Consider the following 72,089-nt stretch of genomic DNA (forward strand, 5'->3'; position numbering starts at 1 on the left):
CCGTTTTGGCAGCAACTATATATATGGTTGATCAACTTTCTTCAGATAATATGATGCACTTCCGAGGTAGGGTTTTCTTTTGATTTCTCTTGCTTTATATATCTAAATTCTAATATGTAAATATAAGGATCTGAATATTACTTATTATTTATTAAAAAATACTCTTGAATACTCAGAATGCTGTTTTATTTACATTCAGTGAGAGAGCAACAAAATGAGAAAAGTATACGTATGATAAATGATATAATAATATGATAAGAAGAAAGAGATAGAAAAACATAAAGGTTAATTAGATGTTTGAAAAAAAATGCAAATTTTGAAAAATCATTGTTCTTATGAGATGGTCTAAGTTACTATAAATAAAAATAAGGTTAAATCTTGTAAAAGATATTGATGCAATTAACTATATACTTCAAGATGGTTGATATAATTTTTTTAATCGCACTAATCATCTTCTAGGGATTATTTGACCTCATTTTTAATTGGGATAAGTTAGAAAGTCCTTTTATTTGTTTTTAACTAAGCTATTTTTATATATCATATATTACTTACCTGTTTACATATTTCTCTTCTATTTGGTTCTCTTAATATCTTGGTGTCTAATGGCATAGAGGAATCTAAGTATATCATTTCCCTTTTTCAAATTCGAGTTTCATATATGAAATGTTGAAGTTGTTTTTATTTTTCTTTTCCTTTCCTATAATCTGACACTCTGGTGGCATAGTTTTTTTTCTATTGCCTACTTCTTTCCTCCTAAAAGAACTGTTATTCACTGTGCATAACTATGAAACATGAGATATGTAAAGTGAAATTCTTACATATCCATTTGTCTATCTATCTTTTTTATATAATGTTTGTCAATCTATATAGACATACACGTGATGAGATTAAAAAAAAATAATTCACATTCTAATTGATTGAATTTTTATGTTAAAATTTTTGTCTAACCAAGAAGAATTTTCTTTTTTTCTTCATCCCTCATTAAATTTTTAGATTATTTTTGTAAAATATATATTTTTATGGATTATGGTACATTACAATAAAAAATATCAACATGTCATTGAAACTTGACCAATTTCTCTACAAGTGTTTTGTTTTATTTGTAATCCAAGTTTTGAATTTCGTATGCATCTTGATGAGAATTTGTATTTAATTGGGTCAGACATCAAAGAAGTTGCAAAAGCTTGTATAGTGAAGGAATATACAGTAAAGAAGGCATATAGAGATCTTCATGCACTTGCTTTTGTTCTGATTCCAAGCTGGTATGCCAATGCTGAGGACATAAAGCGACTCTGCATTATTTGAAGCTCATCTTCCACCCATCGTTACAACAACGCCAGTGCTCCAATTCTATTCTTATGTATGTTATAAATTAGATAATGATTGCATGATTCCACCAACAAACTAGTTTCGGTATATATAAAAGCTAGCTTAACTTATTACAATAATCTATTTAGAATACAGTATTCCTTCTTTTCTCTCATTTGGATATAAATTTAACTATAGGAAATATTTTCCTGGTATTAGTTGTTAGCTTAGTTTCACTTTACAACCTTCATCTAGTTAGTAATGAATCCATTTATCTCTTTTGGCATTAGTCTCAATAGTCTCTCATCTTTGTTTTTACTTTCTACTCTATTTCTATCATTGTCTAGCTATAACATGTGAAGGTTCTAAAAAATGGCCCGCGACTGTGATTTGGACCACAACAGTTTTAACTGTTTGTGACCGTAACCTGTTAGCGATTAGGACTACAACGTGACATATAGGTTGCGAGGACGTCCTCAACATGAGATCCCCCAAGTATACTTTCAATGCACATCTATTTCACAGAAACACATAATTAAGCACACGGTGACCAAAATTGCATAGTGCAGACATACCAAATTAGAACAGACAACAACTATCTGTTTCTCTAGTAGAACTCCTGCAAAGAATGTTAACACCTACAAAGGGACACACAATTAATTAAACCAACTCATAATGATAAAACCCATTCATTACAAAATTATTGTAAATTGATCACTACATTTCAAGTTCATGAATTTGATTTGATTCTGTTATACACTAAATCAAATCAAGATGAATTTGATTTGATTCCCATGCCTCCTCAACCATTACCCCTGCCCTAACCCTTCTTTCCTCAATTCCTAAAATCCCAATCACATCTCAACTTTCCTCTTTAACTGAATATTATCAAGTTTCTTTTATTTTTCTGATAAATGTGTTTGGCTATTACCATTCATGACCTTTTCTCATACCATCACTGAATTTATGTTCTGAGAAGTATCAAACTCCCATCCTAAATACCAAACATTTGTAAGCATACATTATCTACTATTGATTCTTCTAGTCTGTTAGACCTGCACTAGATCAAAAAAAGAAAAAAAAAAAGAACAAGCACAAGCACAACAAAAACAAACAAGGATCTACACCAGATTTTATGTGGTTCAGTAGTGTGTCTACATCCACGAGAAATGACAGCTCGTCATCATCACATTGATCATGAAATTCAAGTTCAATACAAGCAGCAGCTAGCTTTAATCTCTCTCGGTTTTTTTCTAACAAAACCTCTCTCAATCTCCTAGCTCATTATCTCCTTTGAACTCTCTGAACTTTTCCTGCAAAAACTCTATTTCTCCATAACATGATCAAGAATATATTTACACTAGTTGCTAGCTCTAGGAACAAAGATTTTCCTTTGACGCCAAGTAATCAATTCAGTTATGACAACTGAATTCAGTTATAATAACTGAATTCAGTTATGTCATCAACAAATGAATCCTTCACTTTTGTGGCTTTGGTGATTTTTGAGTCACATACCACATCTACATCACCCCCATAAACAGTAATATTCACGATCTAGTTAATAGGCAACCTAAAGCACAAGACCTTCAGCTTCTTAATAGCACGCAGGCAATCAATCTCAGAAACAACTTCACGATCACTTTTTCGTCTCTGACAAAGGAGATGACAGAGTTCCTGCACGTCAATCAGTCCTCCACTGTGGACTCTAGTGGCCAGGCAAATATCCACAATCAACTCTTGTCTAGTCAAGTAGCTTGTCTTAGCATACATAATAAAAAATTTTGAAAATAAGGTTGGATTTAATTAAAAATATAGAATGCATAGAGACAGATTATAGAATGAGCCATGTCCCTATTTCCTAAAATAAATCCTTGATCCTCACAGTAGTATGAATGCACGGAGACAGATTATAGAATGAGACCATGAGGTTCAATACTAAACGGTGAGAATTCAGATCTAACATCCTGCTATGTACACTTTTTGCTATTTTCCCAAACATCGATGTTGAACCTTATACATGGTATGCAAATTTTGTTGAGAGGTAGTACTTAACTAAAAATTGTTAATTTAATTCCACACATGATTATGCACACAAAATTATCCATAAGGAAAAATTGTGAAGGGCCAATAATGATACATTTGTGTTTTCTTTCTGCATCTTGACCTTCATAATCCGTAGACATAATTTATACTAAAAAAATCATATTTGGTCATCCTTTACATAATCTGGGGAAGCATATACTCACCTAAAAAAACTCAACTTTTGACGAGTAAACAACGCAATATTTTCAGAACTGAACCAACAAAGAATGAGTAAAACAAGTTTTAAGGTTCAACCTTACACATATGAAGACCAAATCATACAGATATGTTAAATGTAGATAATAAAATCCTCATTTCACTTAATTTGATTTATCACGTTAACACGTATGCTAAAAGTATTGCACTAATACTAGCATTTCTAACATGCATTAGTCCTACATTGAACAAGTGAAAGGGGAAGCGGCAAAAACTTATTGTTATATATAGCAATAGCCAAACTCTTAAAGCATTACAAGTTCCTAAATATCACAAACTGGACAAATTAAGAGGGGGAATGCCACGTTTGGTCCTAAATTGGGAACAAATAATCACTACTAAAACAATGGTTTTAATGGAGAAGTTCAACGCTCTCAACCGTGACAATTTCACACAGCTTAATTGGTTCAAGATCATATTTAAATAGTTGTAATATGCTAAGAAATGTAGAAAAAATGAAAGGTAATGCAAAATCCAAGTAAAATGGTTTATATAAAAATTTTGACCACCTAAAATCCTCTGAAATGCCCTCCTAGAAGGATCCATTTTGTAGTAAATTGAACCAATGCAAAATATATATACGCTCTCTCACACAATCAGCCGCTACTTTCAAAGTCAAAGTAACATACAAAGATAATTAATACATGAAGCCTCCGACTCTGTCTCGACCCTAACGGACTCCTCCTTGGTGAGAACGAGGAGCCTCTTCATCTCCTTCGCCATGAACATCACGCGCTGACACCGAAAAAGAAGAACAGAAGAGGAACATAAATTTAGAATTTTAGAATGAAAAAAAAAAGAGGATTGTGTTTGGAATTTTAGAATTTATAACCGAAAAACAAACGAGGAACACAAAAAGAAGAAGAAGAAAGATGATGGTAGCTTACGGTGGCCAAAAATTGCCTCACGGCGACAGAGACTAAAATCAGAGGGGTTTTGTTGCGGACATGGAGAGGAGACAATTGATGGTGGTGGTTTCTTGGTTTACAATCGAAGTTGGTAGGAAAAAGGAAGGGAAAAATTTAAGGTTTTATCCGAGATCGTAGAGAGAGAACCAAAGGATGCTACTGAACATCATTGTTGTTGTTGTTGTGAGCATTTTGCTGCCGTAGTCCTCAGAGGCGACGACAGCGGAGAAGGAGTAGTGGAGAGTGAGAAACGGGAGAGGAGAGGGTGAGTGAGAAACAAGAGGAAAAGGAGAGTGAGAAGTCTCATCATCCATTCCACTAGAAACATGGTCGGTGTAAATAGAAGCCTCCACAAGCTTCTATGAATCAGAATTTATTAGATCCTCATTATTTATTAGTTTCTAAAACACTACAATCTCCTGACTTATCAACCAAAGAACTTTCAGCTATCTCAGAACTTTGCCCATCATTACTTGAGGTAATCATACTCAGCTTATCAGAACTTCCCTCTTCTTTTATGTTGGTAACTATTTCACCTGATTGTAGACACTCTAAGACACAATGTAGACTAAATAAATGGTTAGCAAATTCCTGTAATTCTCCCTCATATGTTGCACACTCCAAGGTACTAAGATCCTTGCAAAGATCAGCAATGCTGCCATAACCCAATTTCCCCGCTTCATAGAGTGTAACAGCATGAGATTTCAGGCTTGCAAAGTTTGGCATGTATAATTTAGTCAAATGCAAAAACGAATTTTGAGACACACAACAAGTTGTACGTAATACAACAAAAAAGCCTTATCCCACCAGGTAAGGTTGGCTACATGGATCACACGACGTCATTCAGCACGGTTAAAAATCAAAGTTTGAGAAATAGTATTAAGTAATAACAAGTTGTAATGAATAGTCAAAATTTTGTTTTCTTCTTAGTATTTGTAGAGAAATTTATCCAAGTTTCCTTTAAGAATAATAATAACTATTAAAAATATAAAACTATAGGAAATAATTTAAGCTTGAAGAGGCTAAGAGTGAAGGCTATAAACCTGGTGAAACAGATCCCATCATAAGATAGGATGTAATATTAGCATCAACTATGAAAGCAATGAGTGTACAAAGAATGAGGTCCATTGTTCCCTAAAGCTGAAGCATCCCTTTGTTGAATGGAGTCATTAGTGAAAAGAGTATTCTTATAATTTTGACTAGCAATAAAAGCAACTTCATCACTAGTTGTACTTGCAACAGGAGATGCAAGTATAGTTGAATCTCCAATAATAGATTTTGGATCAAGTACTTTTGTTGTCCATCCCAATCAACATACAAAAGCAGCAACAACTTGCAACTATGACAAATTAGTCTGTAGGGTTGTTGCCAAGTCCCTAACTGTTACATTTTCATTTGAAACTATAAAAATTGCATACAACAACCTTAAAAAAATAGCTCTAGCATTAGGGTCAAACTATATAGAAGTAAGCTATTTGAACAAAAATGTGGAAACACAAAATGAAACAACTACTTTACTCTTCAATAGGATCTTCATAAGACTACTCCATGTTGAAAACAAAACCTTCAAGCCGGGAAACTGAACCACCATAAACATAAATATTATTGAAATCTAATTTATAAGAGACAATCTTTGGAAAATAATGCATTGCATATTTGAATACGTATTAGGTTTTTGTGGTCTAATTCAAAAACTTATTTTTTTTACGAGCTCATTGTTAGTAGGGACAAAACAAACCAGCAAAAGCACCACTAAGGGCACAAACCCCTTGGTGGATTCCCTTTAACAGAATTTGTTAGAAGGTGTTGAACTGTCAGGAGGATACTGGTTCATAGGGAATATGTTGTTGGCATGTTGCTTCCCATCGTGCAACACTGCATTGTTGCCATTTTCCACTTTTCTGTTATTTTCTTTTGGCATTCTAGCACCTTTTGTTTTCGTAGCAGCAACCTTAGCTAGTGCCTCTATATAAGGGATGCTTAGTATGTAATAGAGGACAACAGAAAAATAATACAAGTTTTCCTTTCTTATCTTTCTCTCTTATGGAGGTTCCTAGCCCTTGAAGCTAGGCTGTTCTTCCCCCTTGTTCATGCGTTCATAAATTTTGGTGCTTTTTTCATTGAGAGCCCATGGCTGCCTTCTATGGCTGCCATACCAGTTTCAACTACCGCAACCCACACCACCCGCCAAAAAAGCTCTCATGGCTGCCATACCAGCTTCGACTACCGCAACCCACACCACCCGCTGAACCACCTTTCCTCATTGCTTCCTTTCCACACTACCCTCCATTAGCAACCACCATCCCTTCCATTTCAGCACACACCTAGAATGGCGGACGTCGAACTTTCTGCCGCTCACGAGGATCGCCTCAAGGCCGTCTTGGCCAAACTTGCTGCAGCTCAACACCGCCTCGAATCCACATTGGGTGCCCTTCTTCTAAAACTACCTCCGAGAACCAGCCACCACTACCTTTCTTCCTTTGTGCAGTCACCACCGCCACCTCCGCTGCCCATGTCGACTCCATCTCCACTTCCTGCACTCGTGCAGCCACGCACCACACCCTAGCCGACTCTGCTGCCCATGTTGACTCGATCACCCATGCCGACTCTGCCGCCCATGCCACCTCCGCCGTCCATCCCACCTCTGCTTCCCATGCCGACTACGCCTCCATGTCCTACACTCGTGCAACCATTCCTTCCACCATTGTCGGGCCCGCTTCCTATGCCTGCTCTTCATCTGCCCAATCTCAGTCTCATTCGCACCACCATTTCCTTCAACAAGCTCATCAACATTATTCCTCTTTATGGGATTGCCATGGCCGCATACAAGCTCCACCAGCTGCCTTTGCACTATGCACAACTGTTAAACCAGGTGCAATTCGTTGGAATAGACCTTGGGATCCCAGTATTATTTTTGGAAGCCATGGTTTGAAAACCCAACACCTTGAAAGCAAGGTGTTTTTGATGGGCCAGGGAATGTTAGGAGGGACAAAACAAACCAACAAAAGCACCACTAAGGGCATAAACCCCTTGGTGGATTCCCTTTAACAAAATTTGTTAGAAGGTGCTGAGCTGTCAGGAGGATACTGGTTCATAGGGAATATGCTTTTGGCATGTTGCTTCCCATCGTGTAGCATTGCATTTTTGTCATTTTCCACTTTTCTGTTATTTTCTTTTGGCGTTCTAGCATCTTTTGTTTTTTGTAGCAACAACCTTGGCTAGTGCCTCTATATAAGGGATGCCTAGTATGTAATAGAGGACAACAGAAAAAGAATACAAGTTTTCCTTCCTTATCTTTCTCTCTTATGGAGGTTCCTAGCCCTCAAAGCTAGGTTGTTCTTCCCCCTTGTTCTTGCATTCATAACACTCATGCTAGCTACTTTTTGCTACAAACCTCTATTTAAGTTCAAATATTTGAGGCTAAGGATCAAACTTGACCAAATTGGGTTGTTTTATTTGGTTTAACTTTTGTTTTGGTGCACTATGTGATCTGACTTTGACCCTTCATGATTCAGTGTTAGCCATGTAATTTGGGAACAAAGGGTAGTCATAGGACATAGATTTTGCATAAGCTGGCCTAGGGAAAGCAAAATGGTGCTTTGAATCTTCTATTCTTGAAACTGTAGAGTAGAACTGAGGGTGAGGACTGCTTTGTGCGGTGCTAAAAGAGTCCTCATAATGGCCACTGCAGGCTCTTGGAGTCAACTCTGTCAATGCTGATGGAGCTGGTGATACCTTGTAATTTTCTTCCTTTGAGTAGGAACCATTTGTTGAATAATGTGTAGAAAATCTGTTGTCATATTGTTCTTGATGTCCATGATGACATACACTATTGTTTCTGCTTATGGAGTTACCTTTTGATTCATAAACATCCATTTCTACAATATTGATGTTGTCCTCCAAGCCTCTGTCCATTTCCTAGAAGCACAAAACCCATGTTCCATATCAATGACATCGTATTCCATATATAACAACATTTCATAGAGTGCTTTAAAATATAATTCAAAATTATACTTGTTACTTTCTTTCCCTATAAAATTGCTTTATCATGTTGAAAGATATTGCAAATAAACAAAAGATTCCACATCATCATATATATTATATATCACATGAATGCTAGAAATTTCATTTTCAACAATCATGTTACTAACAAAAGATAATTGAGAAAAGTCATGAAGTTTCCCATTAGATATTGAATTCTTTCACTTAAATACTTCTTCTTTTGTTGTCTTTTTCGTTTTATTTTTCTCATTATTTTGGGTTGGCCATACACAATTAAAGGCAAACAAAAGTCTTTCAACTCATCTACCTTAATTAGTCTTCAATCTTTAACAATTGATTTTGGTTGTAGGTACAAGTTTTGGACTAAAACTTAGGAAGTTAGTCTTCTTTTACAACTAGTGTATTTGAGTCATCAGTTTTGTATAATATAACACTACCATCATCCAACTCCTTATTGTTGTTAGTGAGCATCTTTCGAGGTATGTATTTGTTTGTCCCACTTCTGTGCTTATTACATGCCTGTTGATATATGGCTATTGTTTTATATAAGCAATTATGTGCATTGTGAGTGAACGTTAGTTTTTCGTTTGAGATTCAATACAACAATTAGTACAGAAAATTTTCATTAATTGATATATTGGATTTTGAATTGTTCATTTTGACAGTTTAGGAAGACTTAGTTTTATAGTAGATTCATACATATAGGTTAATTCGGTTTTCTTAAACTTGACGAAATTTTGGTACAGTGCATTTCACTTTGTTCTCCGAGTGCATACTTGAATGTGGTGGATGATGACATGTCACCGCTTTCATGTCATGTACTTGGAGAGAAATGCAAAATGCTATCAAACTTTCATCAAATCTAAGAAAAAATAGTTAACCTTTACATGTGAATATCTACTATAAAAAAATGTCTTCCTGAATGGGAGCGAGGTTTTCATGCATGTTGGATAACCTAATGAAATGTCACAACAAAGGGGAAACATGAATCAAAGTTTGATGAAAACATCACGCATTAGTGACGAGTATGAGAATGGAGTTGAGCAATTCCTATAATTTACTAAATGAAATGCCACATGTTTGCATGCAAAATTTTTTTGTCCATGTGTTAAATGTGGGAATGGGAGGCACTAATCAGTAAATGACATAAGATCACGTCTTATATGTCATGGGATCATTCCAAATTAGACAAAATGGATATGGCATGGGGAATTGCCAGACATGCCAACAGTCTCTCACATTGAGTCGTTTGATGTAGAGATTAGACATCGTATAGAAGACATGATTCGCGATCTTGGGGAAGACGATTTTCAGCAAGCACATGCACCTTTGTATAAGAAAATAGAAAGTGATTTAAAGAAGCCATTGTATTCGGGGTGCACAACTTTCACAAGGTTGACAACAGTGTTAGCTTTGGTCAATTTGAAGGCAAGATTTGGGTGGAGTGACAAAAGCTTCTCTAAATTGCTTGTGTTATCAAAGATGATGATTCCTAAAGATAACATGTTGTCGAAAAATCACTATGAGGCGAAGAAGATTTTATGTGTTGTGGGAATGGAGTACCAGAAAATACATGCATGCCTTAATGATTGCATATTGTACAGAAATCAGTTTGCCAAAATGTGCAAGTGCCCCACATGTGGGGTATTACGATACAAAGTGAAGGATGACAAATGCAGTGATAATGCAACCACAAACAACAGTCGTCCAACAAAGGTGTGCTGGTATCTTATAATAATACCAAGGTTTAAGCAATTGCTTGCTAATGAACATGATGCAAAAAACCTTACATGGCATGCAGATGGCAGAAAAAGTGATGGATTGCTTCGACATCTAGCTGATTCTCCGCATTGGAAGACAATTGATCATTTGTATCAATATTTTAGGGACAAGCCAAGAAACCTAAGGCTTGGTATTGCTTCGGACATAATGAATCCTTTTGGTAACTTAAGCACTAACCATAGTTCATGGAATGTTTTGCTTATGATTTACAACCTCCCTCCTTGGTTGGGCACCAAGCGAAAATACATTATGATGTGTATGATAATAGCAAGTCTAAGATATTCAGGAAATGATATTGATTTCTATCTCAAACCATTGATTGAAGACTTGAGAAACTTATGGGGAGATGGAGTTGACGTGTGGGATGGGAATCTCCAATAGACCTTTAGGTTGCGTGCAATGGTATTTTGTACCATTAATGACTTCCAAGATATGAGAATTTGAGTGGATATAGTGTCAAAGGACATCACGCATGTCCTATCTGTGAGAAAGAGACGAGCTTCATCCAACTTAAACATGGAAAGAAGACAATATATACTAGGCACTGAAGATTTCTCAAACCTTATCACCTCTATCAGCGATTAAAGAAAGCTTTTAATGGAAGCCAGGAGAATGAAAGTGGACCAAAACCATTAACTGGAAAAGAACTTTATGATCAGGTGAAGGACATCGTAACTATCTTTGGGAATACCCAAAAGAAAGCATCATCTGAGACGAACATATGGAAGAAAAGGTCAATATTCTTTGATCTTCCGTACTTGTTCGACCTACATGTGCGACATTGTATATATGTATTGCATGTCGAGAAAAATGCTTGTGATAGTTTAATTGGCACCCTTCTTAACATTAAAGTCAAGACAAAGGATGGTTTGAAATGTCGTCAAGACTTAGTTGACATGGGTATACAAGACATGTCATAAAAACTTGGTCCGATATCACAAGGTCGGAAAACGTATCCGCCCCCGATATGTCACACAAAGTCAACAAAAGAAAAGAGAAGTTTTTGTCAATGTCTGTGGAGTCTAAAAGTCCCACAAGGATACTCTTCAAATATCAAGAGCCTTGTATCCCTCAATGATCTCAAATTGGTTGGCTTGAAGTCTCACGATTGTCACCTGTTAATGCAACAACTATTGACTGTAGCGATTCGCGATATCTTGCCTGACAAAGTTAGGGTTGCCATATGTCATTTGTGCTTTTTTTAATGCTATTCGTAGCAAAGTCATTGACCATCGACAATTAGATGATTGGAGAATAAGGCTACCATTGTCCTTTGTCAATTGGAGATGTATTTTCCTCTGTCATTTTTTAATATAATGGTTCACTTAATTGCTCATCTCATGAGGGAGATCAGGTTGTGTGGTCCTGTTTTTTTTATGGTGGATGTATCCAGTTGAGTGGTACATAAAGGTCTTAAAGGGTTATACCAAGAATCAATACCGACCAGAAGCTTCCATTATTGAAAGGTACGTTGCTGAAGAATCTATTGAATTTTGTTCCCAGTTCATTGAAACAGTTAAATCTGTTGGGCTTCCTGAAACTTGTCATCACTGAACACAGGGAGGTAAAGGTACACGAGGATACAATGTTGTAACAATGACTCGACAGGAGGTCTCATAAGCGCATTTGTATATCTTTCAGAACGCACAAGAGGTTCTTCCCTACATACATACTCAAACAATATCTAACAACTACTCACCCAAAAATGAACATGATAAAGGTGTTGCAAGAGCATCATAGAACTTTCATAAATTGGTTTAAAGAAACAACCTTTAGTGATGACAGTGCTTCCAAAACATTAAGACTGTTAGTTGTTGGCCCAAATCTTAATGTCCGCACTTGGAAGGAATATGATATCAACAATTATTCATTCTAAACAAAGTCACAAGATGGTAAAAGTAGTGTGCAAAATAGTGGGGTGAGTCTTGAGGCTGATTCTGAACACTTTTGTAGTGCATCGGATAACAACCCGATTTGAGAGTCAATGTCTTACTTTGGAGTGATTGAAGAAATCTAAGAGCCTGATTATAGTCAATTTAGAGTGTTTATTTTTAATTGTAAGTGGATTAATGAATACCGGTGTGCATCAAGATCAATTGGGATTTACTTTTGTAGACCTTAATAAGGTGGCTTACAAGGATGAGCCTTTCATCATGGCAGAACAATCCAGACAAGTGTTTTACGTCCAAGATCCATGTGATTCAAGATTGTCAATGGTTCTACAAGGAAGACCAAGTGTTATCAGTCACCAAAACGATGATTTAGCACTTGAAATTTGTGAGATGCCTGCTTTTTGCATACGAATGCCTTCTATAATTGAAGAACACGAGGTTGATGATGTACATGCAAATTGTAATGATCATGATGAAGGTTTATGGGAGAACATTCCTACATAACTGCATTGTATTAAAGTAATGTATATCATATTACATTATTTGTAACCAATTTTTTTAATGTGAATATTTACAATTTGTTACCTATATGTTATTTCTAATTGATGTACATTAATGAATTTGTTTTATTTTCACAGGATCATGGTAACAGCACCAAGGTCCCCTCTGCATTCAGATAGTCATTTAGAGTCTATGTCAAGGAGTAGGCAATCCACACAGCTAAGAAGGTTGACTTTAAGAAACTTGGATTAGCCCAGACTAACGGTTAATGTCAATCTTGCAACTAGGAGAGACCCCATAAAGAGAAGTTCCACAACTATCTGAGGGTCATAGTTCGAGAAAAGATTCCTATTGTACATAGCAATCAGAAAGATGTACTAGAATCTGTAAAGGACCTAGTATGGGATGACATTTTGGTATATCCACTTAACAGGCATGTGTATATAATTTTCTATTATGAAGACTTGAAAATGATGACATTCGCTAACTGTTACACAACAATCTCTTATGCAGGGCAAATTTGATATCTCAAAAGCACCCAATGCTAAGAAAAAGGTGATGTCAACGGTCGCCACTAGATGGAGGAAATTTAAGTCTTCACTGACCACTAAATTCATATATGCTGACATTGTGGGTGAAGATAATCAGGATCCTTATATAAAATATGGTCTAGATTCATAAACTTGGGAAGAATTTGCTGCAACACACAAAATCCCTAACTGGCAGGTTAGATGTTGATGTGTTTTGCTTTAAATTTGAATTTAAATATATCATTTCATTTGGATTAATTAGATGGAAATTATCTATAATTTATGACAAGGAATCCGGTAGAAGACAAAGGAAATTAAAAAATACATTGACTACCTACACATGTTGTCTCGTGCGGGTTATGATATGCTTGAAAAGAATTTATTGGAGGAGAAAAGGAAAAAAAGACAAGAGGAGGCAATGCTGACTGAGAATAGACCATTGATTGATGACCCTCCATCTCCCATTGAAAGACATGTGAGGTGGAAGTTGGCCCGCACAGAGTGATATGGGCAGATGACATCTAAGGTGAAACAAGAAATATCTGATAAAATTGTGAGTTCTTTTTAAGATTTAATTTCACTAGTTTTTCTTTGTATAATAACAAAAACTCATTTGATGTTTTTCTGTGTCGTGCTTGTTATAGAACTCATTACAAGAACAGATGACACAGGACAACTTTGTTCCTTATGGTCATGATGACATACTCATTATTGCCATTGGGAAATTGGAGTATGCAGGTCGTGTTCGTGCAACGGGGTTTGGTGTGATAATCAGTCAATACTTTGGAATGATATCTCGTGGCTCCAACAATTCCTCTACATCCACCACCTGACAGTTGGCTGAGATAATTGGAAACCTTAAAGGAAGAGTGGATGAATGAGATAATCGGAAACCTTAAGGAAGAGTGGAGGAAGGAGGCCATCAAAATTGAGTTATCCTAAAGAGGATCGCAAAACTCACCCCCAATTGAGCCATATATACAGCTATTAGGTGCACGTGTGAGCACAATAGGGAGCAATGATGAAACTGTTGTCAATCCATCAGGGGAAAAAACATGTGGCTTATGTGATGCCGACTATGGGGTTGTATGTGCAAGGTGATCATTGTACACACCTGGTGGCCTTGGGAAAAATATATGAGGGTAGGTCTACCATACACAACGTGCCTTATGCAGATGATGTGGTAACGGTGAGTGTTGAAAAAGTTTACGATGGTGACGCTCAAGTCCCGTTGCCAACGTCAGAAATTCAGTATGTGAGGCAGGCCCTTGACACATTCATTGCATGGCTGACACATCTTGTGAAACTTGTATCACATGAGGTATTTTTTGTTGATGTTTATTAATCATCCTTCAGGAATAAATCAAGGAGTTACAAGTCTTCCATTGAAGGGTTGGCCTCTAGCATCTGTAAGTTGAATATTATTGGCATCAATGTTGTTTCTCTAAAGTTCTGTTAAACTCCTTGAGGGTGAAATAGTTGACCTATTCCTTCTTTTACAGGGAATTGATCAACTAAAACCTAATTTGGGTGTACAAGCTTCTAAGCCCAATTTGACAACCCAGAACCAATTTGTTTTGGCATCACAATAGCAACAAGCCTTGGCACAGGCTCAGGCACAAAATAACCTTGGGAATTCTAATTATGGTGACATGGATCCTCGTAGACTTTTTGGTCTTCCTCGAGGTAGCTTAAGTGCAAAGGATGGCCAGTCTACCAGAAATGATGGATCTATTTGCTCTCAAATGCAGTCAGATTCACCTAAGGTTGCACTAGCTTTTCAAAAATTAAAAAAGGTCAATTAGAATTTAGAAATATTAATGTTTGATTAACATGTATAATATAATATCTTTAAATTCAACGCACATGCACACACACACACATATAAGTTCTATGAATTGCTTGAGTGAGTCTCCAGAACCCTTGATAGTTGATACTTCTATACATAAACAAATAAGTACATTTTACTCTTGAAAAAATACTAATAAAGAATTAAAATAGTTCATGACTTTATAATAGACAATAAACTTTAAAAAAAGGCTTCCAATGTGGCTCCACTCCCTTGAGATTCCAAAAATCCCAAGAAAATAGCAAGTCACTTAAATATCAGCCTAGACCTGTGAGAAAGATTTCTCTAAACTTCTCAGTGGGAGAAGTGAATACATTTCATGCTGAAAACCCCTCCTTGATCTCTCAATAATATACATGAGGACTTGAGGAAACTTTCCTGTCACCAAGTAGTTATAGTGTGCTATTATAAGCTTATTTCCTTCATGATTGCTGTTGATTCAAAAAAGAAGATGCATCTCCTAAGTAGCATGGACATGATGGTCTTACTAATAATAGAAAAATGGAAAAGTGTGTGTACCTTGTATATTTATTACCTTCATTCTCTGCTTGATAGGCAAGTCATATAAATTGGTTCTGAGTTGGTAATATTTACACTGTATTTTCCTTTGTTGCATGATATAAATTGAACCATACTGCACTTGTTGGAGGTCAGTTTTAATTTTCCTTTTTGTTTTATCTTTAATGGGTGTCGCAGATGAAGATGGCTCAGTCACAACAATCATTATCTCATTCTCAACAGCAGGAGCAATTACAGCAGCAGGTTAATGTCATTTTTTTTCTGCATGGAATGTGACCAGATGTATGTGGTATCAAGTGTCCATACTATGCTGTTTGACCTTTATCTTTTTATTTAGTTGTGTTTGGAAAATGGAAAGGGACAGAGATCTGATGTTTTTATTTTGTTTTTGTTTTACTTTATACTACCTTAATTTCTTAGGCTGCTGCTGCTATTAGATTTATTTTCCATGGCTATATATTTTGATTTTCTATCATTCTTTGTCCCCACCTCAAATTTTTCTCAATTTCAAAGCTAATTAATGTAGTTTCTGCTTTGACATCAGAGTAACAGAAAAAGAAAATCTGGAGCTGCCAATAGCACTGGTACTGGTAACACTGCTGCTCCGTCCCCTACTTCATCACCATCAACACATACACCTGGTGATGGATTAAATACAGCAAGCAGCTTACAGCATGTTAACAGTGTCCAAAAGAGCATGATGATGTATGGCACAGAGACAACAGGAGGCCTTGCATCATCGTCAAATTTGCTGGTAAATTTTGTCAATAATTTTAGTTTATGTATGTGTCTATGTATATATAAATTATGATATATTCTTTGCACATTTGATGTGATGTAATTTGTATAACAGCCATCCCGATTGTTGACCAGTATAGCTTATGTTTCTTTGTACTTGCAGCTCATTGATGTATCATTACATATGTTTAGACGTTTAGTTCAGTCATAATTAGTTGAAAAGTTCTATTTAGCTAACTATTGAGATTGCAGCAAATAAGTAGAAGATAAGAACAGTAAACAGAGAGAGAGAGAGAGAGAGATGAAAATACGTAACCATATGTTTTATTTATAGTCAATCACATGAGTACAAGAAGTGGATTCTATTTGTAGACTGAGTCATATCAAACTATTACAAACTGTATCATAACTTCCTATCAGATCCGAATAGATTGACAGTTGTTGCTGTACAGTTGTAATGTGTTGTACAGAACTGAAACTAACTAGAACATTTGAGTGCCCATGTTTTATGAGATGCTGAGTTTATAAGCTGAACAAATTATTGAGCTCTGGACACTATCATTTCATAAACCAGGACGACATGGATCGATTTGGAGATGTTGATGCTTTAGATGATAATGTCGAATCCTTTCTATCAAATGATGGCGGAGATGGTGGAAATCTCTATGGAACAGTGAAACAAAGTCCAGCTGAGCAACTGAAAGAATCTTCGAAAGGTAATCTTTGTATATGTCTCAACTCTAAAAGTGTTACAGGAAAGTATCATTAACCTTATTTTTCATTTCAGGTACCTTTGGTGAAGTTGGTTGCATAAGAACAAGGAGCAGCAAAGTTACTTGTAGTCACTTTTCTTCAGATGGAAAGTGGTTAGCCAGTGCTGGAGATGACATGAAGGTAATTCACTTGCATAATTGTGGCTCATTTAAGGAACATACTCAACATAGGTGGTGATTATAATTTTTTGTTTTTTCATCTGAAGACTAGCATCCTAAGGAATTTCCTACATCCCTTTATATGTGTGTATATATATATATATATATATATATATCCCAAACATCTCCCTTTGGCAACATTTTATCCCAAGCAACATATCATGTTCTTGTGATTTACCTTTTTCTATTATATAATTGTCATTTTTTTTTCATAAGGCCAAGCATGGGACATTGGTCTCTAATCCTAGGCTAATTTGCCAAACAACTGCTGTGAGAAATTTTTCATTCAATTTATAAATTGAAATGCTAAAAGTTGTATATGTTAATTTTTGGGGGAATTTGCATTAGGTTGACATCTGGAACATGGACACTTTACAAATAGAGAGCACTCCTGCAGAACACAAATCAATTATTACAGATGTCCGTTTTAGACCTAATTCATCTCAGTTGGCGACTGCTTCACGTGATAAGTCTATGCGGTTATGGGACACAACCAATGTAACATACTTTTCCCAGTTTTCCTATAAATTATGTGTAACTTATACATCTGGTGTATAAAACTTATAACTAGATTCTAGCTTCTTCAGGCCTTGTTCCCTGTGTTTGACATTTCATTCATTTTTTGCAATTATATTCTACACATTGCAATGAACTAATTTTTTTTTCTTTCTTTCAATTCAGCCAATGTTGGAAATAAGGCTTTTTATGTTTAGGAAAAGTGTTTAGGAATATTGGAGACTTTGAATAGAAACTTGATAGGAAGGAGAATTCTTTATGGAGGAGAGAACTTTGTATTTTTGCTTGATACAAATGTGTAGGATTACATCTCTATTTATACTACTCTAAGGAGAACTCTAGACACACTAATTCTAGAGAGTTCTCAACTCTAGAGATCCAAAGAGTATTCTAGAGAATATTAAAACCATAAGAAATATCTAGACACTCCAAACACTACAAGAATTCTCTAGAAACATGACCCATAATTACTTAAGCCCAAAATAACTAAGTCCAAGGAACCAAATAATTAATTTAGGCCCAAATCAAGTTTATATTTCAACCTCCCCCCTTAAACTTGATTTGTGACTCCAAGCATACTCCTTAGCTTCACGAAAGTTTCCAACTTAAGTGGCTTTGTGAAAATGTCGGCAGCTTGATCTTGAGACATCACATACTTCAACTTTACCTCCTTCTTCTCAATGCATTCTCTTATGAAGTGGTAACGGGTGTCGACGTGCTTACTTTTTTCATGAAAGACTGGATTCTTTGCCAAAGCGAGTGCTGATTTATTGTCAACACATATTTCCATAGGTTCTTCTTGTGGCATTTTTAACTCTTTCAACAAGTTCCTTAGCCAAATTGCATGACAAACGCATGATGTGGCAGCGACATACTCGGCTTCACAAGTTGATAGTGTAACTATTGGTTGCTTCTTTGACATCCAAGTGAAAGCAGTATCTCCCATAAAGAACACAAAACCAGTAGTGCTCTTTCTATCATCCAAGTCTCCACTCCAATCGCTATCACTATAGCCAATAATGTTATAATTGTCAGAAGAGTAATAGTGCAAGCCAAAATTTGTTGTACCTTTGATGTATCGAAGGATTCTCTTTGCCGCCTTGAAGTGAGTTGTGGTTGGAGCTTCCATGTAGCGACTTACTACTCCTACAGCATAGAGAATATCCGGCCTTGTACATGTCAAGTAACGTAAACTTCCAACCAAACTTTTGTAAAGAGTTGGATCCACATTCTCTCCTTTTTCATGCTTGCTCAACTTGCTGCCACATTCCATCGGGGTGCCAACTGGATTGGCGTCATCCATCTTGAACTTCTTAAGGACTTCTTTGGCATAGCCTTCTTGGGTGATGAAAATTCCTTTGTCTTCTTGTTTTACTTCGATGCCGAGATAATATGCCATGAGCTCCATATCCGTCATCTCAAATTCATTTGACATATCTTTCTTGAACTCTTCGAACATGCTTGGATTGTTCCCTGTAAAGATCAAGTCATCTACATACAAACACACAATCAAAATATCTCCACTTTGCGCTTTGATATAGAGTGCATGCTCATATGGACACTTGATGAAATTCTTGTCTTGAAAGTACTTGTCGATTCGAACATTCCAAGCTCTCGGTGCTTGCTTGAGACCGTACAACGCCTTCTTCAACTTCAAGACTTTTTCTTCTTGCCCTTTTACTTCATAGCCCAGTGGTTGCTCAATATAGACTTCTTCTTCGAGAAAACCATTCAAGAAGGCTGACTTCACATCCATTTGATAGATCTTCCATTTATTTTGGGCTGCCAAAGAAATGATCAGTCTAATAGTTTCAAGACGAGCAACAGGAGCAAATACCTCATCATAGTCAATTCCTTGTCTTTGACTATAGCCTTTAGCCACCAATCTTGCTTTGTATCTCTCCACATCTCCTTTAGCATTCTTCTTTTCCTTGTACACCCATCTTACTCCAATTGCTTTGTGTCCTCGTGGAAGTGTAGTAAGTTCCCACGTATCATTCTTCGTGATTGACTTGATTTCTTCGTCCATGGCGTCTTTCCACTTTATGTTTTCCGCTGCTTCTTGATAGCTTAGAGGCTCACAATCACCAAAAAGACAAAAGAGGTTAATGTCGTTTAGGTTTGTGGTTACCTCATAAATCTCTTCAATGCTCCTTAGTCGCGGTGTCCTCTCACTTGAACTTGTTTCATCCAGCCTTGGTGTCGGTGAGGCAGGTGGTGTAATATGTTCCTCTATGATTGGTTGTTCAATTTCATCATCTTCTTCAAAATAAGGAAGAAAATCATACTTATCTTCTTGAACACTCCAATCCCAACAATCTTCTTCGTCGAACTCCACGTCGCGACTTATGACGATCTTTCTACTATTTGGATTATAGAGCTTGTACCCCTTGGATCTTGAGTCGTAACCCACAAACACGTACTTCTCACTTTTATCATCAAGCTTTGTCCTCTTTTCGTCTAGAACATGGGTATAGGCAATGCTTCCAAACACTTTGAGGTGAGAGATCCTGGGCTTCCTTCCACTCCATGCTTCTTGTGGTGTCTTCTCATGCACGCTTCTTGTTGGAGAACGATTTGTTAGGTAAACTGCACATGCCACTGCTTCAGCCCAAAACTCCTTCAGCATCTTCTTGCTCTTGAGCATGCTTCGCACCATGTTAAGTATGGTCCGGTTCTTTCTCTCTGCTACTCCATTTTGTTGTGGCGATCTTGGCACTGTCAGTGGGCGACGGATTCCATGGTCTTCACAATATTTGTTGAACTTATTTGAAGTGAACTCTCCTCCTCGATCAGATCTCATGGCCTTGATGGAAAGACCACTTTCTTTCTCCACGAGGGCTTTGAACTTCTTAAAGTTTTCAAACACTTCTGATTTCTCCTTCAAGAAATAAACCCAGGTTTTTCTGGAATAATCATCAATAAAGAGGAGAAAGTACTTATTCTTACCAAATGAATTGGGTTTGATTGGTCCACAGACATCGGTGTGTATGAGCTCTAGCGGCTTTGTTGCTCTTGTTGTTGATTCCTTTGGAAAACTTTTACGAAATTGCTTCCCAATTAGACATCCTTCGCAAAGTTGGTCTGGGTGGTTGATGCTAGGCAAGCCTCTCACCATCTTCTTCTTCGCTAAACGTTCTAGACCGTCGAAGTTGAGGTGCCCAAACCGTAGATGCCATAGCCACGAAGAGTCAGTATAGCAAGCCTTGAGACACTTTGGCACATCATTTTGAATGTTCAAGAGGAACATTCTATTCTTTGACATAGGCACCTTAGCAATCAAGTTATGTCTACAATCTCTTAAGAAAAGACTATGTTCTTTCAAATGGATGTCATAGCCTTTCTCTAATAATTGTCCCAAGCTCAAAATATTATTCTTCATGTTAGGCACATAGTAGACATTGGATATGAATTGATGACTCCCATTCTTCAAACGTATGAGAATTTTACCTTTGCCTTTGACTGGTATCTTTGAGTCGTCTCCAAATGAGACATCGCCAGTTGCCGCTTCATTGATCTCCACGAACATGCTTTTATCGTCGCACATGTGGTTGTTTGCGTCGGTGTCGAGGTACCACTTGTTTCTTTTCTCTTCAAATTTGTTTTGGCACGCGAGTAGCAAAGTTTCTTCTTCTCCACCTTTTTCTTCTACAAAGTTAGCTTTCTCTTTAACCTTCTTCGAGAATCTACACTCGGATGCGTAGTGACCAATCTTGTTGCAATTGAAGCACTTGATTTGTGATTTGTCATACCTCGACCATGAATTTCCTCTTCCACGACCTCTTGTTACTTGTGGATTCCAACTTCTTTCTCCATTATTGAATTTGTTGGAGTGGTTGTTGTAACCACCTCTTCCTTCTCCTCCATGTCTTCGTCCACGTCCACGATCTTGGCCGCGACCTCGTCCTCTTTGGCTCTTGTAATTTGCATAGTTTGCTTCCTTTACGTTGAGTTGTAGTAGTTGCTCCGTAGCCTCCTTTTGTTTAATTTTTCTTTTTTGTTTTTCTTCGTATGCTTGTAAGGAACCCATGAGTTGCTCAATAGTCATGGTCTTTAAATCCTTGTTTTCTTCAATGTTGGTAACAATGAAGTCAAAACTTGGATTTAAAGTTCGAAGTATTTTTTCCATGACCTTCACCTCATCAACATCTTCACCATTTCTTTTAAGTTGATTGACTACGGCCAATACTCGAGAAAAATAATCAGAAATTGACTCGGACTCCTCCATAAACAAACGCTCAAAGTCACCTTTAAGAGTTTGAAGACGAATCTTTTTTACCTGCTCAACTCCTTTGTTGCAAGTTTGGAGCTTATCCCATGCTTCTTTGGCCGTCGTTGCGTTGGATATCTTCTCAAATGTATCTTCATCCACCGATTGATAAATGAGAAAGAGAGCTTTCTTGTCTCTCTTTCTTGACTCCTTCAACGTTTCCTTTACACCTTGGCTTAGCGAGGCTTCATCTTTCTCCTCGAAGCCATTCTCTATGATATCCCACACATCTTGAGCTCCTAGTAGCGCCTTCATCTTGATACTCCAATTATCATAGTTGTTCTTTGTGAGCATCGGCATTTGGAAAGGAAAACCTCCATTCGCCATCTTTTGAGGATCTTGAAGCTCTGATACCAATTTGTTGAAAATAAGGCTTTTTATGTTTAGGAAAAGTGTTTAGGAATATTGGAGACTTTGAATAGAAACTTGATAGGAAGGAGAATTCTTTATGGAGGAGAGAACTTTTTATTTTTGCTTGATACAAATGTGTAGGATTACATCTCTATTTATACTACTCTAAGGAGAACTCTAGACACACTAATTCTAGAGAGTTCTCAACTCTAGAGATCCAAAGAGTATTCCAGAGAATATTAAAACCATAAAAAATATCTAGATACTCCAAACACTACAAGAATTCTCTAGAAACATGACCCATAATTACTTAAGCCCAAAATAACTAAGTCCAAGGAATCAAATAATTAATTTAGGCCCAAATCAAGTTTATATTTCAACAGCCAAGCCGTTGTGTGCAAGAATATAGTGGGCATTCATCAGCTATAATGTCTCTTGATTTCCATCCTAAGAAGACTGAAGTTTTCTGCTTCTGTGATGGTGAAAATGAAATTTGGTATTGGAATATTAATTCAGCCACCTGCACCCGTGTAACTAAGGTTCGTTGAGTAAGTGTTCCTCTTTGAATATTTTATCACATGTCTCTAATATCTTTTTTTTTTAACAATTGGTTGTTTCAGGGAGCTAGTGCACAAGTGAGGTTTCAGCCTAGACTAGGGCGTTTCCTGGCAGCAGCTTCTGATAAAGGAGTGTCAATTTTTTATGTTGAATCTGACACACAAATATACACCCTCCAGGTAAAATCTATACGCATATTTGCTTATGTATAATTTAATATTGTAATATAATCTCTTAAACAAAGGTCACTGATATTGTATAATTATAAAGATAAATTTGAAACCCATCCTTCATAAATTGATGGTTGTTCGTTTTATGAAAGTTTCATTTCAGCTAATTTCTAAATAATGGATGGAGTCTGTTCCATATTCTCTCTTTCTCTTTCTATTTTTAATGATGTCCTATCCAGTCTCCATGTTTAAGTTATAATTATTTAATTAATAGTATTGATAAAAAAAATTAACTAGGAAAATCAGAAAATTTGATGGCATGACTGAAGATTGGTTACCTTATGCTACAATATGGTCTTTTTATTTTGAGCTTTGCATCTTTGATGGATTTTGCAGTTTAAACTTCAAATCATTTTGTCATTGTAGGGACATCCTGAACCGGTGAGCTATATTTGCTGGGATGGGAATGGTGATGCCTTGGCATCTGTGAGTCCAAATTTGGTGAAGGTTTGGAGTTTGACCTCAGGAGGAGAATGGATTCATGAGTTCAGCTCCACTGGGAGCCAATTGCATTCCTGTGTTTTTCATCCAAGTTATTCAACTTTGTTGGTGATTGGAGGAAGTTCGGTAAGCTTTTGTTCATTATCTGTTGTAATGAATGCATGGATTCAAAAACCTTACTTCTGGACTGCATGCATCAGACCCATGGAAAAAACTGCACCCATTTCATTGTAATACTGCAAACTATCCTCATTTCAACACTTCTGTTTCTCTAAAAACATCCCATTCTTGTTTACTGTGACAATAATGTATATTTTTTTTCCTTGTGCTCTGCAGTCCTTAGAGTTATGGAAGATGACCGATAACAAAAGCTTGGCAGTTTCTGCACATGAAAATGTAATTTCTGCTTTGGCTCAGTCCACTGTCACTGGAATGGTTGCCTCTGCAAGTTATGACAACTATGTAAAGCTGTGGAAATAAAATTCCTGATTTAGGTTCTAACATCACATATATTCGTTGTCAGTAGTACTTTATCTAAAAGAGTTCAGAGAGAGGTCTTGAAAGCAAAAAGGGGGTCTCCGAACTTGGTTTTATTTTTTCTTTTATATTTCATTGTGGAAATGAGGTTTGAATCCTATCCAAACCCCTCATCATTAGCTTAATCGTAGTTGGTTTCTCCCACCGTTGATGTTGCAATAAGGTATACTAGACTTCTAGTACATAAATATATATACAATTTTGCTTTTAGAATCCTAGGCACTGTCAACTTAGACATTGCACCAATCTGCAATGCAATTTTTATTTATATGGTTAATATATTTTATTTGGACTGTTAAAACTGTTGGAATTTTCTCAATACCATCGTGTGATAATATCAGTAGAGTACATGTTATAGAAAATGGAAAGCAGTAGAGTACATGTTCCATCATTCTGTACATTGTACAGAAATATGTCTGCATCAAAATTTTGATTAATCATCCTTAAAATACAGTTGAGGATGATGTTCCGGTTGTATGTGGCATTGACTCTTAATAAGAGTCACATGCTGTTATAAACTAATTATCTCAAAATCTTAAATTTAAAAGGTCGTGAGTTGTTTAATTGAAATTACTTACTGTATTTAAATAACTTAGTACCTTTTTAGTTTAGTATTTTTTTTTAGAGTAACCCTTTTAGTTTAGTATTAGAGTCAGATAAAAATATTTTTTTAAAATTAGTTGTTTGGGTTTCTAACATGAGTATCGTTGTTTCAGCATTTATTTATCTGTGTTAATTGATAGTTTTTGTGTGACTAGTTATGAATTGACTTTGTGTGACTCATTTGATCAATGATACTGCACATGTTTGCTTTGTAGTTGAAATTAGCGTGCACGTTCTAATGCAATGCAGATCAAATGGATAAAAACAAGAACTCTGATCATTTTACAAAAATACCTTTATTTCAAAAGTCATTTTTCACTTGATTTCTAACATGCTCATCATAGTTAATATGGTGCCCGGTGTCCCCCAGAACAGGGTTACACAACAGCAACAGAGAAATTGAAGGGTAATTTTATATACGATCTTAATTGCAGTGAATACAAACAAATCACAATTTTTTTTTTGTGTAGGCAACCTCTCTAACTAAACCACATCTATAAGAGAAAATGACACAAAATTGGCGGTTGCTTTCTGCTCCTAGTTTGAAATATAAAATTATATTCCGGATTAGCTTTTCCATAATGTAAAGCGCTACATTCTGAAAAGATTAATCTAAAATGTAATCAACCTTTTTAGAAGGTTAAAAAGACACAGAAGTAAATTGGTAACTTGTTTTTGTCTGCGCCCATCCACTGCAACACCAAACCATAACCAAGCTTAAGTAACAAGGCACAAGTAAATAAACGTTCTCTATTCAAAATTGTTAGAAATTATTTTATTTATCAGATATATTATCATAAATTATTTTATTTAAAAAAGTAATTCAACTGATTTTTGTTTGAATGTTTCCAGAAATTGCAACCCCACCCGTCCCTATCTGTTATTTTATCTAATGCTAAATTTTAGGCAATTGTAGTTCAAACCATTATTGTAGAATTTTTATCTAATGCTAAATTTCCACCCTCGAATCAATATAAATCTTTCTAAGCGTGATCAAATGTCAAAAAGTTCTACATCCGTATGACTCATGCCACCAGCAACTTTCTACTTTCTAATCATTCAGCTTCAGAAAAAAAAAAAAAAAAACTTTGATATATAATAGCAAATCCATGTAACGAGGAATTTATTTATGGTTTTTTTTTTATCAGGGTCGTATGATGAAAGTTTTGCTCATGGAAACTTGTATCTGCCACCTCAAAAAGTTAAGAATCCTAAATTTATTTTTCCTATGTTGCTAAATCTGGATTGATGAAAGCAAAATTCAAGGAATCTTGTATCTGTCACTTCAAAAAATTAAGAATCATAAATTTAATTTCTCTATATTTTTAATTTTAAAATATTGTTTCAGACGTTATTTCTACTAATTGGTTAAAGAACTACAATGCGTTTCAACGATGCCGAATTTAATAGACAGTAAAAGGATGTACTAACACCCAGCACGGTAAAATTTCACAAAAATGTCGAATTCAATTTTTTTTTTACAGTCAGAGAATTCAATTATTAATAGCTAGACTTTTAGCATGAATAGATGAGTTACACGAGAGTGATAACTTGTACTAACTATTGCTAATGGCAAATCTCTAGCATTTCAGTTGCTATGCAGAAACTTTTATTAATCAATGAGAGATCTAGTTGAATTGATTGAGTAAGGAGGATAAGTTGTTAAAAATTACTTATACTTATTTTTGAATAAAAAAAACTGTTTATAGTTCTATTAATTTTAGATTTTGATGATAATATACTGATTACCTAATTTAATGATTCAATTACTTTTTTTCTTTACGACTAACGTGAGAATCATTAAGCCACTTAACTTGGGGAGTATTCATGACCTATTCCCGAAACTTTTGACAGGTTGTAATTTAAGAAATTAGACTTTGATGTATTTTGAGAATAAATTTGAATTATACTTTAAATATTCTCAATCTAGTAATCTAGTTTAGTTTAATATCATATTTTTTTAAAGAATATAAACAATTATCTATTGATAACATAACTTCTTAACTTACTAAATAATCTTTTATTTAAATTGATATTATATTTATATTATTTATTTTAGAATATATTTTATAAAATATATCTTAATTCTAGTTGTATATTATTTTATTGATAAAAATTAATTATTAGTTTATTAATTTTTGTTAGGGGAAGAATTTGAACCTACATGTCTTTTTCTTTATTTTCCTTTCAATTACGGAGTCAATTTTATAATTAATTGTATATTTATTTAATTATATAATTTAACTAATTATAATGTATTAGGAAGTCTTACATCATCTGTCTTTGGCATTGGTACTAAGTGTAAAAGTGTGTCCAACAGATATCCAATTTTGTGTTATATGTTCCGAGATCTTAATTAGGTTGAATTTAGAATTATAAAATTCTCCTTTCATGGTGAATAAGAAAATAAGTAAACTTGTTACTCTAACCTCATTTAATATGTATTACATTTGATATATAAACATTTTTTCATCACTGCAAAGTATGTTTTCTGGTAATTAGATTTTTTGAAAATCATGTTTTCAGCGAATGTTATAAATATGTTGGCTACGTCTAAGATATTTCTTGGAATGAGAAAAATAATTAAAAAAACTTATTTCATAGACATCTTGGATTTCCACCTCCTATGAGAAAAGTTTAGCTAAAAACATAATTAAAAAATATTTTTTGAGAATATTTAGATTTTTGGGAAACTTAAAGGTCTAATTATCAATTTATTCTATAATTATTTTAAAATATTTAATTACATCAGAATGGAGCTTTGGAACATTTTAAAATAATTATAAAATCAAATAGATAATTAAGTCAAACTAAAGAATAATTCTATCAAACAACTATTAGGAGCAGATTTTTGACAATGGATTAATGTCTTTTCTCTATTCCTAATGCTCTTGTTGGTAGAAAGGATGAAAATAGAATATATATATATATATATATATATATATATATATATATATATATATATATATATATATATATATTAAAATAAAGTGTCAAAAATACGAGAAGCACACGCATTTTTTTCTCACCATTTATTTTTTAAAATCTCAATTTCAAAACAAAAATATATCATATCATAAATTCTTTTGAATGGTCAGGATCTCATGCAGTGCATATAATTCTTTTCCCTTAAAATGAGACGGAGACTAATATTCTAAAAAGTAAATAATATACACGTATACACAAAATTATGTCCTTTTCAGTAATATTCTAATAATCATTGCTCAATTATTGTAGTTTTATGGGAAAAGATAGTCACAATTTTACTTTCTCCGCGATGAGTCGTCGACCACTAAGCAGCTATGATAATGACAAAACTTGGGAAAATAATCGTGCATTGTGCAACCAAAATTTAAATGAATTTAATAGAGATATATTAATAATGTAAAAATTACATATTTACTTAAGATATAATTAAAAAATATTAACTTTTATAATTATTAATTTAAAAATTATATTTAAAACAATTTTTAATTAGTTGATAATATAATTTTTCTAATACGGTCAATGTATTAAAATCAAACACAAATTATATTATACAAATTAGTAAGGGATAATTATAGTTTTGATTTGAATTGAATAAAATAAAGTCAAATATTTTGCCTATATTTTATCCTAACAATTTCTATGATTATATAAATCTGTTAAATCCTACGTACCGGTAATATTTCCCCCTTATCAAACATCCCATTCAGAAAAATATATACCCATAATAAAAATTGAAATACAAATCGTGATTTTAAATTTTTATAATTTATTTATATTTACACATACATAACAAAAAATGAGACAATTACTTTAAAAAAATTCTTACAAATTGATCCACATTGATAATTATATAAATATATATATATATATATATATATTTAAATCATACTAAAATAATACATAAAAATAAATATACAATGATGTTATAACAAAGTAAATAAAAATTATAATATAATAAAATTAAAATACTAATAAAAATGAAACAGTTTTAAAAATATTTCAAAAAATAACAATAAAATAATGATATAATCATGAAAAAGTAATCATTGAATACGCAAATCAATCCACATAAGTACTCTAGCCACCTAATATTCAAAAATAGAATTTAGTCACCTATAATAATTCTATTAGATTTAAGCATGATCATCTCCTCTAGGAAGTACTTGTAATCCCATCATAATACTAATAAAAATTAATATGCTAATAAAAATTAAATAAAACTAAATAGTTATAAGTGTTAACCTTTGAAACCTTGATCATAATAGAAAAATGATAAATAAATAGGAGATGGATCATTATATTTTCTCCAAAGAATCATGACTAATATTTTATTGGTATAAATCATAAGTATTTTTCATAGAAAACAATCTTACTTAAGTTGAGTAGGATTATCATGGATGATAAAAAAATTTATCCTATTTAATACAACTAAATACATGATATTTGAACTTGAGACCTTTAATTAGTTCATAAAAACAAAATCATCAATATAAATTTGTCTATTATACTCTATACAAATTAATGACAAGTTTTAACACCTATCAACAGCTAAGCCATCTTCACAAAAACACACCTACCCACAAATTTGCATTAATAGATAAAATTCAAACTCAAATTTCAATCACAAAGGAAGGTAATTTCAGATCCAATGGATATGAGATAATAAAAGATGCATGTTGTAATGTTGTGTTTTTGTTATTGTTTGTACAAGTGATTCAATTAAATTATAAGAGAAATTAAATTTAGTTTAAGTACTTGAATCAATTAAATAATAAATTTAGTGATTTGATTGTATGTCTGTATTGTTGGAAATAAAAAAATGAAAGAAAATAAATAAGAAGAAGATGCCCAGTCTTGAATTAAATAACAAAAGAACAATAGCAAAATAAATTTAATTGACATCACATAAATAATGCATTATATCATACAAAGAGCACAAGGAAAAATTAAATCAAGGGAAAGAATTAAATAGCCTGGGTTGAAGCGCGTAAACGCTATCCTTAGAGAGAAAACGCCCCCACTGCACGAGTAAGAAATTCTGATTGCGTTCCTCTCCCAAGATACGACAACCTGTTGGTTCCGATCGTGTGCAGCGAAAGGATCCCCAAACCTTATGAACACCAATGCTCTTACTCTCAAGAAATAAATTATTTTATAAGAAAAGAAATAGAAAATTTTGAGAGAAAGGGATGAGACTGTAGCTCTGTCATGTTTTTAGGAAGGAGGAAAGAGAATATATAGGAACAGATCACCTTAAGCAACAAACAAAATATGACCGTTGGAAACTAACCTACAGTTGTCAAAACAAATCTAACAAACTAGTTGACTCATTAAAACAAAATCTTAAGAAAATCTAAAATAAATATTTTATTTTATAAAATGGAATTAATATATATTTATAAATTTTAAATTAAAACACAAATATTTACCAACATTCCCCCACATAATTTAAAATTTTAAAATATATTTTCTAAAAGATAATTTGTATAAAAACATAAGAGAAAGAGCATGTGATATTGTATTTCGGTATAAGGAACCTTCCGGGTTTGAGCCTTATACCTAGTGTTTATGAACTTCCATCCGAGAAAAATATAGTGACTTGATTGTCTTGAACTACATATTCTTTAATCGGACTTTAGTACACAACCCCTACAATATTGGCGTTCAATTAGGTTCTAATCTGTGGTAGCGCGTTACACGGCCTGGCGCTTATATCTTGTTTCGTGAATGTCACTTAGAGATTAGCCCATATCTCACAGTGGCGGCCCCACCACCACACTCACTAGGTGAATCCTCAAAGAGTGGATTGTGACCCCACCCCTACAATAATTGTCATCGGATTCATTAAGAGGTATTTTTTTTTTACCAAAAATACACATATATAAATACATCAACCTTAATATTGCCAGAATTTATAATACACTTCGTCATAGGAATGAGAAACGGAACAACTCCGCCAAATTTCATTTTGGTGTACTTTAGTCAACAAACAATTTCCTTGTTACTCGTTGAACTCCATTCATGGGATCACCAATCACATGGAGACGGGTGTCCATTGTTGTAACTAAATAATGGACTTTAGTCTCATTCCCCTCGACGACTCAAGTACTTGTTGACATGTCAACCTTTTTGTAAGCGGATCCGTAATATTATTTTCTGACCTGACAAAGTCAAGAGAAATGACACCATGAGAAATCAAATTTCTTATAAACTTATGTCTCACTCTTAAGTGTCTTCTTTTTCATTAAAATTTTGCTTGTCACTTTAGATATAACAATTTGACTATCACAATGCATTGGAATTGGAGGTATACGCTTATTTAACAATGACAAATCACATAATACATTTTTAAGAAATTCAGCCTCACTAGTAGCAGTATTTAACACAATAATTTTTACTTTCATGTGAAATAATAGTTTGTCTAGTAGAATTTTATGATACTGCATAACCAGCTAAAGTAAAGACATAACTACTTGTCAATTTTGTTTCATCAGAATCAGAAATCCAATTTGCATCATTAAACCCCTCAATTACTTTCTAATCTACCAATTGCATATGCAATGTCAAGCCTAGAGAAGTTTGTCAAATGTAACATAGAACCAATAATTTGAGAATATTCATGTAAAAAAAAATAGTTTACTGAAACTTTTCTTTAACTCAATAGATGAGTCATAAGGAGTAAAAGCATGTTTCGCATCAAAATAATTAAACTTCTTCAATAGCTTTTCAACATAATAAGATTGGGTAAAAGTCATGCCATCATTTTTCTTTATAAGCTTAATTCCCAAAATCACATCTACTTGACCAAGGTCTTTTATGTCAAAGTTTCTAAACGATAAGGACTTCACATAATTTATGAAATGCATATTACTACCAAATATCAATATGTCATCCAGATACAAATATAAAATGGCACATCCATTATCATCAAATTGTTTCACATACACATATTTATCAATATTATTGATTTGAAAACCATACGAAAGAACAACTTGATCAAATTTTTCGTGTCATTGCTTTGGAGTTTGTTTCAAACCATATAAAGATTTAACAAGTTTGCAAACTTTCTTTTCCTTCCCCGGTTCTACAAAGCCTTTAGGTTGACTCGTAAATTTCTTCTTCTAATTCACCATTTAAAAAGGCAGTTTTTACATTCATTTGATGAATTTCTAAATTAAAAACACAAGCAAGTGCAATTAAGACCCTAATGGTAGTAACTTTAGAAACAGGAGAATATGTATCAAAGAAATCTACACCTTCTATTTGTTTACACCCCATCACAACAAGTCTTGCCTTAAATTTTTCTATAGATCCATCAGTTCTTAATTTCTTTCGGAAAACCCACTTACAACCTATACTTTTACAACCAGGGGGAAGATCAGTAAGAAATCAAGTTTTATTATTTTTAAGAGAACTCATTTCATCATTAATAGCTTCTTTCCAAAAAGGTGCATCAATAGACCTCATGGCCTCACCATAAGTTTTAGGATCATCTTCAAGCAAAAAAGAGCAAAATTCAGAACCAAAATCCTTAACTTTTTTAGATCTTTTACTCCTCCTAGGTTCAAACACAATGTCCTTATTAGTATTACTACAAGAAGACAAATTAGAACAAGAAGTATCACACACAGATTTAGACAATTTATTTTTCAAAGAAAAACATTTTCAAAGAAAGTGACATCTCTAGATTTCATAATAGTACCATTAGAAATTTCAGACATTTCTGAATTAACAACTAAAAATCTATAAGTAGTATTATCTAAAAAATATCCAACAAAATACAATTAACATTTTTTTTCAATTTTTCTTTTCTTATTAATAGGGATATTAACCTTTACTAGACAACCCCCACACTTTAAGATATTTCAGATTTGGTTCTTTTTTTCTCCGTAGCTCATAGAGATTTTTTTTATAGGTACTTTATTAAGAATACGACATGCAGAATATAAAGTTTCACCAAAATGTTTATTTTATTATTTTTGTGTGTTATATTTTCACAGGCTTATCTTTTATCAATGAGTTATATATAAAGAAACAATCAGTCAACACGTAGCAACAAAATACTTGCAATAATAATAATAAAATTAAACAATAGAAATTAAAAAACCAAACAACAAATGTCTTGATTTTAAAGACTTGTGTTCACAGAATCATTTGACCAAGTAAAAGATAACTTTCTAAGGCAGGAATGAAAGTAGTGAGATGCTTTTAGTTTTTTTTCACACAAGCTAATTCTAAAAGCATTTTATCTTAAACAAAAATACAATTGACAAAGAAAATATTTTTCAACAATCTCAAACTAATGTAAAATTTCAGGAAATAAATAATATAATAAAAACATTTTTAATGGAACATCATGCATTGTGTTTTCATCCATTAATTTTTCATGCTTACTAGAAAGGAACTTAATCATATCCATTATAGATATTTTGATACAACATCATGCTACTGCAGAAAAGACTATGCAAGAAGAAAGTATAAAACATTTTTCTCTCTAAAACCTTTTTCTCTCTAAGACTATTGGAAAATAAAATAAAAAATGAAAGAAAATAAATAAGAAGATGCACAGTCTTGAATTAAATAACAAAAGAACAATAGCAAAATAAATTTAATTGACACCACATAAATAATGCATTATATCATACAATGAGCACAAGGAAAAATTAAATCAAGGGAAAGAATTAAATAGCCTGGGTTGAAGGGCGTAAACGCTATCCTTAGAGAGAAAACGCCCCCACTGCACGGGTAAGAAATTCTGATTGCGTTCCTCTCCCAAGATATGACAACCCGTTGGTTCCGATCGTGTGCAGCGAAAGGATCCTCAAACCTTATGAAATCCAATGCTCTTACTCTCAAGAAATAAATTATTTTATAAGAAAAGAAATAGAAAATTTTGGGAGAAAGGGATGAGACTGTAGCTCTGTCATGTTTTTAGAAAGGAGGAAAGAGAATATATAGGAACAGATCACCTTAAGCAACAAACAAAATATGACCGTTGGAAACTAACCTACAGTTGTCAAAACAAATCTAACAAACTAGTTGACTCATTAAAATAAAATCTTAAGAAAATCTAAAATAAATATTTTATTTTATAAAATGGAATTAATATATATTTATAAATTTTAAATTAAAACACAAACTAACCTGCATGTTGTAATGTTGTGTTTTTGTTATTGTTTGTACAAGTGATTTAATTAAATTATAAGAGAAATTAAATTTAGTTTAAGTACTTGAATCAATTAAATAATAAATTTAGTGATTCGATTGTATTTGTGTATGTGGTTGGTGAGTTTTAGTGTTTTGAGCTTAAGAGGGTGAACTTTAGTTTATGGTTGAAGGGGTGGGTGTGCATAGTAAGGTTTAGGCATGAAAATGGAAATTGCAAGATTCATAAACTCTCATTCAACTCTAAAAAATCTTAAACACAAATGCAAAAGCTCTCTTTTTGCTTTTTTCTTTCTCTCCAAGAAAACACATTCCTTGAAGAGTTGACAACTTGGTTTCCTTGCTTAAAGGAAGTCTTTTTTGCCTATATTTTTGTGTCCATTGGTTGTTCCTTTGTGTGGTAAACACCTCTCTTCCCTCTTTTATATTCAATTTTTTGTTTTTTTTTTCACTAAGGCACCCATGTGGGTTCCATGGAAAAGGTTTAGCTTTTGGTTTGAATCTGACTTTGTGTCAGTTTTTGGTATGGATAATATCCTTGTAGTTTGAATTGCTAGTAGAGTTGAAGAAAACTTCCTCCTTAGACCCAAAGTTCCCTCCTTTCTTCATTTTCTTCATCTCAAAGAAATTTTTTTGGGTTTGATAGGTAAGAGAAGTTTTATCTTTTTCTATGCTTAGGTTGTTGTGAATTGGTTTCAAGGTTGTTGGAAAATGAATGATGTTGTTAAAAATGGAAATTTGAGCATTTGAGGTTTTGATTTTTAAAATTTGGCTTGCTATTTATTTGATGAATATTGATTAAAATTTTCTATTTGTGAAGTGTTTTGATGTTGTTTATGTATTTGGAGTTGGTGGAAAAGAGTTTGAGTTTGTTTTGGGGTGATTTGGAAGTCATGAGAGACAATTTTGCATAATTCACGTCCAGTGATTATTTTCGTGTCCTGTGTCACGTCCAGTGGCCATTTCTGCATCCAATGTCGCATCCAACGTCCAATGACCATTTTGAGTTCAGTAATAAGTTTTTAGTCCAATGATTAGTTTGGATGTTGATGTGATTAATGCTTGTTTTCCTTGCATAAATTAACTATTTTGAGATTTTTATGAATTTATGATGATATGAAATGTGGTTTAAATGATGTTATTTTATTATTAGAGTTGACTTTATGTTAAGATCATGAGATTCACATTCATATGAGTTTTTGGTGAGTTGTTTGCGAGAATTTAATGTGTTGAAATGTCATGAGATTCACATTCATATGACTTTACGTTGAGATCATGAGATTCACATTTATATGAGATTCACATCATTGTATTATTTTTTTATCCGTTGGAATTGAACATGGTACTAGGGGTTTATAATATTTACACATCATATTCAACCAACTCAGCTAAACCCTCTTAATAGATCATATTCTTTGAATATTTTTGTAAAAGAAAATTTTATATAATTTATCATAAAGATTAAATTAGACCTTAAAAATGAGCTTATATCATATAAATTGATTTAACTCTACTCTTATAAAGCATAATTTTCCTATTTCCATCATTGGTTCATGTCTTGAGTAGGAATTTAAAAAACCTTTGGATAAATTGTACCAATCTTTATTACATATTATTTATAACTCTTGGTGGTTTATGATACCACACATGATGCTTTAGATTATATTTTTATAATTTTGTAAAGTTATTAGATATATGAACATCTTTATTATAGCAAACATGTTGTATATTTTAATGTTATTACATTTGGCTTTCATGTATTTCTTTTCAGATTATTCCTTGCAAACTGCATGCATGAGATACTTTTAATTTCTTTGGTTGTTTTGGAGGTAATTAATTTTTGGTATCCTTTGCATGTTATTATTGGTACATTTGTTTGATTTAAATTTTAGATTTGAGACTTTCATTATGCGTATAAGTACAAGTACCAAAATAGTTAAATTTACTATCTAATTGCATTATCTACTTCTAATTCTACAAATTTAAAAATAATGTCTACAAAAATTATGATTTGCAGAAAACATAGAACACAACTAAATATTGGAAAGCTTAATCAATTTGTATATGCATTGCACGAACTCTAGTACTAGTTATTTCAACTTTAATAATTTATAATTTGTTTTATATATATATTTTTTTCACATTCACCTATTAAACAATTGTTATATATTGAAATAGGTGGATCACAAAGAGTATGTTAGAAAGCCAGAAAATCGTTTTGTGAGTGCATATGGTCATGTTTTTTCTGTGCAGCTTCACAAAGAGTATGTTAGAAAGCCAGAAAATCGTTTTGTGAGATTTTTTCTGTGGCTTGCTACTGCAGTTGGAGCTTTAGAAGTGGTTTGCTTTTTGATAATTTGGGTTTTTTTGATTAAGACGCGTCAAAAGTCTGGTGCAGATCAACAAGGCTACCATCAAGCAGAAATGTGGTTCAGAAAATATAGTTATTCTGAATTGAAGGAGGTGACTAAAGGGTTCAACCAAGAGATTTCAAGGGGTGCAGAAGGGATTGTGTACAAAGGCATTTTATCAGATCAAAGACATGTAGCAATTAAGAGACTCTATGAAGCCAAACAAGGAGAAGAGGAATTCCTTGCTGAAGTGAGCAGCATTGGAAGGCTCAATCACATGAACTTGATTGAAATGTGGGGATATTGTGCTGAGGGAAAGCATAGGTTGTTGGTGTATGAGTATATGGAGAATGGTTCTTTGGCACAAAATCTCTCATCCAACACACTTGATTGGAGTAAGAGATATAACATTGCTCTTGGAACGGCACGAGTTTTAGCATATCTGCATGAAGAATGCTTGGAGTGGATACTGCACTGTGATATAAAGCCTCAAAACATACTTCTTGATGCTAATTATCAGCCCAAGGTAGCAGATTTTGGGTTGTCCAAGCTACTAAACAGAAATAACCTCAACAACAATTTAAGGTTTTCAGTGATCAGAGGAACTCGAGGATATATGGCACCGGAGTGGGTATACAACACACCAATCACCTCCAAAGTAGATGTTTACTGCTATGAAATTGTTCTATTGGAGATGATAACTGGGAAAAACCCAACAACTGGTGTCCATAGCAATGCTGGAGAAGAATCATATAATGGAAGGCTGGTAACATGGGTTAGAGAGAAAAGGGGTGACGCATCTTGGCTAGAGCACATCATTGATCCTGCCATTAAAACAAATTTCGATGAATGTAAGATGGACCTCTTGGCTAGAGTGGCTTTGGATTGTGTTGAGGTAAATAAGGATCGGAGACCCACCATGAGCCAAGTAGTAGAAATGCTTCAAAGCCATGATTGTTTAAGGTGTTGATTTCTTTAAATAGATGTTTTTCAATATACATGATATTGTTTAACAACTCGAAAGTTAAATCAAGTTTAGATGATATGTATAGAATGAAATTAAATGATTACACCAATAATACTTCTGGGTCCAACATCTAATTTTATCAAGGTATGGTATGAACAGGAAACTAAAGAGGATGGTCTGAATTCAAATGAATAACACAGGAAGACGATTCAAAGCATTTTTTTGGGTACAGTGTACGAATGATAAAATGATGGATGAATGCATCTAACAAAACAATAATTGACCAAATGTATTTGACATTTGCTCAAATATTAATGAATTCTTTTTAGTTTTTATCAATATTTTTTGTTGGAATTGACTAAAATTAAAGCAATTTTAATGTCAATTGACTAATGGCCAAAACCACTAATCCAATATTCATTAATATTGACTAATCTATTGTTCAATGGACAAATGGCAGAACAAATTAACTAATCGTTACGCTACTTAGTTTGTGAATCTGATTCAACATCAGCCATCAAGTTAATAACAGAAGGCACTCATGCTTATCATCCTTTTGCATTCTGTTATTTATGCAATCTGTGATTATATGTCCGGATCGAGTAAATATTAAATATACGAACACAATTTGCTATCATATCGATATCAAATATGACCTTCTAAGATGGGTTTTGAATCGTCATGAAAATTGCTGCCTTTTCACAATGTTGGCTGCAAAGACGATTGAAAATCATCATCGAATGTGTGAAATAACCATCGTAAAAACAGGGATTTGTAGTAGCGCGACCCTGGCAGCTGTCTTTTAAGCATGCCCTTAGAGAGCCAAATGTCTGTGCTCACTGGATATTGCAAAATCTGGAGCCAATTCAGATGATCAGTTATTGAGCACTGTCCTCCTCAACTTCAGCTTCTGCTGTTAGCTGATGCAATAGGAACTGTCTTCTGAATAGCAATCGTGATATCTGGATCAGAGATCACTATTATACTCTAAACTTGTAATTTTATTTTTTATCTTTCTTATTTTTTTTCCCTTGATTAATTAACAAATTTTATTTTGGATCTTTAATAAATTTTGTTTGTTTGTTATTAATCCTTTTACAAAGGGATTAATACAAAATGAACAAAAATTATTAGGAGCTAAAATAAAATTGTTAATTTATCAAGGATCATAATAAAATATCAAAGATAAAAAAGTTATTGTTTCACTAAAGATTCAACGCAAAAGAAAAAAATTATTAAAAAATAAATGAAAAATTAAATATTTATTATGAATAAAGAAATATTTTAGCTTATTTTTACAATTGTTATTCACTCAAGATTTTTTTTTCCTTTCTCTTTATAGTTAAACCAAGACGATTGATTACCGTAGTGATCTGTATTAATTAGTAAATGTATTCTAGTATTGGTCCATGCCATTGATCACAAGATTGATCAATATCAATGAATATTGATCCAATGGTTTTAGAGAGATTAGTCAATCCACATTAAATTCGTTCAATGTTAATGGCTGGTCAATTCTACAAAAATATTCATAAAGGAAATTCATGAAAATTAACCAAATGCAAAATTAATTGCCCAATTGTTGTATTGTTAGATGAAATGGCCCGTTTTTCTGTTATTCATTAATTTATTTTTTTATTGGTCCATTCATCACAAGATCGGTCAATAGTGCATGCCCACCAAAACTTATACAGTGACAAAAAAATTATTAGGTAGTTCCAACTATCATGTCTTCTAAGAAAGGAAAAAAACTATCATATGTCTATAATCCTAATGAATATTTATATATAACATTCAAAATTTACAATTGATAATATTTTGTTAGAGTTTGTGGTCTTAGTTCCTTTGTCCCACATCGCTTGGTCTATAAAACTTGTGTGGGCTTAGTCCCACATCGCTTGGTTTGTAAAAACTTGTGTCTCACTAGTGTTATATATAGAGACACCTTGTAAGCTTTTATGTGCAAGTAATAAAAAGTTCTCCTAGTGTAGCCGTGGACGTAGGCACATACATTGTGTGCTGAACCACGTTAAATTGTGTGTCTTTTTCTTTCTTCCCTTTATTTCTTTCTCTTCTTTTATTGCTCTATACTAACAACTGGTATCAAGAGCTTTTGGTTACTCCACGGGATTTCCTTAGTTTAAAGGAATTAGTGGGAGTCTTCTCAGTTTAGAGGAGGCAGTGGGAGCAATGGCATTAGAAGAGGGGAAGGTGAAGATCGAGAAGTTCGATGGCAGAGATTTCAGCTTTTTGAAGATGCAGATAGAGGATTATCTATATCAGAAGAAGCTGTATCAGCCCTTATCAGGGGTTAAGCCAGAAGACATGAAGCAAGAAGAATGGAACTTGCTAGATCGACAGGCTCTTGGCGTGATCAGATTGACATTAGCCAAGAACGTCGCGTTCATATTAATGAAGGCATTATCAGATATGTACGAGAAGTCGTCAGCAGCCAACAAAGTATACTTGATGCGCCGGTTGTTCAACCTCAAGATGGGAGAAGGTATCTCTGTAACTGATCATATTAATGAGTTTAATACTATTCTTGCCCAATTGGAATCTATGCAGATTAAATTTGAGGATGAGGTGAAGGCATTGATTCTATTGTCATCACTACCGGATAGTTGGGCTGCAACTGTTACTGCAGTTAGTAGTTCTACAAGGGAGAACACATTAAAGCTTAGTGACATCCGTGACTTGATCTTGAGCGAAGATGTTCGCAAGAGAGATTCAGGAGAATCTTCCAGTCATGTTTCCAATTCAGCATTGAATACTGAAGGCAGGGGAAGGACTACCCAGAAGGGTCAGAATGGTCGAGGCAGATCAAAGTCAAGAGGGAAAGGTCAGAGAAAATTTCAAAGTGACGTTACTTGTTGGAATTGTGACAAGAGAGGTCACTTTAGCAATCAGTGCAAGGCACCAAAGAAGAACAAGTCGCACAAAAACAAGAAGCGCGATGATGATGAATCCGCAAATGCAGCAACTGATGAACTTGATGATGCATTAATTTGCAGTTTGGATAGTCCTGTTGATTCATGGATCATGGACTCAGGTGCGTCGTTCCACACTACTCCCTCTAAAGATTTATTGTCTAACTATGTTTCTGGAAGATTTGGAAAAGTTTACCTTGCAGATGGAAAATCTCTTGACATTGTCGGAAGAGGTGATATCAACATCAAGACCTCCAGTGGATCCCTATGGACATTGCACAATGTCAGACATATTCCTGCCTTAAAGAGAAATTTAATATCTATAGGGCAGTTGGATGATGAGGGACATCACACCACTTTTGGAGATGGAGCTTGGAAGGTAACAAAAGGCAATCTCATTGTGGCTCGTGGAAAGAAGCGAGGATCTCTTTACATGATTGCAGATGAGGATATGGTAGCAGTTACTGAGGCTGTCAATAATTCAACCATGTGGCATCAAAGACTTGGACATATGAGTGAAAAAGGAATGAAGCTTATGGCGGCAAAGGGTAAGCTATCAAGCCTCAAGCATGTTGATGTTGGTGCTTGTGAACATTGTATCCTTGGAAAGCAGAAAAAGGTCAGTTTCTCAAGGGCAGGGAAGACTCTGAAAGCTGAAAAGCTAGAATTGGTGCACACAGATGTTTGGGGGCCAGCCCCAGTGAAATCTGTTGGAAACTCACGCTATTATGTCACCTTTATCGACGACTCTACCAGAAAGGTATGGGTTTATTTTCTTAAAAATAAATCTGATGTGTTTTCTGTGTTTAAAAGGTGGAAAACAGAAGTTGAAAATCAGACAGGTCTAAAGGTTAAAAGTCTGAAATCTGACAATGGTGGGGAGTATGATAGTCAGGAGTTTAAAGACTTCTGTTCAGAACATGGGATCAGAATGATCAAGACAATACCAGGAACACCTGAGTAAAATGGTGTTGCAGAAAGGATGAATAGAACCTTGAATGAGAGAGCAAGGTGTATGCGGATCCAATCTGGCTTGCCTAAAGCATTCTGGGCAAAAGCAATAAACACAACAGCATATCTCATCAATAGAGGACCATCAGTTCCTTTGAATTATCAGTTGCCTGAAGAAGTATGGTCTGGAAAGGAGGTAAAACTTTCACATTTGAGAATTTTTGGTTGTGTTTCATATATACTGACAGACTCTAATAGTAGAGATAAATTGGATCCGAAGGCAAGGAAGTGTTATTTTATTGGTTATGGATCTGACATGTATGGCTACAGGTTTTGGGATGACCAAACCAAGAAAGTTATCAGAAGCATAAATGTTACTTTTAATGAGAACTTATTATATAAGGACAAATTTTCTGCAGAATCTACATGTGCAGGTAAACTGTCAGAAATTTCTAAGAAAGCAACACTTGAAGAAATCTCAGAAAGTGATGTAGCCAACAGAAACCAGAGTACAGGCGTAGAGGTTGAGTCAGAACCAGAACCATCAACTCCTCTAAGAAAATCTAGCAGAATTTCAGTACCACCAGATAGGTATTCCCCTTCATTGCATTATTTGTTGTTAACTGATGCTGGTGAGCCAGAATGTTTCAATGAGGCTACACATGGGAATGACACTATTGAGTGGGAGCTAGCGATGAAAGATGAGATGACATGCCTTCAGAAGAATAAGACGTGGTCTTTAACTAAATTGCCAGAAGGAAAGAAGACATTACAGAATAGGTGGGTCTATAGGCTAAAGGAAGAATCTGACGGTAGAAGAAGATACAAGGCGAGACTTGTGGTGAAAGGGTTTCGGCAGAAACAAGGAATTGATTTCACAGAGATCTTCTCTCCAGTTGTAAAGATGACTACCATCATAGTTATTCTGAGCATAGTACCTGCAGAGAATCTTCACTTGGAGCAATTAGATGTTAAAACTGCATTCTTGCATGGGGATTTAGAGGAAGACATCTATATGACCCAACCAAAAGGTTTTGAGTGCCTGGCAAGGAGAATCTTGTATGCAAGCTTCACAAAAGTTTGTATGGCTTGAAACAAGCACCGAGGCAGTGGTACAAGAAGTTTAATGAGTTTATGAGTAACTCAGGATTCAAAAGATGTGACATGACCATTGCTGCTATGTTAAAAAATATACTAATAGTTATGTTATCCTTGTTGTGTATGTTGATGACATGTTGATTGCAGGATCTAGTATGGCAGAAATGAACAGGTTGAAGCAGCAGTTGGCAGAAAACTTTGAAATGAAGGATCTTGGTCCAGCTAAACAAATCCTTGGTATGAGAATTCTTAGAAACAGATCAGAAGGAATTTTGAAGCTGTCTCAGGAGAAATATATACACAAGTTGCTTGACAGGTTTTACCTTGGAGATTCTAAGACCAGGAATACCCCTTTGGGATCTCATTTGAAGTTTTCAAAGAAGCAATCTTTGCAGACAGATGAAGAAAAATGTTACATGTCAAGAGTACCATATGCATCAGCAGTTGGGAGTTTGATGTATGCTATGGTGTGTACCAGACCTGACATAGCACATGCAGTGGGAGTTGTCAGTAGGTTCCTATCAAATCCAGCAAAGGAGCATTGGGAAGGAGTAAAGTGGATACTCAGATATTTGAAGGGTACTTTAGAGATGTGTTTGTGCTTCAGAAAAGGCAATCTCACTTTACAGGGATTTTCAGATGCAGACTTGGGAGGAGATTTTGATACCAAGAAGAGCACCACAGGCTACATTTTTACCTTGGGAGGTACTGCTATGAGTTGGAAGTCTAAACTTCAAGATAGAGTTGCTCTCTCAACCACGGAAGCCGAGTACATAGCTATCTCAGAAGCAGCTAAGGAGATGATTTGGCTAAAGAATTTTCTCAATGAATTGGGGAAAGAACAAGATGATGCTCCAATGTTTAGTGATAGTCAAAGTGTTATAAGTCTTGCGAAGAATCCAGTCTTCCATTCTAGATGCAAGCATATTCAATTAAGATACCATTTTATCAGGGAGTTGATAAATGATGGAGACTTATCTTTATTGAAGATCTTAGGATCAGAGAATCCAGCATATATGTTGACTAAAGCTGTTACAACTGACAAACTGAGGCTTTGCATTGCCTCAGTTGGCCTTCAAGGATAATTGAAGATGAAGGCGCTACACTAAGTAAAGAGTCGATGAACTCGTTGCTTACAAGGAGCTGCTAGAGTTTGGAACTTAGACCCCAAGTGGGAGAATTGTTAGAGTTTGTGGTCTTAGTTCCTTTGTCCCACATCGCTTGGTCTGTAAAACTTGTGTGGGCTTAGTCCCACATCGCTTGGTTTGTAAAAACTTGTGTCTCATTAGTGTTATATATAGAGACACCTTGTAAGCTTTTATGTGCAAGTAATAAAAAGTTCTCCTAGTGTAGCCGTGGACGTAGGCACATACATTGTGTGCTGAACCACGTTAAACTGTGTGTTTTTTTCTTTCTTCCCTTTATTTCTTTCTCTTCTTTTATTGCTCTATACTAACATATTTAATTATATATTATATAAGAAACTCCTCTAAAAAATGTTATATAAAAATTAAAAAAGAATCATAATATTTAAAACGACATAGTATCTTCTATCCCAATAAAACGATAATATGTAAAGATTAACATAAATAATAATATTGTTTAATTTGAAGACTTTGCTTGTAATTATTCTTTGCTAAAAGTTTTAGTTAATAATTTTTAATGAGATTTTTTCTCCTAAATATATATTCTTTTCATTCACAATACTTAAACTTGATACCAAAATTACTTGAATTAAGACTTGTTAGAAAAATTATAATAATTTAGAGCTACTTAATAGCTTCCCTATTTAATTATTTATGGTATCGCAAAGACTAATAAGAATCATGATAATTTAGAAGTATCCTATAAGTACCTTGGAGGAACTTCTCTCCTGCACCAATCACCACCTTACATTTATATCCAAAAGTTCACAAGAATTAAATTAATCTGAGCCACTGAATTAATCTTATGGCGCATACCTCTCTGGTTCACCCTTCCTCTTCTCAACTACCGAACTCCTCCTGCACTCAGCGAACACTGCCAAAAAAGAAAAAAGAACAAAAAAATCGCCATGACGGCAAGACGGTGCCGATTAGTACGTGTTCTTTATAAGGCCTTCGACTTTGCCCCTCTGCTACAACGGCCTTCTCTATAACCTTTTCTTTAGTAAAGTCAACTTTTTTCTTGTGCTTATTCCCCTTGCATAAGCTGTTAATTATCATCTACATTCATTTTTTTAGTTTTTTCTTTTCCAGGGATTTTTGTTTTTCCTCAACGGATTTCAAAGGACCAATTCCTTCCAGTGTCACTGCCATGACCAACCTAAAACTACTGTATTGCCTTCAGAACTCTTGCTCAATTGTTTCTGCATTTATTTTTGTTGGATAATCTGGGAGATGTAGTGTAATTATATGCTTATGTGCACCTACCTGAACCATAAGTCCACAACAGTTTTGTTAGTTATATTTATATCATTTTTATCCACTATCCTCCTAATTTGTTGTTATCCATGTAATAATCCCTTCTCATGTTAAACTTTTCTTTAAAGGACAATGTTAGTTGTTAATTTGTTAGCTTTTGTTAGTGAGAAGGATTCGAACTCACGTGTACACAGACCTCTCCCTCCCCTCCTCCTCTCTTAAACAATAAGCAGAACCATGTCACTTTATTACTTAAAGGAATTGCCAGCAAGCTTCACACTGTTGCATGGCTCCACAATCATTTACCTGAAATTTAATGTAGATGGATGACACCAAATTTCATGATTTAATAAACAAGCTAAGCTCCTAGACTTCATTCTCCTTGAAGTGGTGAGTTACGAAGCATAATTGTGTAGTATTACATGGATTTAGTACATGGGCATAACTGGATGGATGCTATGACTCAATTCAAAAAATACTTCTGATATAATGTTTCTGTATATCGATGCTCTAACATTTATCCTATGCATAACTCTATATCACCATGTCAGTTACAAAGGTAGAAAATATCAATACATTAAGCATTATCTACATGTGCATCCTAACTCTTGTAAGTAAGGCCCTTTCCAATAACACTTCAGTAGTTGGAGAAATGCCTCAGTGTGCAATGTTGGTATAAATAATACTTGGACAAGGTTGCTGCTGAAGAGAGCATGAGAGAAGTTCCTGCGGGAGAGGATCCAAATGCCTAATATGTTGACAATAATCTTTAAGAATTAATGATACAACCTCATGCACCATTAATATTACACCGGATTAATTAGTTTCATGGCTTTGAAGCATTTCAACTACTTGGCTCATGGTGGGTCTCGAATCTTTCTTTTCCTCAACACAATCCAGAGCCACTCTGGCCAAAAGGTCCATCTTGCGTTCATCATAATTTGTTTTGATTGCTGGATCCATTATTTGCTCTAGCCAAGATGTGGCACTCCTTTTCTCTCTCACCCAAGTTACCAGTCTTCCATTGTTGTGGAGGTTATCTCTGTTTAGTAGCTTCGACAAGCCAAAATCTGCTACCTTGGGCTGATAACTAGCATCAAGAAGTATGTTTTGGGGCTTTATATTGTTAGAATTTATGTCTCATGTGAGAGGCATGTGACTTATGTAGGGACTAATAAATAAATAATTAACGATTAAGGACTAAATTGTAATTGGGCTTAATAGGAGAAGTTTCTAGAGCTAACTGCTACTTGATGGGAGTAGTGGTTATAAAAGGGGGTTAATACCCACTAACGTGAAATAAGGTCCCCTTCCTGACCAGAAAGTGTTTTCTCTCACCCATAGAGATCACGAACGGAGAGAGGCAAAAAAGAAAGGCCTAAGGAAGTGAAATCTTATTTCTCTCCTTTTCCAAGGAAATCAAAGTACACCAGACAGACAGAAGTTCCTATGAAGAAAGGTACAAGTCTTCCTACGGAGAAAGGTATACAAAACATTATCTATTGTTTATTGATTGTTTGTGAGAATCATAGGTTTCAAGATCCTGTTGTTTCCTATAATTGATAGTCTAGGAAACCCCTTAAGAATTTTTACATGTGGTATCAGAGCATGTGTTATGAAATTTATGATTCTCCAAGAATGATTTAATTTCCCTTAATTATACATGAACCCTAATTATGAAATTTAGGGATAATTTAATTTCTTTCAATTATGTATGAACCCTAATTATGAAATTTAGGGATAATTCAATTTCTCTCAATTATGCATAAATCCTAATTATGAAATTTAGGAATTTTATTTTCCGCTGCATGTATTGTTTTATTGACAATATTTTTATTATTGTTGAATACTAATTTTTGGAGAAAGATTATTTGAAAACTTATGATTATGGGAGAGAAAGTTGCACGACATGTATATATTGAATTTGGAGAAAGTTTTTACTTCTAATGATGAAAGAAAGGAAGCGTGCCTAAACGTAAAGATTCAATTTCAATTTTGAAAAGCTGTGAAATTTTGGAAATTGCTATTTGCAACCTTATGTTTGCTATTTCCAATCCCACTTGATCTTTTTTTTACCGAAAAATTATTGTTGAACATGATTAAAGGATTGAAAGTTTATGTTCTATAATTAAATTAATGTGAATGTTTTGCAATTATTGGTAGCAGTAAATATATGTACATGCTACATATTTGCTTGAACGTGTTTGAATGCAAAAACACAAATAAATGTAAATATTATTTTATGGCCTGGAATGAAATTAATAGAATGGTTATGAATTGTTAATAGCAATAAGTATGTGCAGGCCATACATATTTGGTTGGAATTAGATGTATGTTGAATTTGTTAGTCACCAAAGTGGTCAAATTTGTAAGGTTATTTAATTCCAAATTAATGATTATTTCAATTATACTTGGTTGGAATTAAATGTATGTTGAATTTGTTAGTCACCAAAGTGGCCAAATTTGTAAGGTTATTTAATTCCAAAATTAATTATTATTTTGATTACTCATAGAATAATGGATGCTAAATTATATGGTTATTGGTTTATGAGTAATTGAAATTCATTGTTATAAGGCATTTATGGATCGCCCAAAGGTTGATTAGTTGTTCTTATAATTAATGAATATAATTGTAGGCGATTTGTGTGTATCATTAGTTTTATTTATATGCCCAAAGGAAATAGATACTACTAATTGGTGCATATTTAATTGCCAAATAATGTTAAAATTTTATTAGCATCATTATGTTTGTATGTTGTGTTGATGTATCACCCAAAGGAGAACATCAATATACATTGACTGTTATCTGAATGAATCATATGTATGACATGTATTTTATGTCTCAAAACACTTATGTGAATTTTATTATGTAATACATGTTTTGAATTCATTGGATTCTTATGTATCATCTGAGCCAATTTTAATGGGCTTAACTTCTCTGACTGAAATGAGCAAATCCAATTTCACCTCGGTGTTTTGGATCATGATCTTGCTATGTTGGAAGAGAAGTTTGTTACTATTATTGATGTTAGTAGAAATGAAGAGAAAGTTCATTATAAAACTTGGGAAAGATCCAACAGACTCAGCCTAATGTTGATGAGAATGACTATTGCAGACAGTATTAAGACAACTCTCCCTAAAATCGAAAGTGCTAAAAAGTTTATGTGATTAGTGGGAGAACACTCTCAAACAGCTGATAAGTCTGTTGCTGGGACATTAATGAGTACATTGAACACCATGAAGTTTGATGGTTCACGTACTATGTATGAACATGTCATTGAGATGACAAACATTGCAACAAGACTTAAGACCTTGGGAATATAATGGTTGTGAATGAGAACTTTCTTGTTCAGTTTATTCTAAATTCATTATCGTCTGAGTTTGGCTTGTTCTAAATGAACTATAATACTATGAAAGATAAATGGAATGTGCATGAATTGCACAGTATGTTAGTTCAGGAAGAAACGAGGCTTAAGAATCAAGAAAGTCACTTAGTCCATTATGTTAGCCACCAAGGAAATCAAGGAGCTTGAAAATAAATTTATGAAGAAGCATGATAAAGGCAAATGGTCATTAAAGAACAATGACGACTCTTTGCAAATCCAGAAGAAAGGTATTAAAGGGCAATAATTGTCAATTTTGTGAAATTAAGATATTTCCAAAAAAAAAAAAGGATTGCCTAAAGTGTAAGTCTTGGTTCGAAAAGAATGGTGAGCTTAATGCTCATGTATGTTTTGAATCAAACTTAACTGTAGTTTCCCATGATACATGATGGATTAATTCTGGATGTATGACTCATGTTTCTAACATTATGCAGAGATTCCTTAAAATACAAACCATAAGCCCAAATGAGAAGTTTATTTTCATGGGGAATGAAATGAAAGCTCCAGTGGAAATAGTTGAGACTTATTGTTTAAAACGCAACACTGGACATCGTTTAGATTTACTGGAAACTCCTTATGTACCTAGTTTATCTAGGAATTTAGTTTCATTATCTAAACTTGATGTTACTACATACTTTTTTAATTTTGGTAATGAATGTTTCAATTTATTTAAGCATAATCATCTCATTGGTACTGGTATCCTTTATGATGGTTTATATAAATTGAAATTAGACAGTTTGTATGCTGAAACTGTTTTGACTCTGCATCATAATGTTGACACTAAACATAGTTTAGTGAATGAACGATCTGCTTTCTTGTGATATAAACGTTTAGGTCGCATTTCTAGAGAAAGGATGGAAAAATTAATAAAGAATGAAATTCTTCCTTATCTAGATTTTATGGATCTAAATATTTGTGTGGGTTGTATTAATGGAAAACAAGCAAAACATACAAAGAAAAGAGCTACAAGAAGCACTCAGCTTCTTGAAATTGTGCATACTAATATTTGTGGACCTTTTGATGTTAGTTCTTTCGGAAAGGAATAATACTTTATCACCATTATTGATGATTATTCACGTTACGGTTATGTCTACTTACTGCCCGAGATTTCTTAGGCAATGGATGCTTTAGAAATTTACTACAATGAAGTAAAATGGCAATTAGACATAAATGTGAAAATTATTAGATATGATAGAGGTGATAAGTATTACGGAAGATATGATGAAACTGGGCAACACCCAAGTCCATATACTAAGCTTGTTCAGAAACGTGCATTTGTGTGCAATACACAATTCCCAATACACCACAACAAAATGGTGTATCAGAAAGGCGTAATAGAACTTTAATGGATATGGTTAGGAGTATGTTAATCAATTAGACTTTACCTGTATCTTTGTGGATGTATGCCTTGAAAACTGCCATGTATTTGTTGAACTGGGTTCCTAGTAAGGCAGTTCCAAAGACACCTTTTGAACTGTGGACAAATAGGATACCTAGTATGAGACACCTGTATGTTTGGGGTTGCCAGGCAGAAATAAGGATTTATAATCCGCAAGAAAGAAAATTGGATGCAAGAACAATTAGTGGATATTTCATTGGTTATCCAGAAAAGTTAAAAGGGTATATGTTTTATTGTTCTAATCATAGTATGAGAATTGTCAAAACTGGAAATGCAAGGTTCATTAGAAATGATTAAATCAGTGGGAGTACAGTTCCACGAGAAATGGAAATTAAAGAAGTTAGAGTGTAAGTCCTTTTAACTTATGCCTCTAACAGTAAGGTGATTGCTCCTTCAGTTATTGCTACAAAATTAATGAAGAGGAGCAACACAATAATGAACCCATGATGCATAATGAACCTATTATGGAGGAACCACAAGAAGTAGCATTAAGAAGGTCTCAAAGAGAAAAGGAGACTAGCTATTTCGAATGATTATGTGGTATACCTACATGAAACAAAAACAAACTTAAGCATTAATGATAATGATCCAGTTTTGTTTTCACAAGCTATAAGTTGTGATAATTCTGAGAAGTGGTTAAATGTCATGAAAGAAGAGATAAATTTCATGGAACATAATAGAGTTTGGGACCTTGTAGGATTACCAAAGGGTTGTAAGAGAGTTGGTTGTAAGTAGGTCTTCAAGACTAAACGTGACTCTCATGGTAACCTTGAACGTTACAAGGCTAGACTTGTTGCTAAGGAATTTACTCAGAAAGATGACATTGATTATAAAGAGACATTTTACCGGTCTCACGAAAGGATTCTTTCAGGATTATTATGGCATTAGTAGCCCATTATGACTTGGAGCTACATCAGATGGATGTGAAAACTGCCTTTCTTAATGGAGATTTAGAGGAGAATGTTTGTATGGACCAACCAATGGGGTTCTCAGTTGAAGGAAAGGAACACATAGTGTGCAAACTAAAGAAATCAATATACAGTCTTAAAGTAAGCTTCCCACCAATGGTATTTGAGGTTTAATGACGCCATTGTTTCCTTTAAATTTAAGGCAAATACTGTTTATCAGTGTATGTATCTGAAGGTCAGTGGGAGTAAGGTTATTTTTCTAATTTTGTATATTGGTGATATCTTACTTGCAACTAACGATCTTGGTCTTCTTCATGAGACTAAGAAATTTCTCTCTAGAAACTTTGAAGTGAAAGATATGGGTGAGGTAAGCTATGTGATAGGGATAGAAATATTCCATAATAGATCACAATGATTGTCAGACTTATCTCAAAAAGTATATATATCGATAAAGTACTAGAGAGATTCAAGATGGAAAGGTATTTAACATCACCTATTCTAATTTAGAAGGGAGACTAATTTAGTCTCGCAGAATGTCCTAGAAATGATATGGAACGAAAATAAATGAAAGCTATTTTGTATGCATCAGTTGTTGTTGCATCTGAAAGCTGAATTTGTAGTATATTTTGAGGCTACAGTTCAGATTAATTGGTTGCGGAACTTTATTTCAGGGCTTGGAATTGTCGACAGTATTGCTAGGCCGCTGAAAATGTATTGTGATAACTCCGCAACAATATTTTTTTGTAAGAACGACAAGTACTCTAAGGGTGCTAAGCATATAAAATTGAGGTACTTTGTCGTGAAGGAAGGAGTTCAGAAACAAAGAGTGTCAATAGAACATATTAGCACAAACCTTATGATAGTTGACCCTTTGAATAAGGGATTATTGCCCAAGACATTATAGAACATGTTGAAAGTATGGGAATTATTGTTATTGATGATCATTAAGTGTAATTTACCTTATGTAATTTTGCTGACACTCTGAGCTCAATTATGATATGTTTCTGATTACCTGTTCTCTATGTTTGCATGCATGTTTGTGTTAGAGTAATGTTAACAGGTTTTGTCTTGAATGAAGACATTATGTTGGACCAATTATGTACTCCTAACTAATGGTCACATTAAGGAGAAGACTAATTTGTAGTACATGGAAGGGACTATGTCGATTAGATGATGTACAACCGCCATGACTCAAATTGGTTCCTATTCTTAATCATGAAATTATGATGTACCCAATGTATAGAACAATTTAGTCAATTTTAATGCGCATTATGTTAGTTAATCTATTTATTTATTTAGTCCATAATGTTTATTAATGTCACATGAGCCAAGTGGGAGAATGTTAGAATTTATGTCTCATGTGAGAGGCATGTGACTTATGTAGGGACTAATAAATAAATAATTAACGATTAAGGACTAAATTGTAATTGGGCTTAATAGGAGAAGTTTCTAGAGGTAACTACTACTTGATGGGAGTAGTGGTTATAAAAGGGGGTTAATACCCACTAACGTGAAATAAGGTCCCCTTCTTGACCAGAAAGTGTTTTCTCTCACCCATAGCCATCACGAACGGAGAGAGGCAGAAAAGAAAGGCCTAAGGAAGTGAAATCTTATTTCTCTCCTTTTCCAAGGAAATCAAAGTACACCAGACAGACAGAAGTTCCTATGAAGAAAGGTACAAGTCTTCCTACGGAGAAAGGTACACAAAACATTATCTATTATTTATTGATTGTTTGTGAGAATCATAGGTTTCAAGATCCTGTTGTTTCTTATAATTGATAGTCTAGGAAACCCCTTAAGAATTTTTACATATATCACAGTGCAAAATCCACTCCAAGCATTCTTCAAACAACCACATCATTTTTCTATTTAAATCCTCAATTAAACATTCATATCTCAATCTATTGAAAATAAAATATTTAAGAAACATATATACTAGAAATAAATTTCATTCTTTTTCACTTTATATTTGTATAATGATTTATGATGTGTGACATATGTTGATATGACAATGACATAATATTGTAATATATATATATATATATATATATATATATATATATATATATATATGTATTGATTTAGTGAATAAAAACAAATGATTACATTAATAATAATTATCTTATTTTAGTTACTAAATATTCAATGACTACTGTGGGTATGGGCTAAAGAATGATTAATAAAATAGTTAGAGTTGAGCTTAAGATCCAGAAACAAAAATCTGCCAAAGCGGTGTATTCAGTAGGAACTGGGGGTTTATCTTATTTTGTTCACACACGCTTACTAACAGCACCCCATTTTGTGCTCGGCTAGATTTTCCTAGCTAAACCCCCAGCTTAAGATCCAGAAGGTCTTCCGGAATGTTAAATTATTAGTAATTTTTTTATATTTATGTTTTATAATTTATATATATATATATATATATATATATATATATATATTTCTGTTTTATAATTTTTTTTATTTCTGTTTTATATATGTTGTGGATTATTGATTTAATTAGGTATAATGGTATAATATTAAATGATTTAGGTAACTTAAATGTATAATGGTACAAAATTTTTTTATTAGTTGTTTATTATAGTGATAAGTTTTGTTTAAGTAAATAATGTAGTTATAAATTTAGAATATATTTGTATTAGTTGTTAGTTAATAAGTAGTCAATTTATCGATGTGGTTATATGATAATTTTAATATAGTTGTGTATGATGCATATGTGCTATTAATATGTTTGTTATTTAAGTTGTAGTAAATTTTTGGATGTGGTTATATGATAATTTGAATGTACTTGTGTATGATGCATATGTCCTTAAGATGGACGAAGATCAATGGAGGTATGACTTTGCGATGTCACAAGAAGTTCATATGGATTATGATTATGATAATCAAGAAGAATGTGGGATGAATGAACCACATGTCAATTGTTCAAATGCTTTTAATACATCTCAGGTAATCATAGATAATTTGAGTCATTGGTTGAATTGATGGTTTGTATGAAAATTAATATGTTAGGGTTGCGTTGTAGGTATTCGCTACTCGAGATGATGTTTTGCAATGGGCTCGAATAGTTGCCCATGAAAATGGATTTGTTGCAGTGATTATGAGATCTGACACAGAGACCGGTAGCAGAGGAAGAAGTTTATTTATCTTAATTGGGTGTAAAAGGAGTGGTACGTACAAGTGTAGAAATAAAGAATTCGTTAGAAAAGACACCGGGAGTAGGAAATGTGGTTGTCCCTTCAGGATTCGTGGGAAACCAGTGCATGGAGGGGAAGGTTGGATGGTGAAGTTGATATGTGGGATTCATAATCATGAATTGGTGAAGTCCTTAGTTGGACATCCATACGTCGGGCGATTGACTAAGGAAGAAAAGAAAATTATTGCTGATATGACAAAGTCGATGGTGAAACCGAAAAACATCTTGCTAACGTTGAAGGAACACAATGCCGACAGTTGCACCACGATAAAGCAATTTTACAATGCAAGAAGTGCATATCGTTCTTCAATAAGAGGAGCTGATACCGAAATGCAGCATCTGATGAAGCTTCTCGAACGTGATCAATACATTCATTGACATAGATTGAAGGATGAAGTTGTGGTGCGTGATCTGTTTTGGTGTCACCTAGATGCAGTAAAGTTATGCAATGCATGTCATCTGGTGTTTTTTATAGACAATACCTACAAAACAAACAGGTACAGACTCCCACTACTTGACTTTGTTGGAGTGACACCAACGGCGATGACATTCTCTGCTGGGTTTGCATATCTGGAGGCTGAGCGTGTTAATAATATTGTATGGGCTTTGGAACGATTTCGAGGCCTATTTTTAAGACACGATCGCCTCCCTCTTGTTATTGTCACTGACAGAGACCTAGCACTGATGAATGGAGTGAAAACTGTGTTTCCCGAGTCTACTAATTTGTTGTGCAGGTTTCATATCGATAAGAATGTGAAGGCGAAGTGCAAATCTTTAATCGGGGAAAAAAATGCGTGGGACTATGTAATGGATAGCTGGGGTACTTTGGTTGATTGTCCGTCCGAACACGAGTTCCATGAGTCACATCAGAAGTTTCAAGTTGCTTGTTCGCCTTGGCCGATGTTCATTGACTATGTTAACGACACATGGATTATCCCCCACAAGGAAAAATTTATTACAGCATGGACGAATAAGGTCATGCACCTAGGCAACACAACAACAAACAGGTATTAAGAACTGATTTTATTTGTTAGTAACGATTAGTATTAAATGGTATTTAATTGTTGTATATTTTCATGTTTGTTGTATATTTTAAATGTAGGGTTGAATCAGCTCATTGGGCTCTCAAAAGAGTACTACAAAATAGCGTTAGAGACCTATGTAGTGTTTGGGATGCCATGAACAACATGATCACGCTGTAACACGTCGAAATTAAAGCATCCTTTGAAACCAGTACGCATGTGGTTGGCCATGTATATAAAAAAACCTTATACAAGAGGCTTCTTGGGATGGTTTCGAGGGATGCTTTAAATCAGATTGCTTCTGAGATTGACCGTCTACGTTATCTCGGCAACAATCTCTCTTCTTGTGGTTGTGTGATGAGAAGCACGCACGGCCTTCCTTGTGCATGTGAGCTTTCTAGGTATACTGCTGGCAGCATCCCATTGGAGTCAGTCCATCTTTTTTGGAGGAGACTTTGCTTTTCAGACCAAGGGTTATGTGAGACGGAAGTCACCATCAAGGAAGAAATAGAGGTCATATCTAAAAGGTTTGATGAACTTGATGTGGCTGGCAAAGTAACTCTGAAGAGTAAACTTCGAGAAATTGCATACCCTGATCATAACTCTATGTGCCCTCCTCCGTCAAAGGTGAACACTAAAGGTGTACCGAAGAAACCGATGAAAAGAAGTCAAACATCCACAAAGCGTGATCCGTCTTACTGGGAGTATGTTGATGCTTTTCATTCTGTTCAAAGCAGCAAGTCTCCAGTGAAACGAAGTGCATCATGTTCTCAACCGCGTCAGCCAACAAGGATCATCCCGATGTTGGATCAATTTGCGTCATTCTTTCAAGGTTTCATTCGTGACGTTGTGGATGTGAAAGCGGATGGTAATTGTGGATATCGGTCCATTGCCGCTTTATTAGCTATGGGGGAATATTCGTGGCCGTTAGTGCGTAATGAATTGATTAAAGAACTTAGCAGGTGGTCGCATGAGTACATGAACCTCTTCGGTGGCACAGAGAGATTTGAACAATTAAAGTTGTCCCTACTTGTTGATGGCTTTTCAAAGGTATGTTTTTAGGTTAATTTTTTTTAATAACAATGTTTAAATTACTTACATGTGTATGTTTGGTTCATTCAGGTTAGTGTGGACAAGTGGATGGATATAACAGACATGGGATATGTGATTGCTTCACGGTATAACGTAATCCTTGTATCGTTGTCCCAACAACAAAGCATGACATTTTTCCCTCTTAGAAGTCAACCACCACCTGACTCTTCTGGCCACCGCATCATATGTGTCAGTCACGTGTTTGGAAATCATTTTGTTCAGGTACATTGAATATAGTTAGTGTAACAATTATGCAATGACTTCGCTGGTTCGTTTGGCACGGTCAGCGCATGATATAATGTTTGTTCATGTACAACAGGTTAATTTGAAAGACCATTGTCTGTTGCCGCCTCCAGTGCTATTGTGGTCAAGCAATTGTTATTCTCAGGCAGAGCAGTGGGCAATTCCATATATTAGTAGAATGCAGCAATACACAAGCTTGATGTCATTCAAAACACACTATGTAGACCTAAATGAAGACTAAACATGCATTGTTTATGTAATTGTATTCATTATGCGATATAATTTGTTGGAACCCGTTACTAACCAATTAATATTATCAAGTACTCGTTTGGTTAAGCAAGGAAATTGTTGGTCCAACAAAAATCATTTACGCGTGCAACATACATCATTGTCATAATTGACAACACATAATGACATGCATGCGTATTACAGTTTGAGCGCGACAACACATTGGCTGACTTCAGTACACATTCTGAAACTAGCAGTCGCTCGACAACACATTGGCTGACTTGACTACACATTAGCGACAACACATTGGCTGACTTGACTACACATTTATGCGTGTCTATTTTTTTGTAAACAAAGTTAAACAAAGGCTCGGTCACAACCATCTATATATATGGCAGACTAGGCTACTAAATCACACATTATCTTGCTTTCAAATAATCTCCCAACTGATACACAAACTATGGCATTTTTAGGAGAAACTAGCAGTCAGACGATTGTCAACTCAAGGTTGGCTTTCATTTATCCAAATGGATTGATTATTCACAATGATACTGGGGTTTACTTCCAAACTTCAACTCCAGTGCCCATTCGAGTACCAAATAGGTGTGATTTTGCAAGCCTAAAAACCAGAATACACAATACCCTTCAGCTATCCGACAAACAATTTTTGGATGAAATTCACTACCGGAAGCCATTCACCGATACAGGTAACCAAATTCTCTTTGAGTGTATCAAATTGATAAATGATGACGATGTCAACACAATGTTAATGTGTAATGATCAATTTTCTTGTGTTGGTCCGATTGAGTTATTATGCACCGTTGGAAGAACACCAGATGGAATAATAAACTTAGTTGAACGCACTATGCCTCGTATTCATGACGCGATCCTGTATTACAACGGGAAATGGAACATGCCACCGCAGAACAAATTTGTTGGATGCGCGTTCACAGGAAAAAATCCTAAGAAATTTCAAATTCCTTCAACATGTACCATCGATGAACTGAAGAATTTAATCAAGCAAGTTGCACCTAAAGGGATTCCCCCTCTTGGAATTCACGAATCACAAACGGTAAGACGATTGTTTTTCTGCCAACCAGCTCAGTTTGAGTATTCAGATACGGTTATAAAATATGAAATAAATGAGCTGATCACCAACGAAGAACTGCTGAAGGTGTTAGTACAATCTAACTACTGGAAAAAATATGGACCAATAGAAATTTTAGCTGTCTTTACTAAATATGTTGAAGACGAGGTCAGTGGGACGCCGCTAAACAACTGAATGTGATGTTTAATTTTTTGTTTTTTCGTTGATGTAACCTTTATCTGTTTACAGGGTGTTTAATTCCCATAATAAAGTTGAATGTGTTGTTTCAGTGGTCCAAAAAATTAATTGTTAAAAGGGTCCATTTCCTATTTTTTTTGGATTTTGAGGATTTGTTTTGACATGTTAGTTGATGGAACCGGGGAACGGGACTATTTTTTTTGGGTTCTTTGACGTCCAAACATAAGAAATGGCCGCCCTCCATTGTCACAGGGCACTGGCACACCCACGCAAAAAAATCTCAAACATGGGCACTTGAACATGGAAAAAGGGTCCACTTCCTATTTTTTTGGATTTTGCGGCTTTGTTTTGACGTGTTAGTTGACGGAACCGGGGAACAGGACTATTTTTTTGGGTTCTTTGACGTCCAAACATGACAAATGGTCGCCCTCCATTGTCACAGGGCACTGGCACACCCACGCAAAAAAATCCCAAACATGGGTACTTGAACATGGAAAAAGGGTCCATTTCTTATTTTTTTTTTGAATTTTGAGGCTTTGTTTTGACATGTTAGTTGATGGAACCGGGGAACGGGACTATTTATTTTGGGTTCTTTGAAATCCAAACATGAGAAATGGCCTCCCTCCATTGTCACAGGGCACTGACACACCCATGCAAAAAAATCCTAAACATTGGTACTTGAACATGGAAAAAGGGTCCATTTCCTATTTTTTTGGATTTTGAGGCTTTGTTTTGACGTGTTAGTTGACAGAACCGGGGAACAGGACTATTTTTTTTGGGTTCTTTGACGTCCAAACATGACAAATGGCCACCCTTCATTGTCTCACGGCACTGGCACACCCACGCAAAAAAATCCCAAACATGGGTACTTGAACATGGATTTTTTTTAAAGTTAACCTTGTAGTATCTTATATGGCGATTTCATTGTCATGTAATTTTTTTAAAATATTTAAGTTTTGGTACAACCTTATATATTAATGGTGTAAATTATGAATTATGAATTATTAATGATTTTAAAAACTTTTATTTTTTATGTAATTCTTACAAACAAAACTCATGATTATAGGTTCCCTTTTTTAAAAAATAAATTTAAAACAACCGTAAACTTCGCTTAAGGACAACAAACAATCGGAATAATAAACTATATTATAAAATAATAAACTGTGCAAAACACGTCAAGTATATTAAACAAAAACTGTAATAATTACAAATATTCATGTCAACTACAACACAAAAAATAAATACAATGATCAATGGTCCTCTCGCGATCGTCAGGCAGTCCTGCATAATGTCATATAACTTTGTGCCTGCAGTGAGTATCCTAAGGTTGAGCACACGCTCCAACCTCTGTGCAATCGCCTCATATCCCTCGTAATCATCAAATCAAAGTCATTAAAAACATTTATTATGAAATTTAAAATAAACAACAACTCATAAAACATTAAACGCCCAAATAATCTTACCACATGTGGAGGGGGGTCAAATGCCACTGGAACCTGGGGGCTAGGCGGCTGTATGTAGTCCTCAGGGTCTGCAGCTGGTGCATCCCTCTGCTGGTCACCTGCCTGGGTCGGTGTCATGAAAGGGTGAGATATGCGGAAAAACCACTCCATGTAATCCGCAGATACCTGCCCAGGCACTAGACATAGCTGACCCGCAGGTAGTAAGTGATCCGCAAACTCCATCCACCTGTCATCTATCTGATCGTGTGACAATCGTGCACTAACAAGCGGCGGAGGGATGCTCTGGATGTAACCGAACTGGCGTACCACCCTCTCCGGTCGAACTGTGACGATCATAGGACCCCATCTGAGCTGACCCTGGAACGATGAAATCTCCTGAAACGCCCTAACCCCCCGATGCTCAATGTACGACAACCAGGACACTTCTGTGACGGTCAAACCATCACAACGTGCCCTGTAGGGTAATCCTGTGATGCCCTTCATGTGCGCCTTCGACGTCAACCACCGAGAAGCACGTGGGGACGTCTCCTGGTATGTATTGTCAGTCACACACTGGTGCACACTAGGGAAGTGCTCATAGATCCAGCACTACACAATAATTGAGGTTAACATAACATAAAAGCATGTTTAAATCATAATCGAACCTAACATATTAATAAACACAAAATTTACCTGAAGTAGCGTCAAGTACTCCGCAAGCTGTCGGGTGGTGGTCCTACAAGCCTCATCTAATTGGTCATACATATGAATCAGCGTGGCAACCCCCCAAGCGTAACCACCACTATGAGCGAGGTCCCGGAAAGCGTCAAGGTGGACCACATGCACGTATGTTGCACTTTTATTAGCAAAAAGAGTGCAACCGACAAGGTGAAGCAGATAAGCGCGAGCTGCGACAATCCACCGCCAGGCCTAACATCTGGTCTCATAAATGTCACGAACCCATCCTAATCGTACATATGCTCCACGTGTGAGTGCTGTCTCGGCTCTGGCCTCCTCGGCAGACACTTCCAGCAACTCCGTAAGCAAGAATCTGGCCTCCTCCGTAGAAAGAGCGTGGAAACTGTGCAAGGCGCCAGTGATGGGCAAATGTAGGATGGACGACACATCATCCAATGTGATCGTCAGCTCTCCTACAGGAAGGTGGAAGGTGCTAGTCTCACTGTACCACCTCTCCACAAATGCGGATATAAGTCCAGGATCGCCAGTAATAACTGAACAATCTAACAGTGGACTTAATCTTGTGGCAGCCACCAGGCCTTCAATCTCAGGCATTGGCCTCCCAATTAGTGTCACCTTCCTCCCATGTGACACTAACTTCAAATCAGGACGTTCCTGATTTGATGTACAAATTATACAATTATTAAAAAAAATTAATCATAAACAAATAAATAAACAATGACAAATAATTAACAAATTAAAATACTTGTCCATTCCACACGCCATGTGCAACATGCTCGGCAAATGATGTGAGCACTGACGGGTCACGTGGATCACCAGGGAATCCCTCTGCAGCATCATCACCATCTGACCCCTCACCACTATCAGCACCCTGTGCGTCCGCACGCATCTCAGGTGCCTCCGTAGGCTGCTCAGGGACATCATCAGTCATGTCAGCGACGTCCTCAGCCATATCACGTCCCTCTGTAGTCATCTGATGAACGCGTAGCCTACGGGCTGAGGCAGTAGGCCTACGCCTCTCGGGAACATCGCCAGCATCCTCGTCAGCAGCTCTATCTCTGCCTACAACTCTACCTATGGCACGACCTAAACCTCGTGTTCTGGCCATGATCTGTAAATCATGTCGAACACGTATTTTTTTCGGTCAAAATATACACAATTTTCTTTATAAAAAAACAACTTTATTTATAAACAAATAAGACTAACTTAAATCAAATTATTTTCACACATACACAACCTAATTTTAAAAAAAGTTAAACAACTTCATTTATATAAAAAAAACAACTAATGTAAAAAAAATTATTAATAAACATGCACAACTTAATTTTTTTTAAAAAATCAAACAACTTCATTTATAAAAAAAAACATAACTAATATAAAAATAATTCATTACTAAACATCCACAACTTAATTTTTTAAAAAAATTAAACAACTTCATTTATAAAAAAAAACACAACTAATGTAAAAAAAATTAATTAGTAAACATCCAACTCTTAATTTAAAAAAAAAAATAAGAAACTTCATTTCTAAAAAAAACACAACTAAATTACTTAGTAAACATCCACAAGTTAATTTTTTAAAAAAAAAATAAACAACTTCATTTATAAAAAAAAACATAACTAATATAAAAATAATTCATTACTAAACATCCACAACTTAATTTTTTAAAAAAATAAAAAAATTAAACAACTTCATTTATAAAAAAAAACACAACTAATGTAAAAAAAATTAATTAGTAAACATCCAACTCTTAATTTAAAAAAAAAAATAAGAAACTTCATTTCTAAAAAAAACACAACTAAATTACTTAGTAAACATCCACAAGTTAATTTTTTAAAAAAAAAATAAACAACTTCATTTATAAAAAAAAGAAACACAACTAATATAAAAATAATTCATTACTAAACATCCACAACTTAATTTTAAAAAAAAAATTAAACAACTAATGTAAAAAAATTATTTAGTAAACATCCACAATTTTTTTAGAAAATAAAATACTTCATTTATAATAAAAAAACTAATTAATTATAAAAAATTAGTATTTTTATAAAACTTCCAAAACACACAACTTTAATTATAAAAATAGACAACTTCATTTTTAAAGAAAAAACACTAATTTAAAAAAATAAACAATTAACAAAAACAAACACAACTACTTTTATAAAAAAAATAATTTACAAATTAATATTTAGTAAAAATACACAATTTAAATTATAAAAAAAACATGACATCAAAAACCCAAACCTCATTTTTCATAAAATCTAAAAAACAAAATAACCAAAATAAATAAAATAATTCATTTAAAAAAAACAAAACAATTTCTGTTTAAAAAAATTTTAAAAAAAGCAAACAAAAAAAAAAACAAAAAAACCACTTCCGGAAACATTCCGGAAGAAGTGGTTCTTCCGGAAAGGTCTTCCGGAAATTTGAAAGTTCTTCCGGAAGATCGCGTCTTCCGGAATTCTTCCGGATGAACCACTTCTTCCGGAAAGTTCCCGGAAGAGGTTTTCCGGGAGTCTTCCGGAAGAAGTGTTCTTCCGGAAGACGTTTCGGTTACTTCCAGAAGAACACTTCTTCCGGAAACTTTCCGGAAAATGTTCTTCCGGAACTTCCGGAAGAACCCCTAACGGGTCTTCCGGAAGGCTCCGCCGTGAACCTCCTTTCCCCATTTTTTTCGGCGTCCTCTCCTCTCGTCTTCTACCCTAAGGTTACTATCCTAAGGTTCCACTGCTACAACAATGTTGTATCATACAAGCAAAGGGGAGTTAGGGAGACTAACCTCGTTCGCGGAGAAGAAGAAGACGAGGTTCGCGCTTGCCTTGCGGAGAAGAAGAAGCAGTTCGCGGAGAAGGGAGAAGAAGCAGTTCGCGGAGAGGGAGAAGAAGCTTCGCGGAAGGAATGAGCAGGAAAGTTTCTTCCGGAGAGGGGGGGGGGGGCTTTTTATAATTTTTTATTAAAGGGCAAAATTGCCCATTCATAAAAATTGCTGGGTGCACCTAGCATCTCCCAAATTTTAATCTAAATGAAAACTCCAAAGAGTTTTTAAATTTAAAAATGGGCCTTTCTACATGATATAACCTAGACTACCCCAAGACCCAACCCAAATAAAAAAGAAAAAACAGAGAGAGAGAAGTAAGAATATTGTTGCGTGCTTCGGACATGCATGCAAGCTATGTCTTTTCACTAGCTACCTAGGTTTACAATCTAGCTAGTGCACTTCATACAACACAAATTAAGCTTCACTTGGATACTTGGAAAGAGTTAGAGAGCTTTTAAGGAGTTGGAAGAGCTAGGAGTATAAGAATTAAAGACATTGGATTATCTCTAACCCTAAAAAATCTTATAACTTTGATGATAATAGATATTTTAAAATTTGATTGACTAATGAATTTCATTGAGTATTACAGGAACATATTCTTGGTTAATTATCAACATGCAAAGAATGGGGAGGTGGGGAGGGGGCTTTATTCGTTCGATTGTTGGGATGTTGAGGGTGGGGGTGGGGGGTAGGGATCCAATTGATCCCTCAGTCTATGTTTTATTTGCTTAATTAAATTTATGTTGTTCATTTGATATATGTTGCCGTCATGATTTTATTGTTGTGATAAAAGTTTAGTTTAATTTGATTTATTTTTAGCATAAAACCAAGGTGTTTGGTTGTTATCATGTTATTGCCCAAGTTTTCCTAACATGAAATTATGAATGTTGAGTTAAAGATATCAAAGCCATGCATGCTAGATTATGAACTCAGCATGAACTTGGGAGGAATAAAGTACGAACATGATGAACATGATGAACATGTTGAAAAAAGTTAAGAAGCTAGCTCGTGAATCTTCACATGTAACATGACATATAGGCACCTATTTTTGGTGGTTTTTTTGTTCTAATTATCGAGATTAAGTTATAAATGTTGTAGTTTATGTTTTGCCTGAGTAAATTTCCTTTTACGTGAGCAATTCAACACTCTTTCCTTCTACACTCATTTGTGGTGGCTTTTAGCTACCAAAAACTGCATTTAAGCCTCCAAAAATCATAACTGTTTTTTGTAGTGTTATATAATATTAACCTATGCATTTAATTTAGAATGCAGTGATTACACTAAAAAAACTCCTAGTTTATTTCTCCTCCATAAAAAATTAAAACAAAAATCATAATAAAAATAATTCTTTAAAATTAGAATCCAAATGCCAATATAAAATATAGGGAAAATGTATTTTTAATCCCTATAACTTCATTTTTTTTTCTTTTTTTTTCCTTGAAATTTTACATCATTCAATTTAATCCATAACTTTATTAAAAACATGTTTTTAGTCCCTCCTCTTATATGATGTTGACCTCGTGTATTACATAGCATATAGATTACATGATAACCATTATTTTTTATAAAGGTGACAATGCATTATTCCATGTGGTATAATTTTGAATTAAAAATTTAATAGAAATTAAAGGTTTTATTCTTAAAAAGAATCAAAATAGAAAGAAATTTCACTCTTTCTCTGTTGTTTTCTTCGTGTGCACCACTCGGTATGAATTGCAAAGGATGACTCTTATCCTTGTTTGAAAATTGTGTTCAATAAACAAACAAAATAAGAAGAAGATGCATGAACATATTTGCAACACAAATTATTGAAGAATGAAGGTGAAAACAAGAATAGAGATGGAACCGTTGAAAGTTAAGGTTCGATGTTTGGGAAGGCATTTGATAACTTCATTTAAAAAATAATAATCAATTTTCCACATAATTTGATTAAATTAAAAAAAAACAAAAGAAAAAACAACATTGTGTACCATGCAAGACAGAGTTAATCATATTAATGAAGATTTTTTGAAGAAGGAATAAAAATAAGTTTTTTAAAGTTTATGGTCTAAATTAAAGGATATGAAAATTTAAAGACCAAAAATACTAAGAACATAATTTTTCATATATATATATATATATATATATATATATGTATATGTATGTATGTATGTATGTATGTATGTATGTATGTATGTATGTATAGAGAGAGATATGATAAGGTTGTTGAATTTTAAAATAATTATCTTAAAATAATTTAAATGATGATCTGATATTGGATGTTGGTGTAAAATTATTTTATACCGTTAATACATAAACATTAAACTCATATGTGTGTGTTCATTGTAAATATAAATGTTACATTCGAATAAATATATAAATATAATAGGTAAAAAATTATATCCTTTTAAAATATTATATAAATTGTTAGATAGATGTATAGATAGATATATAGATAATATAATCTTTTTATAACTTAGCTTTCATTTACGTGTCAAAGTAATCTATTAATTTAGGGCTTAAATATATTTTTAGTCATTATAATTTTGTAAAATAAAACAAACATAATTTATAAAGACTAAAATAAAAAAAATTTATAAAAAAACAAAAAATACTAAATTACAATAGCTAAAAGGATATTTAAACCTTAATTTAGTGGTTAAATATTATTTATGAAGTTTAAGGTTGAGAGGTTTTTGTAAAAAAAAAAGTTGAAAATTCAAATTCTATACTTGTTATTTTTATATTTTATGCTCTAGTTTTCATACATGACACGTCATCTAAATCCTAAATCCTCCTTATATTCACTTGACACATTAATACTGGCAATTGTCACATTAATGTAATATTAAAGTTACTTATCAAGTCAATGTTCCACCATTTGTCATATTATACGTACATCAATAAAATTTGTTAATATTTTTTTTTGTTTGTAAAATTGGACAATTTGTAAAGGTTGAGGAACCAAAACTGTTCAATTTAAACATGTGAGACCAAAATAGTTCAAGGACAAATTTGAATAATCAAAAGTGCATTTAAATCTTTTGTTAATTAATTAAGATTTAAAATAATATTATATAGAGAGATAAAGAGAGAAATAGAAATGGAAGATTTAAAATAATATTATATAGAGAGATAAAGAGAGAAATAGAAATGGAAGAAGAAATATTAATATAGAATTTAATGCTATTAATAACTCCACTAAAATAATTCTATTAATATAATATTTATATAGATATATATTTCAAATATACTAATTGATGATTTCATATGGGTAGTTTATATATACTGAAATTTATATATATATATATATATATATATATATATATATATATATATATATATATATATATATATTAATTAGTATAAAATTAATTTTATATGCCGTTATTATAATAATGATTAAGATTAATTAGTATAAAAGTATATAGAATTAGTTGCATTTGTTATTTTTTTGTAATGTTTAAAGTGACAATTGGTATAAAATTAGTTATGTGTTTATTATTATAATCATTTAATATAAAATTAGTTTTAATTTTATGTGTGAAAATAATAAATTTATTAAAAATTATTATTTATTAAGAGTTAGACAATTAAATAATTATAAAGGATGAAAACAAATATTCAGCTCCCCTTAATTTGTAAGGCTTTTTTTATCCCTCACTAGTATTAAAGGGTTTACAACATCTCATAAATTTTTGTTCAACCAATTAAATTAGATTCCTTTGATCCCTTAGACGATGAGAGCCCTATCTCATTTCTAAAGTTTCAGAAACTCTAGAAACAGAAACTTTGTTGTTTTTCGAGCGGCGTGCATTTGCCAATACCGAGCCATTCCAGCCTCTTCCGAGTATGGCAAGAGTTCCAATTTCACGGTCATTGATTTCTGTCACATTTAACTTAAGAGTGTGTTTGGATAAGGTAATTCAACTAGGTAATGTATTTATTATTGGGAATTAAATTTTTCTTATTAAAAGTAATTGTTTGGATATTTTAGTAAAAGGAATTCAAAATTTTAGAATTTTAAAAGAAATTTTAGTTAGTTGAAAAAATAGAATTTCAAATTTTATCTTCAAGAGAGTGAATTTTAAATTCTCAAAAGCAAGTTTCTCTTCGGCTACGACGATCCAAAGCTCTGGTTTCCCAAGCAAATACCTCCCAAGCCAAAATCTCAGACTCCGGCGGCTACCGTTGTCCTGGGCTGCGTCTCCGCAGTCAAGAACCAATGCGGCAAGATATGTATTCTCGCCATTGATGGCGGCGTCATGCGCGAGATTCTTGCCAGAAAAGCCCTCGCCTACCTGGAAGCCGCCGCCAGATTTTCTCTGCCCACGGCACGTGGCGGTTTCTGGCAGAGAAAGGAAACAAATTCTACCACACGGGAGGCGGCGCAAGCAATCGTGGGTTCCTGAAGAGGTTAGTTTTCGGCTCGGTGTCATCGATGACGACAGGTTTGGAGAAAGCGATGAAGGAAGCATTCACAACGGAGAATGGTCGTGGGAGTTTGACTCAAGGACACTCTAAAACCGGTTCTGATTCCGTGCTACGACTTATTGAGTACGGTGCCGTTTTTGTTCTCACGTGCGCACGCGTTGGAAACAGATAGCTTCGACTTTTAATAAAGAAATCCAAATACAGAATTTTAAAAATAAAGGAATTTAAATTGGAGCATTTGAAATTTACAGAATTTATTTAGAATTTTAAATTGCCTCATCCAAACACACTCTTAAAGACTCTCGCTTAGAGTTATAAGCGCCGTACATTTTACTTTCAGCCTCTTCTGAACCATGCATTTTGGTCATAGGGTAATGTATCTAACATCTCTGAGAACAGTTCTTACAAACTAGCCATTTGCCATTGAAAAGGTATTCTGTAACTTCTTCACTTTTTTTTTTTTACCTTCATTGCTTAAGAAAACATATTTTTTATTGATCATAATTTTGGTTAGGAATTTCAGATTTCGACAAACTTAAGTTGTAGTGCTGTCTAGTATACAATGGTAAACTCTCACACCTAGGAGATATAAGCTGAGAGTCATTCCCAGTTTTAGATTTACATTGTAATAGCTTTATTGAATATAATTTTCTGCTTTGGTGGAGAAACTTGAAATTTGCATAACTTGATCTATTAGGATTGAAAGAAATGAAAGATAGATGAAAAGTAGTTTTAGGATTCATTCAATTCATTCATTCATCAAAGTATTACAAAATTGATGTATTTATACAAAGATAGAAAATAACTAACTTGAGTAACCAACATTAACTTACTCAAATAACTTCTAGTAACTATAACTTGAGTAACCAACTAATTTACTTAAATAACTTCTAATAACTAACTAAATTAATTTTGTCTAATACCCCCCGCAAGCTGGAATGTGTTGAAAAACACTTCTAGCTTGGAGAATACAATACATCAACCTTAAAGAAGAAAGAGAAAAGAAAAGAAAAAAAAAATTGAAAACATGAAATATAACAAAACATATTGGAAATACATTGGTCAAAATATAAACTTCGAGAAATCTTCGACCAACTTCGACTGCTTCCAAGAGTCCAAAGCAAGCATCAAAGCTTGTTGGCAAAAACTTTGGTGACGAAGGACAAGAAATTGTAACCGACACGCTCGAAGAGGTACCACAATGCGGTGGCATAAACGAGTACTGCAACCGCTCCACTCCAATTCATCCACAACACCACATCAACAGAGAACACGATGAAAGGATGAGAAACTAAGGCAATGCCAAGATTGTCAGAAGAATGAAGGGGTTAGAATCATCAATGGCAGTCATGGCCATGAGAGAAAAAAGGAAAAAAAAGAAAAGAATTAACCAAACATCCGAAAGGTCCCCTTAAAAAACGATTCATAAGGGGGTGGTCTATCCAGTTATATAAGAACTTAATCATCAATGACATCCATGGCCATGAGAGAAAAAAGAGAACCAACCAGGCATCCGAAAGGTCCCTTTAAAAAAAAACGATGCATAAGGGGGTGGTCTACCCAGTTATATAAGAACTTAATCATCAATGACATCCATGGCCATGAGAGAAAAAAAAGAACCAACCAGGCATCCGAAAGGTCCCCTTAAAAAAAATGATTCATAAGGGGGTGGCCTACCCAGTTATATAAGAACTTAATCATCAATGGCATCCATGGCCATGAGAGAAAAAAAAGAACCAACCAGGCATCCGAAAGGTCCCCTTAAAAAAATGATTCATAAGGGGGTGACCTACCTAGTTATATAAGAACTTAAACATCAATGGCATCCATGGCCATGAGAGAAAAAAAAGAACCAACCAGGCATCCGAAAGGTCCCCTTAAAAAAATGATTCATAAGGGGGTGGCTTACCCAATTATACAAGAACTTAATCATCAATGACATCCATGATCATGAGAGAAAAAAAAGAATCAACCAGACATCCGAAAGGTCCCCTTAAAAAAATGATTCATAAGGGGATGGCCTACCCAGTTATATAAGGAATGAAAGAAATGAAAGATAGATGAAAAGTAGTTTTTGGATTCATTCAATTCATTCATTCATCAAAGTATTATAAAATTGATGTATTTATACAAAGATAGAAAATAACTAACTTGAGTAACCAACATTAACTTACTCAAATAACTTCTAGTAACTATAACTTGAGTAACCAACTAATTTACTCAAATAACTTCTAATAACTAACTAAATTAATTTTATGTCTAATATGATTTGTACCAACCAAACAGGTTGCGTCCATTGGATATAGAATGCGTATGGAATGTAGTATCCTGAGTCCAAGTTTTAGCTCCTAATTCAAAAAAAGTTGTGTAGTGCATTTTCCAATTAACTTAGGAATTTGTAATACAAATTAAGAGTTGTGATTTTGGTAAAGTATTACTGCTCACAATTTTATCATGGTTTATGGTGTGTCGAGTTAATGTGTTGAGGAGAACATGCATGCAATGGAATGTTTGACTTAATTTTGTGGTTGTTGATGAAATACTTAACTCAGTTTGACGGAACTTCTAGGATGCTTTATAGTACCGTACTATGATTTTCTGGCTGATCCAGTAGAAGTTAATGTATGTAAAGATATCTTAAAAGTCTAAGATTTAGTTGTTTTCATCTTATTTTTATTAAATGAAATGTCTGAATTCTGTCACGTTTCATGTCCGACCTCAACTGGTGAGATATGATTTTGTTGTTGTAATGTCTAAATTCTCTAGAAAATGTCCTTGTCGTTTTAGATGATATTGATGATGAAATTTGAGTGACCATTTTCAGTTTGTCTTGCTGAATAATGACATCAGCTGGTATAGTCAAGAATTCACCAAAAAAAAACCCTGATGCAGTCATGATGGCTAGTACTAAGTTAATAATGAGTTAAAGTATGAAAGATGCATATATGAAACATGGTCTACATAAGATTGTAGTATGTATCTGCTCTACCTGCTGTGATGAGTGAGTTTATATTATCCTTTTAATTTTGGTGTTCTATCTGACCTGTCAAGGTAGAATATTGATGTAAAGACTCATATATGTGAATTTAAAGCTAATTTTCTTTTGGCTTATCAGTGATCTGTTATGGTGAAAAATTGGTGAAAATTGATTTAAGAATCAGTTCTTGTTTTGATGGTGAAGAATGGGCTTAAAAACATGAGTTTTAAAAAATCATGCATGCAATGTTTGACTAAATATCTTTGCTTGCTGAAATAACTACCTCTGCTTCAAAGATGTTTTATAGTGCTGTATTGTGATTTTTTTTTTTCTGATCTAGTAGAAGATAATGTATGTAGAGATATCTGAAAAATCTAACATATGGTTTTAATCATATTTTTATCATATGTAATGTCTCAATTCTGTAGAAATTGTACATATCTTTTTATAGAAGATATTGATCAAAAAATTCTAGTGAGAATTTTTAGTTTGTCTATCTGAATAATGATAATATGGTGCATTCAGGATGGTTGGAACTAAGTTCGTAATGAGTTAAAATATGTGAAAATGAAACTTTCATATAAGGAAAACATACATACAAACTTGTAGAATTCAATTTTTGTTAAAAATGTGAGAACATTATTTGATCACCATAAATAATTATTATGAATAGTTATGGTTCTAAATTAAAGGCGGGGTGTTTTTGACATCTTTTTACACTTTCAATAATTATATTAGAACATCAAAAAATGATTATATTATAATTTTCTTTTAATAATTATATTAGAAAATAAAAAAATGATTATATTATAATTTTTTTTTTCAAGAACTAAATTATTACCGTTTTACACCGAAGGAAAGTGACAATTTATAAAATATTAAATTAGAGTTGATTTTATAGAAAAAATGCATTTAATGATTTTTTTAAATAAATCAGTGAGAGTTGAGTTTGTTATTCAAGAGGTTTTGAATTATATAAATTTCTCTTTGAGTAACAACTGTATTATTTATTTTATTCAAAATAAATTATTAATCTCACTTAGAGCAATAAATTATTTTTATTCAATATATGATTTTTACATGACTTAAAAAAAACATAGAAGCATCGCCCATAATATAAATAAAACTTAAGGAGCGTGAGTGTAACTTGCTTATAAAAAAAATGCACTTGACTTGTAAGAGGTCATGTGATGGATTGATCAGTGTGCTGCTCATAGGTACCTTAAGTTTATTTCATCAATTTTACATATTTTATTTTTTTGGATAAACAAAATAGCATAAGGATCAATAAAAATTCTAATCCTAAACTAGTTCTTAGTAAACTTAACTTTTTCTATCTTAATTTATATTTTTTATCATTATTTTAAATATTAATATATAATTTGTCCATGGTGGGCCCACTAGCACACTAAAAAATTAGAATCATAAAACTTTCATTAAGAAATATTTAATGTTTACTTTATACTTTCAATTTTAAGACTCAAATTTAAAATGATTTTTGCTTATAAGATTCAATTTATAATATTTTTTGCATGAATTATTTTTAGATTAGAAATACCCCACATTAAAAGAGATAATTATTAATGATAATCATAGTTTTAAAAAAGGTTATAAATTTAAGATAAATTTATTTTTATAAACTAAATTAAGTGATGCAAAACATTTAATATAATGCATTGAATTAATGTTTTCATATTATATGTCCATGAAGACTATATATATATATATATATTGAGTTTTATAATAATTTAAAATCATTCATTAATGTAATATTTATTGTTTAAAGAACTTTTAAGAAATGTTGATGTATTTTATTCGGACGTTTTCAACTAGAACAATTGGTCTTACTATAAGTTTGAATAAATTAATGCATATATGATACAAAGATTTTTCACATTATAATCTAATAATAATTGAGCTAAAATGTTATATATTAATTGTGTAAAAAGTTTTATATATTCATTCCATCACAACTTATCATGTATGGTAAATTTGTTAATTTTTTAAATAATGATCTTAACGTAATTTAAATAGTGATTTGTGATTGGATGTCAGTATAAAATTATTTTATAATATCAAAATAGACATTAAACTCATAATAATTTATCATATATATAAGTTTATTAACCTTTACAATAATTATATCTTTAAAGTCATATTAATATTTTAATCAAGATCATACTAATTAATAATATTATTTTTGGTTGATTGACAGTATAAAATGATGGTGCTTAAAAATTAAAATAAAATAAAATTAAACAATGTTTTTGGATCATCATAGTATTGCTGTGGAGTATTGAACTCGAAACTCGAACCAGCAATTTGTTGGTAAACTAAACAAAAAAGGTTGCACATGGTAGAGCACTT

General features: G+C 33.7%; 3 protein-coding genes, 1 long non-coding RNA gene and 1 pseudogene across 4 annotated transcripts in view; 4 read left to right on the forward strand and 1 right to left on the reverse strand.

Moving 5' to 3' along the window:
• LOC106798775 (transcription initiation factor IIB-2) overlaps positions 1-1,305 on the forward strand; it is a 2,141-nt gene extending 836 nt beyond the window's left edge. The window contains exons 2-3 of the mRNA XM_014775949.1: positions 1-66; positions 1,163-1,305. The exon at positions 1-66 is cut by the window's left edge and continues 256 nt beyond it. Coding sequence (XP_014631435.1) covers positions 1-66; positions 1,163-1,305 — 209 coding nt within the window. The remainder of the gene's footprint in view (positions 67-1,162) is intronic.
• Positions 1,306-14,299: 12,994 nt separating this feature from the next.
• On the forward strand, positions 14,300-24,195 carry LOC100814711 (transcriptional corepressor LEUNIG_HOMOLOG-like; annotated as a pseudogene).
• Positions 24,196-24,245: 50 nt separating this feature from the next.
• Positions 24,246-37,370, forward strand: LOC100815234 (putative receptor protein kinase ZmPK1). The gene is made up of 3 exons (XM_003525560.4): positions 24,246-24,250; positions 35,690-35,747; positions 36,097-37,370. The coding sequence occupies exons 1-3, from the start codon at positions 24,246-24,248 to the stop codon at positions 37,237-37,239; spliced, it is 1,206 nt and encodes a 401-aa protein (XP_003525608.1). The 3' UTR covers positions 37,240-37,370.
• A 6,712-nt stretch (positions 37,371-44,082) lies between these two features.
• LOC121174879 (uncharacterized) lies at positions 44,083-44,666 on the forward strand. The gene is made up of 2 exons (XR_005891430.1): positions 44,083-44,368; positions 44,453-44,666. It is a non-coding gene; the product is annotated as an uncharacterized lncRNA (long non-coding RNA).
• A 15,569-nt stretch (positions 44,667-60,235) lies between these two features.
• On the reverse strand, positions 60,236-62,444 carry LOC121174881 (uncharacterized). The gene is made up of 2 exons (XM_041015353.1): positions 62,294-62,444; positions 60,236-60,625 (listed from the first exon to the last, which is right to left on the reverse strand). Exon 2 carries the CDS (start codon positions 60,620-60,622, stop codon positions 60,251-60,253), a length of 372 nt encoding a protein of 123 aa, XP_040871287.1. The 5' UTR covers positions 60,623-60,625; positions 62,294-62,444; the 3' UTR covers positions 60,236-60,250.
• Positions 62,445-72,089: the final 9,645 nt, after the last annotated feature.

This window comes from Glycine max, chromosome 5 (assembly GCF_000004515.6).
Source record: "Glycine max cultivar Williams 82 chromosome 5, Glycine_max_v4.0, whole genome shotgun sequence".
Taxonomy (NCBI): Eukaryota; Viridiplantae; Streptophyta; class Magnoliopsida; order Fabales; family Fabaceae; genus Glycine; species Glycine max.

What these genes read in the sequence shown, in the direction of transcription:
- LOC121174881 (XM_041015353.1), bottom strand. Translation starts at nt 60,622, where the DNA reads ATGGCCAGAACACGAGGTTTAGGTCGTGCCATAGGTAGAGTTGTAGGC.
- LOC100815234 (XM_003525560.4), top strand. An exon ending in TTTCTTTGGTTGTTTTGGAG is followed by an intron (nt 35,748 to 36,096) that starts GTAATTAATTTT and finishes ATATTGAAATAG; the next exon opens with GTGGATCACAAAGAGTATGT.